The 68,389-nt window shown below is 58.3% G+C and overlaps 2 protein-coding genes across 3 annotated transcripts in view; both read left to right on the top strand.

Moving 5' to 3' along the window:
* Positions 1–2,424, top strand: part of SPOCD1 (SPOC domain containing 1) — a 6,784-nt gene extending 4,360 nt beyond the window's left edge. The window contains exons 5-7 of the mRNA XM_057695283.1: positions 208–362; positions 878–967; positions 2,290–2,424. Of these exons, the coding sequence (XP_057551266.1) occupies positions 208–362; positions 878–967; positions 2,290–2,424 (380 nt within the window). The remainder of the gene's footprint in view (positions 1–207; positions 363–877; positions 968–2,289) is intronic.
* Positions 2,425–32,619: 30,195 nt separating this feature from the next.
* ADGRB2 (adhesion G protein-coupled receptor B2) lies at positions 32,620–65,546 on the top strand. Of its 2 annotated transcripts, none has more exons than XM_057744418.1 (31): positions 32,620–32,705; positions 36,404–37,218; positions 48,137–48,220; positions 48,475–48,639; positions 49,854–50,018; positions 50,624–50,788; positions 50,872–51,039; positions 51,114–51,215; positions 51,374–51,480; positions 52,247–52,441; positions 52,615–52,683; positions 52,760–52,868; positions 53,193–53,523; positions 53,889–53,994; positions 54,202–54,245; positions 54,494–54,620; positions 55,084–55,187; positions 55,311–55,413; positions 56,094–56,244; positions 56,425–56,494; positions 56,895–56,961; positions 57,093–57,178; positions 57,481–57,579; positions 59,628–59,799; positions 60,118–60,213; positions 60,545–60,584; positions 61,242–61,861; positions 64,181–64,216; positions 64,471–64,569; positions 64,669–64,725; positions 65,127–65,546. In XM_057744418.1, exons 1-31 carry the CDS (start codon positions 32,620–32,622, stop codon positions 65,310–65,312), a joined length of 4,824 nt encoding a protein of 1,607 aa, XP_057600401.1. In that variant the 3' UTR covers positions 65,313–65,546. The 2 variants fall into 2 exon arrangements, with proteins under 2 accessions (XP_057600401.1, XP_057600412.1); XM_057744429.1 differs by lacking the exon at positions 32,620–32,705 and adding an exon at positions 36,112–36,229 and having other exon boundaries at positions 36,408–37,218; positions 64,474–64,569.
* Positions 65,547–68,389: the final 2,843 nt, after the last annotated feature.

The following is a 68,389-nucleotide window of genomic DNA, read 5'->3' as shown; positions in this document are numbered from 1 at the left end:
TGTGGCCTTGGGCAAATCCTACCTCTTGTGTGGGCCTCAGTTTCCCCATCTGTGCAGCAGAACTAATCATCCCCGCCTACTGGTCTCTGCCACATAAGGCCATGCTTGGACCAGTGTTCCAGCACCCACAGTGGGGACACAGGAACTTCTCCAAAAACTAAGGAGCTGCTGGGGAAGCCCTGATCACCTTCTCTGCCTGGCCCTGTCACTCTGTCCCTCCCTCTAGGGTCCAGATGCCTGCTGGGCCCACAAAGGCTCTGCCTAGCCAGCTGCCCTGGGAGGGGTCTCTGGACATGTTCTCCATTAAGCGGTTCCGGGTCAAGGCCCAGCTGGTCTCGGGACACAGCTGTCGGCTCATCCAGGTACTCCTGCCCTGCTCACCGGGGACTCCCTTGCACACTGACCAGCCCAGTCAGCTACACACACCCCTGTTCGTTCGTTCACCCACTCAGTCATTCTGAAACAAGTCATTGGCACCCTGTCTGTGCTTGGCCCTGTGCTAGGCTAGATGCCAGCCCCACTCTTGCAGAGACACATGGGCAAAGAACTCCCTGGAACCTAAGGCATAAAGCAGAAAGGACCCAGGAAAGGGATCTGGTGCCTCCTAGCCTAGAGAAGAGTTTTAGGAGTTACTGTCAAGTGAGTGATCAGCTAAAGTGTTGGATGAGGATAGAGGGTTAGAGGAGGGAGTGAGGGGCTTCTGAGAAGTTGTAGGAGATTGGCCAAGACAGGCTATAGGCCTCCAGGGGTAGTTAGGGCTTTCCAGCAGTCACTGGAGATCCTGATATACTGCCTGCCCTTCCTCTTGGCCACAGACTGTGGCTTCCAGGTAGCCAGTATCGAGTCTGCCTTAACTAGGCCTCCTACCTGTCCCCAGGCCCTGCCCCAGGTGATCTGCTCTGCAGGCTGCATCCCCCCCAACACTGTCTGGGACTTTCTGGCCAGCGTCTCTCCAGCTGAGGCCAAGGTAATGGCCCACCCTTGGGCATCACATCTCCTTCTAGCACCGTAGCCCCAGCTCTGAGCTCTCTTTCGCTCCAGCTCTGGAGCAGAGGCCTGGTTTAAGATATTTGGGTCCAGTTCCCACTGTGACTGCGGATTCACTGTGTGACCCTGGGCAAGTCCTTCTGTTTCCACCTCTGGAAAATGGGGCCAGTCTTCCTCACAAGGTTCTCAGAGGTTCAGAGGAGACCAGGGTTGTTTGCAGGAGCAAAGAATGACTCTTCCTAAACTTCTCTCCTTCCTGCAATCGCAGGACATCTGCGTGGTCAGACTGTGCCCTCAGGGCTCTCAGGACACCCAGAACTGCCACCTGCTCTATTCCTACCTCAACAGCAAGCAGCGCCATGGCTTGGCAGCTGTGGACCAGGTGGGGGTGGTCCTGCTGCCCCTGCCTGCCTTCCAGCCCCTGCCTTCCAGGCTGCGCCTTCTTGGAGGCCCAGGTGAGTGCCCAGTGCCCATCCCAGACCCTGCCTCCCCTCGCTTGGTGCGAGCAAAACCAAGAAGAGCTCAGACTTGTATATTGCCCACTGCGTGTCAGACAGTGTTCTGAAAGCTTTTCTTATATTAATTGATTTAGTCCTCAAAATAACCCCATTAGAAAGGTAGTATGTTTCTTCATTTCATAGATGAGGAAACTGAGGTAGGGAGAAAGCAAGTGACTTGTCCAGAATCACAGAGCCAGTCGGTAGCAGAAACTGGACTCCTAGCCATCACATGTGCAGTCTCTCCAGTCAGTCACCCTGATGAGAAACTCACCGGCCTTTCACATTTGACCCAAACACAGCAGGACAGAGGCAGGAACCACTAACAATTGGTTGAAAGTAGGACCTAAATAAAAGAGGAAGGAAGGATGTTTTCACCACAGCTATCCTGTGCCCAGCCTGGCTTTTGTGCATGGATAGCCTCTAGGGTGTGGCTCCAGGAAAGCACAGGATGGGGGTGGAGGGAGGTGTCAAGGGGTGGACTGTCCCTGTTCCTGAGCAGAGTGTTTGATCTTTCTGAGCTGCCTGTCCTGGGGACAGTGTGGTAGACTCTGAATCATACAGTCTTGAGATCAAACCATCCATGCCTCATTCTCAGCCAGGTGAACCCTTTCCCACACTGTGAGAGCAAATCTCACACCCTCCTACTTACTTTTCCCAGCATCTCATGGGCCCCATCTCACTGCTAGAGAGCTCTTCTTGGGGTCTAACCTCTAGACCTCTTGCCACAGCCAGAATGCAGCTTCTGGGGGCTGTGAGTTCTGTCCATCCAGGCCTTTGGTCTCTTCCCCGCCTCTTTCTCCAGGTCTGGAAGCCACTCACTCGAGCCTGTTGCTGGCTGTGCTGCTCCCCAAGGCAGGGCTTCCGGCCACAGCAGAGTCCAGCCCCTTGTGGGGGAAGGTTCGCAAAATGGTCTCCTTCAGCAGAAAAGTGGAGATGAGATGCTACCAGCCGGACGACAGGGGTCCAGATGTGGCCTTGAAGGGCTCCGCTCCCTCAGGCTGTGCCCTGAAGCAGAGCCAGAGCAAAGGCAGCCTGGCTCCAAGGGGAATTTGTGCTTGGCAGAGGCCCCCCAGGGGCAGGGGGAGACTGTGGGGAGAGCCTGAGACCTGGCAGGGTCCTGGGCGAGGGCATTGGCCTCCAAAACCAGGCTGGTGCCAGTCCTGGCATCCCTATTCAGCATCACCAGATGGCCATGACCAGCACCTCCACAGGGCTTCCTGTCCTCACCAAGCCCTGCTCCAGCACCTTGAATCCCTGGTGGCCATGAGCCACCAGCTCCAAGCCTCACTGAGGTCCCTAGGCCAGCAGCAACTTCCCTGACCCCCTGCCCAGCCCTCTGCAGCCCCCGGGATTCCTGGCCTCCTCTGCCAACGCCTTGAAGCTCCAGAGTCCCCTGGCCCCGCCTTTGACTCCTCTTTGGGCCCTACAGATGGAGCTGGCTCTGAGTGTCCCCTTCCTGGAGAGACCTGACCCTCATTACCCATCAAAAGAGGAGTTTTAATTCTCTAACCAGTGCTGAACCCTAAGCTTTTCCAGGAAGAGCAACAGGGGCAGAGGAGGGGGAGGGTTAGCTGTTTGAGCTTCCTGTTCTACAGTTTGCTTGGTGTTGATTTTTGTTTCAATAAATAATTTGGCAAAGTTGAGACTGCATCTGCTGGCTGGACAGGAGGGACCCTGGGCCTGGCCACGTGTGAGTCAGGGTGGGTGAGTCTGGGAGTTTCTGAGCACAGCTGTAGCAGAGCTAAATGCTAGGGATGGAGAGGGCAGCCTTGCCAGCTGCTTGTCTGAGGTCCTTAACCATCACTGTGCCCTAGGGTTTAGCTGTTGCCATGCGGGGCTCTGGAAACATTTGGCAAGTGTTTTGAATTGGTTGGAAGAAGTGATGGGATAGAAGGCAGCACTAGGTTGGGGAGAGAGAGAAACGAGGCTTTTGAAGGGGCATAGACACTTAGAGATCATTAGGGAGAAAAAGGAGAGCAAGTTGCAATGGTTTTTAAAATTTTTAGTTACTAAAATTTTTTCCTTTGGATGGTTGGGGGTTACCACCGTAGTCTGCACGTGGCTCTGTGTGTAACTGAGGGTCTTTGTGTGTGCGCGTGCCTGTGAGCATGTGTGTCTGATTGCATGTCTGTGTATGGGTCTCTGTTTTTAATTAATTTATTTATTGGCTGCACTGGGTCTTCACTGTGGTGTGTGTGGCTTCTCTTGTTGCGGAGCACGGGCTCTAGGCATGCAGGCTTCAGTAGTTGTGGCACTTGAGCTCAGTAGTTGTAGCACATAGGCTTAGTTGCTCCGCAGCTTGTAGAATCGTCCTGGACTAGGGCTCAAACCCATGTCCCCTGCATTGGCAAGTGGATTCATAACCACTGTGCCATCAGGAAAGTCCCTGGGTCTCTGTTGAAGTTGGGAGGTCCATATAGGACGTCTCTTCTCTGTTTCTCTTGCCATCTCCTGGGGACTGATACTGGAGAAAGCCAAAAGGGTGGCTTAGCCTGGGGGGTGGACATTCAGGGTGGGGTTGGAGGCTTGTGTTATAGGGCAGGATGGTGCTGCTTTGCCTGGGGCCTGGAGTGAGCTCCTAACAGCAGCTACAATTGTAAGGCATCTCAGTTTGTGTGTACCTCTGGGAGAACTGAGTCTAGGCACTGCCACGGGAACTAACTGCCTCTTGGCCGCCCCACCCAGGGCCCAGAAGCAGGGCCTGGCTTGGAGGAGAGGACTTTTGTCAGGACCCCACCCTTCACTCCCTGCCCAGGCCTGAAGGGGTGTACCCCTTTCCACCCCTTCTTGAAGTCTACCCATGTACCAGTCTCGCCCTAGGCTGGGAAAGATGGGGCAATGGTTGGGGGAGTCCCGCCTCTGCCCCATGAGCTCTGCTGCTGCCCTACCCGCGGCTGACAGCAGAGGGGGCCCTAGGCCTTGGCATGGAGATCGGGGCTGACAGGACTGGAGACCAAGCTGGAGGCGGGACGAAGTGTGGGAATTCAGTCGTCGGGATTGGAAGCGCGTGTCGGGGGGCGGGGGGTGGGACAGGGAGGGGGCACTGGACAGGTGAACTGGGGGAGGGGGCAGGGCTCCGAGAGGCTTGCGAGGGCCTCAGTGCTGTACGCAAATTACGCAAATTACCATGCAACCTGCTGAGTCGGCAGCAACTTGGGTCATTTTCTTAACACAGGGCAGCTGGGGGACGGCTTGCGCCCGCCCCCCCCCCCCCCCCCCGCCACCTCCCTCCAGGCCCCGGGCTTCCTCCCAGGGAGACGGGAGAGCGTTTGCTCCCTTCCTGAGCACTCAGGGAAGAAGCAGCTCCGTACTGTGGGCTGGGACTTCCTTTCGGAACGTCAGTTTTCTCCTCTGTAAATGGGAGTGATAATGCGGCCCTCTGGTACCTCGCCCCGCGGAGAGGGCTATAGGTGAGCCCCGAAATCCTCAGCTTCGAGGCTGGGGGCTGGACAGCGTGACCTCCACCCATCTTTTGGCCCTAGTCCACATGCCCCTTGCCTTTCTTTTGGCAGAGGAGGCCAGGAGTGCGGATTAGGCGAACTGTTGCTAGGGGGCGTGACCGGAGGTTGCTAGGCTCGGGGGTTGCTGAGCAACGCTGGGCGGGGCTCACGTTGCTAGGCCGGAGTAGGAGTATCCGAGGACCCGAAGGGCCGGAGAGCTCCCCTTGGTTTTAGTGGAAGGCGGCCGACGACGCTGCTCTCCTCACGACTTTCTCCGTGTTTCAGCTCCCCCTGGGCAGGACGCCGTCTCGGAGGGTCCTTCCGGTCACACCCTCCGCAACTCCGTGATCCTCTGGGCTCTGGAGCGAGGAACCCTGGGTCTTTGTGCACATGTCTATACGTTGCTTGTGAGGTAGGGGGAGGGCGGGTCGCTTTTGGGTCTCCATAGCAACTGCTCCAGTGTCACCCCATCGCTCCCAAAGGCTTGAGTGGTTGCTTGTGAAAATTTACATATATCTGCATGTCATTAACATAGAGGCGGAGCCGGAACTTGTTTGGGCAACTATCCCTGGACAGTTCCGTTTGTTTCTCTCTCATCCACCCCCCCACCCCCCTGATGGGCACATGAATCGCGCATGCGTGAGTGTTTTGCTTATTAATGTTCCCAGATTTGGGTGGATGGGTGAACTGTAATAGTGACCACTGGTTTCTGGACCCCCCAGTCACCTCATAGAGCTATTTGGATGGATCTGTCCAGGTGCCCTTGACCAAAAGACCCAGTCCCACCAGGCAATGCCAGGCCTGGTTGGAATCCCCTTTCTGCCCTTTCCTGTCTGTGTGGCCTTGGGCAACTTTAGTTGCCCTCTCTATGGCTCAGTTTCCTTCTCTGTGAATAGGGATACTAATCCCTAACTCATGAGGTTATGAGGGGGTTCAATGAGATGCCACTTTTACATGCACTTCTTGCTGCTTCTAGCATACAGCAGGCACTCAATGGTAGCTCTCTCCCTCCCTTCATGGAGCCCAGCTCCTCTCAGGCCCCAACCAAAGCAAAGTGACTTTTTTGCAGCTCATGTCATGACAACTAAACGCTAGGAAGAACTTCCAGATGTCCAGGCAGACTGGACTCGAGGTACAGTATGAGGCCTATTAGTTTGCCTGTTTGTGCTTCTCGGAGGCTGGAGGCCAGACTGGTAAGAAACACGGACCGTCCCTCCCATCACCACCACTACCACACACACCTTTACACCCTTGTCTCTCTCAGCGTCCAGCTGTTTCCAGAAACCTTGCAGTTCTGTCTCAAAGTAGCAGCAGTGCGGTTGAGAGGCTTAAGAACCAGAGCTAAGGTGACCAAGAAAGTACTGTCCAGAATGGAGATGTCTGGGACGGAGCAGAGTCCAGCAGGAGGTTAAGGTCAGAAACTTTGCTTGGAGAGCCATATATTTGAGCCTTTACCAGAGAAGACTGGGGTGGACCCTGGCCACTGCTTTGCCCTTTCTGGTCCTCAGTGTCCCCATTGCAGACAACTGGGACTCCTCTGCTGTGACTTGGGGTAGAGGGCTCAGTATGGAGAACCCTCTCACTGCTGCTGCTGTGTCGCAGTGCCATGGAGGAGGTGAGTTCTGTGCTGGGGCTGTGAAAGCAGAGGCTGCGAGGAACCCTCGAGCGTGGCTGGGATGGAGCAGCAGATCTCCTGGAAGTTCTAGCTCTTACTTGGACTCTAATTGTTCCATATAGCCTCTTCAAAAGCTGGGAAGTCCTTCCTGGGTCTAACTTCACCTTCCTGCTCTGGCAGAAGCTCCTTCTCACACTCCTTTCTCCTGGTGTCTCTGTAACCTTAACAGCCTTGACTGATAGGGTCAGAGGGGAGGCAGAGCAGGTGTTAAAGGAGGAGAATCAGTTCCACAATGTGTTGGTCTCTTAGTTCTCAGTTAGGGTTCAGATAATTAAAATAAATGAGACTGGCTCCTCTTCTGGGTAGAGGAACGTTGTTGGTGATGAAAAGGGAGTATAGAAGCTGGATTCTGATTGGTTGGTTGGCTTCCTGGAGGAGGTGGAATTACGCAGGGGCCATACCCTGCAGTTGTCACTCTGACCGCTGTATGCAGGACTGCTGTCTGCCTGCGGATGGCAGTGGGCCAGTTCCTTCCCTAGTAGCCACCTGTGCTCCACAAGTAAGGATTCTAGGGACAGGCTGAGAGCCTGGCAGTGCCCAGTTGGCCTGCTTGTGTCCCACTCTGGGGGCCAATTAAGTCTCCATCTCTAGCCGCGCCGATTAACAGTTAATAAGGCAGCAAACACCTGCAGCTATGCAGGCGAATTAAGAACAACAGTCGGCATAATACACAACCCGATAAGTGAGCAATTAACAACCGGAGGAAGATTAATAGAAGCAATTACGTCCTACTCGGGGTTCTGTAAATACGACTGTCAATGGCTGAGGGATTCAGTCCAGTCTCGCCTGGCCCCACCCCCGGCTGCAGCCTCTGCAGGGAGGGGAGCCAGGCCAGCCAGCCTGTGGATTCCAGATCACAGAGTCATATATACCTGGGAAGCTGCGCATAGACACACACATGCACGTAGACATACACATACAGACATGCTCGTAGAGATAGTCTACAAAACGCAGTCACAGCACACACATCCCTTAGTGTCACCCACGCTCACATTCACACAAATGGGTACACAGAGCTACACAATGGTCCTGCTGGAAATACACACAGACATACACAGGAAGATACCCACAGTGTCATAAACAGACACTTCCCGGTTTTAGACAGAGCTAGAGCCACACAGACACCCAGACACCTAGTGATGCTCACATACACGATTTGGATATGTGGACACACAGCTCCGTACTCCTAGGGTCCCAGATGCATATGGCAGCTGCCCTCCTTTGATGCCCACCTTGCAAAGGGTCATGCATAGTGGGTAAGAGCCACAGCAAGACATTGGTGTGAGAGAACCTGGGTGAGGGTAGGAAGAGACAGCACATTTGTGAACACTCTGCAAGCATTTCTGCGTGCCTGTAACTCTAAGCATGTATGTCCTTGCAAGAGTGTGTTTTACCCATGTATGGGCATGTTTCTATGTGTAGGCATATGTGTCTGTACATCTGAGTGCCTGTATGAGTGTTTGCATGTCGTGATGTGTGCACGGGTATATGTGTCCAGCCTATGTCCAGCAGATCTGTGACTACACATGTGGGCTTCCGGTTCATGTGTGATGCTATGCTGGTGCCCAAGTCTGGGTAATTGTGTGGTTGTACCTCAGAGTGGCTCTACGTGTGTCCTGTCTCTGTGCTGGGGCAGATGAGGGAATTCTCTTTGGGATGCTTCCCGGGGAGCCTGCGAGTCTGATGATCCCAGGGTCTACCTCCAGGGATCAGGGCTCAAAGACAGTCAAGCATCCTCTAGGACTCTTTGGTTTTCCTCACGGTCCCTCTAGTGGGACTCAGCACCATCCGGCCTCACCCAGGTAGGAGGAGAGAAATGCTAACAGTTTCTAAAGAAATGGACTTGGAGGTGAATTTCTCCTGGTAGAAAGCCATGCCAGGAATTCACCTTCCTCTTAAGGCCACAGCTTCAGTGCCCACTGGGCCCTTCCCACTCCTGCCTCCACCTTGGAGCTTCCCACGGAAAACCCCCAGACCCAAGACTCATGCCCTTAGCTCACAGTCTGGAACATACGCCATCATACACAGAAACCCCAGACCACAAGGATACAGTCACGCAGACACACCAACACGGACAGTCATGAGTATAAACACATAAAAACCTGCTCACGGTGGCACCCAGACCTATCTGCCCACGCACAGTCTCACCGCACACAGAAAATCACACGGGCACACACGCAGCTCTGCGCATGCACACCTGCACTCCCACACACCCACATTCCCATCACTCTCTGAGATGAGCTTACCACCAGGCATGACGGCCCAGAGGGCTGTCCTGCAACAGGTTCCCCCATTTCTCCCAACACTGGTCTGGCCAGATGGCGGAGGCCGCCAGGCCCCAGGGGAGTTCTCCATCACTGCTAACCTGCCAGCTGACAGGCGGGCACACTGAGGCCTGGCTGTGCCAGAGGGGGCACGGTGTAAGCAGGGAGGTAATGAGACTCACCAACATCCCCCACCCCCAACCCGAGAGCCGAGCCGGATGCCCGCCCCAGGGCCTCTCCTTGTTGCTCAGGGAGGAGCTTCTGAGCAGAGACACACAGAGGGAGACACGGGGATTCACATGGAGATCCACCCCCCACCCCCACTCAGACGTCCACAGGACACAAAGGACCCAGACACAGGCAGTGTCTGGCACTCCCCTTTCCCAGGCGTGAGCCACGAGCCAAAGCCAGGGCTGACTTTGCCGAGAGCCTGGCCAGGCCCCTCACTCCCCCGTGGCCTCCCACCATCTAATGAAAGCAGACAGGAAACAGATCTGAGGACCCCCAAAGCCAAACTTCCACCTGTCAGTCTCTCCTGTCAGTCAGTCCAGCCTTCTGTTTGGCTTTATTCTTTCAACCTTTGTTTTTCATTTGGTTCATTTGTTCACTCACTCATTCAACCAATAAGGACATTAAACAAATCATTACTTTAAGGCTAATGGCCTGGCTGCTCCCCGGCCTCCTGGCATCCTGGCTGGGAAAGGAGGAAAGGGAGGTCTGGGCTCTGAGGGAGAAGGGGAAGAGTTCTTCCTCAGTCTCTCAAAGTGAAAGAAAGGTGCATCTTCTGCAGCTGGAAGGAAAAAAGCCAAGTCCCAGGATAATAGATAATAATAGCTAACACTCGCAGGCTCTTACTCCGTGCAAGGCACGTTCTAAGTGCTTTACATGAATTAACTCAGTTCATCCTCCTAACAACTCTATGAGGCAGTTACTATTATTAACCCCACTGAGGGGCACAGGGAGGTTAAGTAACTTGCCCAAGGTCAAACAGCTTGTCAGAGCCACCCCAAGGGTTTAAAGAGCCTAGGGCAGAGTACAAAAGGAGGCCTCTAGCCCTCTACCCTGTCCTCTTCTCTGCCATCCCTGGGCTCCCTGTTGCATCATGAGGGGCCTTGTGTGCATGTCTGTTGATGCCCCAATACTTGAGACACAGCTTGCCACACCCCTGGCAAAGAGTCGCCCTTCTGCCACCCTTCAGCCTTGAGAAGAAAGGACGTGGGAAGAGGCCACCAGGCCCTGGGAGCCAACTTAGGGCTGCTTGGGAGGGAATTCCAGGATCCTGGGTTGGGGTATGGTCTAGAAGGGGGCTGGAGCTGCAGGTGGGCACAACCCTGTGGGACTGTGGACCTTCCATTTCCTCACCCCGTGCAGAAGAGGACCAAAGTGGGGTCATCTATAATGGGGGGCTCAGGGCAAGGGCTTCAGTTGCCCAGGTCTGAAAATATCGGAGCTAGTAAATGGCAAATCCAGGATATGATCCCAGGCTCTCTGGCTGGAGTCAGCTCTTAACAGACTGATGGGGGCCAAGCCGCGGCAGGAGGCTGGTGGGAGGGGCAGAGGTTGCTGAGTTTTACGTCTCCATCCCCACTCCCAACCCTGCCCTGACCAAATTCAGGCCATTCCCACCATGGCAATGCTCTGTGCCCAGCTCCATCTGGGCGCAGGGGCTCAGAGCTCAGGGATGACTTGCTTCTCAATCTTGTCGCCCCTCCCACTCCATTCTCATTGACATCCCCACCCCTCCTGCGGCAGGGATTAGAGAAGGAGTGGAGCCTCCTGGGACTGAATGGGTACCAGGAACATCAATACATCCAGCTCCCTGCCTCTGTTTCCCTGGCCCCAGGATTCCTGCTGGTCTCCAGAGGCTCTTTCACATAATTATCCAGGCTAGGAATTTTGATCTCTGATGCCAGCAAGGCCCTTGTTATGCAAATATAGGCAAATGAGATGCAAACGGAGCAGTCCCAGATTAACAGAGAAATCCCCAGCAGCTGGAGGAGTCACCATAAAGTCAGCTCACTGGAGCTTCCCCGCACTCCCCTCATCCAGTCTCTGTCCACCTGGGTGTGTCTGGTCCCTTCTTGACGCCACTATTTCATCCTCCCTCAGGAGCTTTCTGCTCAGACACAGGGAGGGTCTGGACAAGAGGGGACACAGGGCCCAGGCCCTCCACCACCTTTCCAGCTGAGGTCTCTGCCCTCTCCCCACTTTTAAGAGATCCAGACAGGGGTGGAGATTAGGGGTGGGGGTGGTGAGTGCGGCTGGGAGAGAGGGAAAACTCTGTTTTACCCCTGCAGAAGGGAGAATTCACACAGACACACACTGATACACACACACACACACACACACGGGCATGCAGAGTTGAGGGTGAGAGTCACCCCTCAAATGTACACACATATGCACGATTCAGACACAAGCCTCACACACACCACCACACAAATCTGGCCAAGTGCCCTACCCTTTCTTCCCCCAGCACACCAGAAATTAAACCATAGATGTCAACAGGCGGCAGTAGGAGGGCAGGCTGCGTCCCCATTCCTGGGGCCTGGAGGTTAGAGCATAGTGCAGGTAGAAGGACCCTAGGTCTGCGTGAAGACAGAAAGGGAGTAGAAGATCCTTGCCAGGGCATGTCCTTGGGGAAGGAGGCTGGGGGTGTGTGAAAGTCTCCACCTGAACCCCTGGGGACGGGGTTGAGGCTGATGTCTTACCCTCAGGCGCTGCCTGGGGGAGCCTGGCCCACGGGCTGGCCCAACCAGCCCAGGCCCAACTTCTAAAAATAAGAGTCGAGAATCTAAGCCGCTGGTTGGTTCTGCAGGAGCCTGTTGCCTTGGCAACCCCTTCTCAGAGGCCTCCTTCCTGGCTGCCCCGTTTGGCTGCTGGTCTCTGTGCCAGTCCCCTGTGCTGGGCCCTCTGTCCTGTCCTCCTGCGGAGGGAGGAAGGGGTGTGGGGCTGGGGGTGGAACAGCCAGGAAGCCCCTGGGGGCTCCAGCTGGGCACAGGGGCCTGAGTGTGAGCCCCGTCTGGGGCCAGCTGTGTCGGAGGCTGTCTGACGGTGGGTGTGCGCGACAGGACCCGTGTCTGACAGCCTGCGTCAGGCTGTGCCTCTCTGTGCATCCCTGCCTGTGCCTTGACTCTCAGTGTCCCTGTGGACGACTGTGCTCTCTGTGGATCCTAGTCCATGTGCGCGGCCATGTGTATCTGTGTCCTGAGGGAAGGCCTAGCTTTGGCCTTTCCGTGCCTGCCCCTCCCACGCCATGCCCCCCCCCCCCGCACCATCCCATGCAGGCTTCCCCTTAACCCTGCCCACCCCCACGTTCCGGCACAGCAGGCTGGGAGCACACATGTGTAGGGGTGCCTAGCGCGAGCCAGAGGTCAGGTGATGACTGGGCCAAGGTCAGCTTCTTCCAGGGTCTGTAGCCAAATATTGACTAAGCCCCAGATCTGCCCCTTTGGGAGAATGGGGGAGAAAGCCACTCCTGAAACCGTGCGATGTAAATCTGAGTGCAGGCACTCAGTGTGCGCTACAGTCACTGCCAGAGCCAGAGCCTCCCCTCCCCCAGCCCGTCTCCCCTCTCCAATTAATCACCGAGTCCTGTCAAATCGCCTCCTGATCACTGCTCCAGCCCGCCCCTCCTCTCTTCCTCTCTGTCACCACCGCCCAGCCCAGGCCAACCCCCTCGCTTGCCCAGATGATGCAACAGATTCCTAATGGCTCTCCCTGGTTCCTGGCCTCACCCTATCTCCCACGGCCCATCCTGTGGCCCCAATGACGACGATCTTTCTAAAACGTAACTGGGATCCTGTTATGTTACAGCCCCCGTGGAGACCATCCACTTTATTCTCAGGGCAAAGCTCTAACTCCTCAACCTGGGTCTCTAGCAGAGACCTAGAACTGACTGGGTTTACCTGTTGTGCCTTCACTCAGCTAAGAGTTTCCAGAAGAGGCCAGGATCTCTCTTGCCTCTGTGCCTTTGTGGAGGAGACGATTCCTCAGCATAGGCATCACCTCCAGCAGGAAGCCGTCCCTGACTGCCCAGGCTGGGTTAGGAGCCCCGGTGTTCCCGTGAGATCTTGGGCCGTCACACACACGGCACGTATTTCTAATGACTTTCCCCAAAAAACTTTGTAGAAGTTTTTTTAGAAGAAACAGAAAAGTATTAATTGAAACAAGAAAATCACTGATAATTTCCTCAGATTTAACTCTCTATTTCCTTCCAGATTTTCTTTAAATGAATTAAGTATTTTTGTTATAAATTAAGAATATCCTATATGTATAGTTTCTTTTTCTGCTGTGTTTCACTTATTATATAATGAGCTTTTCCCTGGGTTATTAAAAATTCTTCAAGAACATGACTTTTAATGTTTGCATAATATTTTTATATATGGATATATCATAATTTATTTAACCAGCCCTCTATTGCTAGACATTTATGGTGGTTATGATTTTTTACAGTTATAAATAATGGCAATAAGCATCCTTATGTGTGGTTCTTTTTCAACATCTTTGGTTATTTCTTGGATTGAGTTCCTAAAAGTAGAATAAGAGGACCAAGGGGTCTGTCTGTTTTAAAATCTCCTGACACCATAGCCCGATAGCCTTTGCCCTTCCTTCAGTGAAGTCTGAGAGCACCCCAGATTTCAGTTCTCATCAACACTGGTGCTATCCTTAAAAATAAACTGTTCATTTCAATAGTTAAAAGTGCAATCGTATTGTTGTTTTAATTTGCATGTCTTTGATTACTGGTGAGGATAAAGCTTCTGTATCTCCTCTTTTGTGTCATGCACAGATCACACTGAGCTATAATTATATTTTTACTTACTGCCTCTCCCTCACTAACCTCAGCTCTTGAGGGCAGAGCCTGTTGGGTCCAATTCTCTGTACCAGAAGCAAGGACAGAGGAGCTGTTCCCAGAGTACTGGATGGATTTAACTGAAGATTCTCTCTTCAGCCTAAGCTTTGACATTGGGCAGACCTAGAGTCAAGCTTAGCTCAAAGGATTGAACTTGGGCAAATTACTTTGCCTCTTGGGGCCTCAGTTTCCGCATATGATAAGTGGGTTTGAGTGATGGTTAAACATGATGAAGAGTGTGAAAGATGCATATAAAGGGCTGTGAGCTATTTGAGGTCTGCTTACGTTCCTGTTCAGGGGGCCGAGAGAGGAAGGAATGTGCGGGAATGGCCAACTCCTCCCTCCCAGAGACAAGATGGTGCCCAGATGCCTCTTGATCCAGAGGTGGGCAGGGAGCTCAGAGCAAAGGTTCCAGGTAAGACTGGGAAGGGCTGTGGCAACAGTCAGGTCTGAGTTCAAGTTCAGCTGAGACAAGGATGTTTGTGTCCTTGTGTACGTCCCAGAGGGGAAATTGCTGGCTCTGTTCACATCTGGTAGGGTTTGTGTGTGGTGGGCTGGTACCCGCACCATTGCCTGGTATGGTTTAATCACCATCACCAGAGAGGGAGAGCACCTCTGCCCTGGTGGCACAGCATCTCCTTCTGAGATTGGCTGTCTGCCATAGGAAGTGTCTTAGAGACAAGCCTTCGCTGGGGGCACCCTCACCCATTCTGGCTCAGGATATGTTCCAAGACAGACACGCACAATTTCTCTGAACATTACCAGCCTAATGATACTGTCATTTGAAGTTTGGAAATGAGGAGAAATCGGCTTTTTCTCAGTAATTAACGTGAGTGATGGGCCTTGAGATGGAGTGGCAACCCCCCCAAGTGAGAACCAAGCTCTCAGGAAAGTCAGCTAGGTCATCCCCCTGCCTCCAGGAAGGTCTTCCTATCCATCCCTGGCCTCTGGTCTCCCTTGGATAGGCCAAGGCCCCCCCACTTCCCCTTTGTTATTCCTTTGGGGATCATTTTAGGGGCTGAGCCCTCATGGTCGGGAAGTTCCTCCTTGAGTCTGCCTTCACGGTGCAGTTCAGTTTACTGTCCATTGCTCTCCTGAGGGCTGCCTTTATTTTGGGGAGTATCCTTGGCTTAATAGAGACTTTATCTCATTTGTTGAAAGCAGAGGTAAAAACACCTGGGTAAGAGTGGATTGAAGTGAGGTACTCCAAGCTTTGTAAGGATGTTCGGCGGGGGGAAAACCTGAAGGGGTCGGGGCAGGGCTTGGCTCTAGCAGACAGAAGACTGAAAGCTGACCCAGCTTTCCTTTCTAAGTGAAGCATCTCCAGATTCATGAATACTTCTCTGGGTCCCTGCCTCAGTTTCGCTACCATTGTCAGGGGAAAATGTTTTTATCCCATCCCTCTGTCTTCCTTATTTGTTCTCTCTTGGTGCTGAGGAAGGAGACATGGAGCAAATCAGCTGCAGGCCCTGCCCATGAGCACCTCTGAGTCCAGTGGGACAGGCAGATGCTGATACTAACAGCTCTGAAACAGAGTTTACAGTTTCACAGAAGCAGGAGGTTACGAAGGGACCCTGGAGGAGAGAAGAACTGGTGCTTTCTGGAGATATCTGGGAGGTGGAGGAGGGGGCCTGGAAAGATGCACTGAGAAATCCAGGAGGAAGGAATAGCACGGTCAAAGGCTAGGAAAAGAGCCTGGCACGATCAGAAAATGGGACACTGGGTGGAAGTGGAGGCAGGAAGAAAGGGAAAGCTGGGAGGCCGACAGGGGTCAGATGGTAAAAGGCAGTGAATGCTGAGGTAAGGATTTTGAACTTTATCCTGAGAGCCCTGGGGACCCATTGAGGGTTTAAGCAAAGAAGGAATATGGTTGAATTTGTTCCTTAGAGTGATGACTTGAGGAAAATACTGTCAGAGGATGAAGGACAGGACTAGCAGCTACTGTTACATATCTGTGGTCCTGAAAAAGGGCAGTGGGTCCCAGAGATGTTAAGAGGGGAGATGAGATGGGACCCCACAGCAGCTGTAGATGGGACGGGTGGTTGCTGGTGGAACAAGGTCAGGAACCCAAGATGAAGCTCAGCACAGTCTCCTCCTCCTGCCACCTGGAGCCCCGGTGGCTCCCCAGGCCTCCAGGAAAATGTTTCAATTCCCTCGAATGGCATTCCCAGTCTGGCCCAACCTACCTACCTCTGCAGCAGCCTCAGCTCCTCCCCCCACCCTGTGCTCTGGCCCAGCTGGTTTCTCCTTTAGTCATGAGCTCACATCACCCGTTCTAGCACCCAAATCTTTGTTCATGTTAATTACTGTCCCCCCAGGTCTTCCCTCCTCCCTGCCTCCCTAAACCCTCCCTACCTCCTCAGTGAAGGGGGCCCTGTCTGCCTCAGCTCCCCTGTGTCCCCACTGCCCACGTTCCCTTCTTTCCTCTACAACCTTCACTTAGCAAAGGCCTGGGCAGACGATGTCAGCAGCACAAACAGTTGTTCAAAGATCCTTAAAGGAGAACTGCAGGCTTCGGCTCAGGTCGGGCAGGAGAGCCGGCTCCTGCCTTGCAGGGGCTCTGATGGGGCCAGGCTGGCTGAGCAGTCTTGTCTGAAGCTATCTCGCCTTGGCCAATGGAGTTGTTGTTATTGCTCCAAATTAGGCACCAATTTGCCCGTGTAATTGTTTGCTAATTGGCATGAAATCCTAATGTAATTAGTTGGGCCCCTTATCGGGGAGCCTGGGGAGCCAGAGGCGGTGGGGGGCCCACCGGAGCAGGGAGGGTCTAGGAGGCTGGGGAAACGTGTCTGAGAGGGGCGGCCCTGGGCTGCCATCAGGGCTGAGACAAGGAAAGGTAGAGACTACAGAATCTCACAGTTCAAAGAGCCTTGGAGAGGCCAGCACTTGCTGCCTATCTTACAGATGGGGAAACTGTGGACAGGTAGGGGGAGGAACCTCCTGGGAGCTGGTGGCAGAGCTGGACCAGCTATCTGGGTCACCTGTCCACAGTGACCAGAGCTGTGGCCTGACTACGGGTCCTTACGGTATGGCCTGTGGTGGTCTGGCCTCTGTTTCCAAATAAAGGTGCCCCTTTGAGAGGAAGGAGAGGAAAGTGGGAGAGATTGTGGGTACCAGACCCCTTCTGAGTAGGAAATGCAGTAGGTAGAAAGTCTAGGAAGGATGTCAAATGGTTAAAGTTGGAGGAGCAATGCGGGCAGACGAGAGGCTCTGAACCTCTCCCTGAAGAATGACTTTGGTGTTGAGAGGGAAGATAGGAAGGCTAGAGAGCCCAGCTTTTCTCCCTGCATGCCCTACCCCAGGCTTTTTGCCTCTTCCATCTCTCTGGGAAGGGTCTGGCAAAGGTGCTGGAGCCAGCTCATACCAGCTTATGAGAGCCCACTGTTAAATGTTTAGGAATTTTGCCAACCAGTTGACTTCATGTTAGTAGTTGAAATTGACCATCACGGGAGGAGTTACACCACCACAGAAATTGACAAATGCTACAAATCAAGGCCCCACCTCCCTACTCCCTACCCTGAGCCAGTTAAGCAGTTACCAGCACACCACTGAAATCATCTGAAATGTGATGGAAGAGCCTCAGAGATTCGAATCATGTTAGGGCTGCAAGATCCAACGCAAAGGAAAACTGAGGCTCACAAGCCACCTAGGAAGTCTGTGGCCCTCCAGGCACTAGGTCCAGGCTCCCCTGCTCCCAGGGCTGATAACAGCTGAGAGGGCTGCAGAGTTGCTTGAGGATTCAGCCTCAAGAAAGAGGAAGGAAGCACCAAAGGTGGATAGGCTTGGTCTGATTGCCAGGATGGGGCAGAGGGAGCCCACGGGACCACAGAAGGTCATGTGGAAAGAAGCTCCTGTCAACAACCCAGCCTGTTTTCCTGGCTCTCTCCCAGGCAGCAGAGTAGTTTGGCAAGTGAGGAGAGGCTGTGGGCCCGGCCAGGATCGGGAGTGGGGGCAGCAAGCCAGGACCATTCTGGTGATGCCATTTTAGGTACATGGTCCCCACCCCAGCTCCCCACCCCTAGCAGCCAGTCTCCCCAAAATTGACTCTCACACCTCAAGTTGCTCCCCATTCTTCTCCCTGCAGTCTGTTTTTAATCTCTCCTTCTGCATTAGCTCCCGAGGTTCCATTCTCTCTAATCCCTATCTTTACCCAAATCTCTCCTGTTTCTTGGTCCCCATCCCTGGATGTCCTGAAGGCACTTCAACACAGCGTGTTCAAAATAGAAATCATCGACTTCCCACGAGTCCTTCCCCATCTGAGTAAATAGCACGCTCCCCCTCCGGGCCTTTGCACTTGCAATTCCCCCTATTTGGACAGCTCTTCCTCCAAATATCCCTCGTGTCCTTCAGGTCTCTGCTCAGATGTCACCTTTCCAGAGACACCATCCCTGACCACCTTATCCCAAATTGCCCCCGTTCTCCTCTACCTCTCCTGCCTCCATACCCAACACTATCTTCCCTTTTTGTACTTATCAGCACTCATATGGGACTTCCCTGCTGGTGCCGTGGTTAAGAATCCGCCTGCCAATACAGGGGACACGCGTTTGATCCCTGGTCCGGGAAGATTCCACATGCTGCGGAGCAACTAAGCCCGTGCGCCACAACTACTGAGCCCGCATGCTGCAGCTTCTGAAGCCCGTGTTCCACAACAAGAGAAGCCGCTGCACTGAGAAGCCCACCCACCTCAACGAAGAGTAGCCCCCTCTCGCCACAACTAGAGAAAAGCCCATGCACAGCAATGCAGACCCAAATCAGCCAAAAGTAAACTTAAAAAATTAAAAAACAAAACAAAACTAAAAAAGAAAACCACCCCAAAACATGGGGTTGGGGGGGTGGGGGGCGAAGGGGAAGCTGGGACGAAGTGACAGAGTAGCATAGACATATATATACTACCAACTGTAAAATAGATAGCTAGTGGGAAGTTGCTGTATAACAAAGGGAGATCTACTCGATGATCGATGATGCCTTAGATGGCCGGGAGGGGGAGGGTGGGGGGGAAGTAGCAGGAGGGAGGGGATATGAGGATATATGTATAAATACAGCTGATTCACTTTGGTGTACCTCATAAGCTGGTACAAGAGCGTAAAGCAATTATATTCCAATAAAGAGCTTTAAAAAAAAAAAAACCCACCCCAAAACACTTACATTCCATGTATTTATGCTGTTGTGTCTGGCTCCCCTCCCCCACTGGAAGGTAAACTCCACATAAGCACAGCAGTTATGTGGTCAGGTTCTAGAAGTTCTTTGCGATCCTAGACTGTATCCATTTTACTCACTGTGTCAGACAGTAAGCTCTGACTAAATATTTGTTGAATGAATGAATGAATGATTGAATGAGCCTTTAACCAGTTGCCTTCTCCAATCCTGACTCTTCAAATCCACCTTCCAGTTGCCCGTTGTCTTTCCTTAAACAATCTTGACTGTGATTATTTCCTGCCCAACACCCTTCATAGATCTCTTGCTTTCAGAATAAAATCTACCTCTAGTTTAGCTTACAATACCCTCAGTGATGTATTTCCAGCCTAACCCCCAGCTTCACACATCTTCCCCCAAACAACTGCACACATGCACACACAGGCACACACTCAGGCACAGAGCCTGGATGTACTATTTCTGCCTTTGTGTAGGGCTCCCTCAGCCCTTAGGTGGTCCCCTGCTTTCTCTGACTCATTTCTTTTCTTCATTCGGTCCCTAGTGTTTTTGGAGCAGCCCCTTGGTGCCAGGCCCCTTGCTGAGCCTTACTGGGAGGAGTCAGCTCCTCCCCTCCTCAGAATGCTCCCCATCTGTCAGGGAAGGAGAACCTGAAATCATTTTCTCACCCCTAGTTCCTCTTTGATTGTCCTTTGGACCTCCATGTCCCCAGTCAGGCCCCTGGAGGGCCCCCAGGAGGAGGCAGCCCCTGGCTCTTGTCTGCCTCTGGCTATGGGACCACACATTATTGGGATGACCAGGGAAAACTGGATTTGGGGGTTTTGTGCCCCTTCCCCCCCAGCTTCTGGGAGACAAGATGGAGCATGAACTCTCCCTGTCAGGGCCCAACCTAGGGCATGACAGAGTAAAGGGAACATGGAGTGATTCAGGCTGCCCCTCTTTTCTAGGACTTCTGAGCTTCCACTCTTCACTCCACAGGGTCCAAAACCCAGGGAGAATGGAGGTTGTTCAAGTGAGTGAAATGTGCACACAAACTTGCCCCTCTCTGGGTGTGCAATCTGTGGGCCTGCCCTCTGGGCCCGGTGTCAGGGGCCTGTCTCACACTCCTGGTTGTGTTAGGCTCGCTCAGGGATGTGCCCAGACGTGTTTGAGTTAGGGCTCGTGTGCGCATGTGCCTGTTAGGAGCCGGTACCGCCTTGGTACCCTGGTGGTCCTTCCTGCGCTCTAGCTTGAGTCTCAGTGCAGCCACAGGTCGGCGAAGATCTCCCAGCCGCGCAGGACCATTGCCCAAGACGGATGAGCTGCCCCCACTGCCTTAAAAGAGCGCGAGCGTGAAACGGGCGCCGCTCCGCCCTTCGGGCTAACGACTCATCCTCTCCGGCCATTGCCTCCGTGAGCCCATTGAGCGCCGGCGGGTCGGCGAGCCAGGCAGCCGGGGATTGGGGGGAGGAGGGAGGGGGGCGTGCTCGGGGCTGGCGGCGGCCTGGGTCCCTGTGAGGAGAGGGCCGTTCCCTCAGCCTCCCCCGGGCGCCCAGAGAGGCCCAGCGGCGGCGCAGAGGACACACAGCGCTGCGAGCGCTGGCGGCCGTCGGGGGCGGGCCTGCTCCCCAGAGCCATGCGCCCCCAGCGCACCTTCGCACAGACGCACCGACACTCGTGGGCGCAAGCACCGGCGGAGACACAATGACAGAGACACCTAAGTGCACAAACGCAGGGACACGATCGCAGCTTCGTGCAGGGGCTGGACACGGACACACACGACAGACACATTCAGACTCCTTCCTACAAACAGCCGCCCCCTAGGCTCCCCGGGGCAAACGCTCGTCCACACGTGCGCGCAGACACACCGACACACCCTCAGTGACATAGCACCCAGACGCACTGGCACACTCGCAGACACACGCAGGACCGGGAACACGGACACACACAGACACAGACACGCTCGGGCAGACTCGTCCTGGAAACACACGCTGGCAGAGGCAAACGCTTGCCCACAGCGCGCACAGATACGCGACGCGCTCCCGTGGACGTTCTCGCAGTGATGGAGACCCCGACACCCGGGCTGCCGGTCGCTCGCTCGCAGCCCACGCCGGGCTCGTCCTGGCCCCACAGAGACCCAGTCACAAAGCACGTCCACCCAGATACACGCCACACACGCAGGCGCGCGTGAGCGGACAATCCAGCGCCACACATACAACCGCACAACGCAGACGCACTTGGGCCCCAGCTGCCTTTGAAATTCAAATCCGCGCTGCCGGGGCTCTGCGACCCTGCGGCGCGGCCCTGCACCCCCGCTGTCACCGCCGGCTCGGGACTCATTACCGCCGCCCGCCCCCAGCGGAAATTAAAATTCACTTCAGGGGAGACCTGGGCTGGGCGCGGGGCGCGCTGCAGCCGCTGCGGGAGTGCCCTTTGTGAGCGGAGGGGTGCGGGGAGCCCCTGCTCCTCCAGCTATGTGACCTTGACCTGGTGGGTGGCAGTCTCTGGGTACCGTCCGGAGGAGTCCCCCTCCAAAAGGCAGGCGCAGAGTTCTCTAGGTTGGTTGGGAGTGGGGAGCACAGCCAAGGTCTCAGCCTGGGAGTGCGTGTTTTCTCCGGCGGGGAGGGGGTGGGGGTGGGGGGGACCTCCTGGGAAGAATTAGTTCAAAAAGTCCCCAAGGACAAGAATCACCATGTCCCGAGTATGGATCAACAGACCCACCCAGCACATTAATCCACACCCTTCATCTAGGCACATGTATGTATATAAAAAACACCCAGGACCGCAACCACCCACAGACACACACGGAATAGTATCTCTCTCTCTCTCTCTCTCTCTCTCTCTCTCTCACACACACACACACACACACACACACACACACACACACACACACACACACACAGAGGCCCCCTGGGGAATTGAAGGCCCACCAACAGCTCCAAGCACAGACAGCAACATATACCACAGGCTGGCACAGACACCTACCGAACACTGACACACAGACACACACAGGCCTGCAAATTCCACATACTCTGACTCCCATGCCACCCCAAGGCATAGACAAGCCCAGGCCTGAAAACACTCTCCTGCACACACATACACACATGCATAAACACAGGCTCAAGCACACACTCTGGTTGCACACAAACTCCAACACTACCAAACACTGCCCTGTCCGCAACGCCCACATTCACCCAGACACTGAGTGGGTGCACGAATCCCAGTGTCACACACAGGTATGCATTCTGCACCCTACACACACCCAAACAGAAAAATCAGTGCACAAATACACCACACACCCTGCATGCAAAGACACACACACACACACACACACACACACACACAGAGCAGAGATCCCCAGAGCCAGGCCCGGGTTTCTGACGCACAAGGCCTAGGCAGACACACACAAAGCCTGCACACAGGCATACCGTATACACACACAGACTCTCCCCCCACGCATTGACGCACACAACCACCCACACGTGTACCCGAGCTCAGCCCCACTCACTCCCACTCTGACATGCAGAACACTGGCTCAGTGATGCACCCCAGGGCCTCTCCTCTCCAACCACAACACTCAGGAGCCTTCTCCCCCTTCCCCCCTGACCCCGGACCCCCTGCATCAGCCACAGACCACGCCTCCAAGCCTGAGACCCCAGAAGTCAGAGCTGCCAGGGTTGGCAGTGAGATAGGCCCAGCCCCTCATTCAGCAGTGATTACTTTCCTGCCAGCATGAGGTGGTATATGTTTAAGCATGAGTGATGCCCTCCTGGGGTGCGTCCCCATGCAGTGGTGTCTGTGGGGACTGTGTACCTGCCAGGGAAATGTGTAGGTATGAGCAGGCCTGTGCCATGTCCTTCCCAACATCCTCGGCAACTCTGGTTGTCTCCCCCAAATCCAGGTGTCTGGCTTCAGCCTCTCCTTTCAGGGGCCAGGCCCTAGGAGTCAGACCCCTCTCAGATCTCTCATCCTGAGGGAGCTGCTCTTCTCTGGAAGATAAGCTCTAATCCTGAAATAAATTATTTTCCACAGTTTGGAGCTTGGTCTGTCCTCTGGGGGGTAGCAAGGAGACAGAGGATGTGGCAGGATTCAGGCAGGGCCTTACTGAATGAGGGGAGGCACGGGTTGTAGCTCTGCCTCTCTCTAAGCCACAGTTTCTTCACCTGTGAAGTGGGGGTGACCCTACCAGCTTAAGGGGTTGTTCCAGGGGCTAATGGTGACAAGTTAAAAATAGCCATCGCAGTGTCAGGCCCACAGAAGGGCTTCGCAGGATGAGCTGGTCCCTCTAGACCTCTAGGTCACCCCCATCCTGCCTGCTATGCTTGTGTCCGGTTTGGCACAAGCCCAGTTCAGCTGGATCCAGGTGACATAGAGCCCACCTCAGGGGTGGGGAGAGAACCTGGGGCATCCCAGATGGTGGGAACACATTGACCCCCTGAGTGCCAGTGTGGCCCGTGCCCGCCGAGCATCCCAGGCCCTCCCCGAGGGACTCCCCCCACCCCACCCCCAAGTGGGTGCCAGGGGTCCTAGCCCCTAAGGCCTGCAGCAGTGGGGAGAGTGGCATTAGATCTCAGGGAGAATTTGCCAAGGGGAGTGCCTGAGCTGCCTCCTGTGTCAGACCTCGGCCTAGAGCAGGAAGTGACAGGAGTGACAGATAAGCCAGACAGGTCCCCACTCCACGAGAAAAATGGGGGGGGGGGTCATGTCCTGGAGTTGAGTGTGTGTGGTTAATTATACACCTGCATACCCCAGTCAAGTGTATATGTCTGTGGGCCAGCGACTATGTTAAGTGTGTGGATATAGGTTTGTCCATCTATGCATCTGTGTGTGTGTTTTTACACAGACAAGGATGGCAGAAAGGAAGAGGGGCTTCCATATAAGGAGAGGAGATGCTGCAGAGAAGTGGATCCGGACTCAGTTTCTCTGCAGGGATCACACGTGCACAGTGTCCTGGTCACACCTTGGTTCCTGCTGCCTCCTTCGCTGCAATGATCTCAGCAGATAAGAACTCCAGCTGGTATGGGGTGGGGGAAGGGGGCGCTGGGAAGGCCTCAAGGTCAGAGCTCTATCCGGAGTCATCTCCATGACCCCAGAACCTAGCACAGTCCGCGGTCCTGAGTAAGTCTGAGAGGGGTCCACATTCATGCAGACGACAGCTCCCTGTGTCTGGCACTGCGTGAGGCACTTCATCTTTATCATCTCATGTGACTCACATCAGCTCTGTTAGGTGAGGATCGTTATTTCCATTTTACAGAAGAGAAAATTGAGGCTTGGAGAGCATAAGTGACTTGTCCAAGGTCATACAACCAGTGAGGAACAGAGGCAGCAGTCCAGATCTGTGTGATCCCAGGGCCTGAACTCTCTGGCTCATCAGGTGGGAAACTGTAAAACACTATTTTATTGGACAAACATTGATCAAGGTTCTCAGAACGGAAGCTCTGTGAGGGCAGGGTCTATGCTTGTCCTTTCACCATTCACCCCCTCAACATTTATTGAGTACCTACCGTGTGCCTGGCATCATGCTTTGTGCCAGGGGATCTAATGGTGAGTGGATGGACAAGGGCCCTGCGTTTACAGACTCATAGTCCAGTGGGGGAAACAGATGACATTTGTGTAAATAGACAGCATATTTTCAGAGTAATGAGTGCTAGGAAGGAAATACAACAAGGCAGTGGATGGAGTGACTGGAGTGGGGAGGGGAGGGGTGGGGGTGGAGCGGGGTGGGAACTGCTTTAGAAGCATTATCACAGAGGCCGCCAGGAGGAGGTGATATTGGAACTGAGATCTTCCTGGTGAGGAGTCATCATGGGAAGTGCTGGGAGGAGGAGGATGGTTTGGAGTATTCCAAGGACACCAAGGAGACTGTGTTACCTGAGCATAGTGTAGGCGAGGGCTATTGGCTCTGGAGAGGCTGGTAAGGGGCAGGTCATTCAGGCCCTGGAAGGTCACCATGCTAAGTGCAGTGGGAAGCCATTGGAGGCCTTAAGAAGAGGTGCTCTGATTTACATGTTAAAAAGATTGCTTTGGGACTTCCCTGGTGGTCCAGTGGTTGAGAATCCGCCTTCCAATGCAGGGGACATGGGTTCGATCCCTGGTCAGGGAACTAAGATCCCACATGCCACGGGGCAACTAAACCCTCATGCCGCAACTAAAGAGCCTGTGTGTCACAACTACAGAGCCCATGCACTCTGGAGCCCGAGCACCACAACTAGAGAGAAGCCTACACGCCGCAACAAAGAGCCTAGCCCGTGTGCTGCAACTAAGACCGGACACGGCCAAAAATAAATAAATAAATAAATAAGTAAATAAATAAATAAAGAGAGAGAGATGGCTTAGTGGGCTCCAGAAGAATGGATTGGGTTGGAGAAGTAGAAGTGGCAACCCACAAGTTAAACAGGGAGCGTTCAGGCACCAGATGTTGGTTGCTTGGACCCTGGTGTTGGCAGTGGGGATGTGAAGAGTGAATAGATTCGGGATATTTGGGCAGGTAGAATTAATAGGACTTGCTGATGACCTGTATCCTGGTGCCTAGAACATAGTAAACACTCAATAATTATTTGTTGAATGAATGAGTGAAGGCATATTCTTCCTGCCAGGCTTTTGTGTACACCCTCCAGTTTAAGACATGTGTGTAAAGATCACCCAGGACCCTAAAGTTCTCTATCCTCTGCCCCAGGGGCTAGCGGCCAGAGAATGCAGGCACTGCCCCGAGGGCTATACACAAACCAGGCACTGACCTTCTGGGAAGATTTAGCTGGGGAGCAACTAATCCTCCCTTTTCCCCTAATTTATAGCACCAAGAAAATGACAAACACCCTGCCTGGGTTGCCCCAGGCTCCTAACCCATTTGGCATCTGCAGCAGGAAGGACGGAAGCTAGACATGCAGGACTTCCTGCAGGCAGAAAGGGATGCCAGTCTATCTTTTCCAGGATGCCCCGCCAGCCGCCATGACTCTAGAGCACAGAGGTATTTGTCACATGAGCTCTGGGGCAGACCCTGGTAGAAGACTGTCACATGGATTTGGGTGTTTTGGGGGACATATATGAGCTCCTGATAGGGTGGGGTATGGAAGGAGACTTTGGTACCCAGAGCTTTGGGTTGCTGTAGGTGCCTGGCTAAGTGGTAATGGAGGGCAGGAGCTGAGGGAGGGGTGCTCCTAGGTCCCACCGGCTGGAAGGAAACCTGCCCAGGCTCTGGACCAAATAAATCATTGGGAAGGGAAGAAGAACATTTTCTCATCTGTTTAAAGGGCAACGAAGCATAGCAGCGGTGGCTGGCCCAGCGGGAGGCAGGGCTGAGGCCAAGCGGGCAAGTCTGGGGTTGCTCCCCTCCTCGACCCGTTATCTTCTCCCCTGCTGCCCCACTAAGGGCTGGGCTGCCTCCAGACTGGTCCATTGGTGGTGGTCACTGTTAACAAACATACACATTAATTGGTAATCAAATAATTATTTTTAAAAGGCCCTTTTCAGGGGCATAACTCTTGTTAATTCATCTCATTTATCTTACTGGAGCTCAAGGGAGATCATTTATACCATTTCACAGATAAGGAAACAGAGGCTCAGAAAGCTGAAGGGATTTTCTCAAGGTCCCCTAGCCTGGCAGTATGAGAGCAAACAGACAGCCTGACTTCTAGTTGCCCTTGTGGGACTTGTCCCCTCCATCCCATCAGAGGTCCCAGAAGAGGACCCCATGGGGAGAAAGAGCTGGAGTCATTGTCCTTGTCCAGTCTGTGGGGTGGGGAGCAGCAGGGAGCTGTTTCCTCACTCTGCACAAGCCCTCTGGCCGGTGCCCCTTACCTTGCCTGGGTTCTGCCCCAGGCTCCCTGGAGGCTCTCCTGGGGGCTAAGACTTGTTCTTCCCACCCCCTGCTGGGGCTGTCAGAGAAGTAATTTCTCTTCAGCCAGCTGGATTTGAATATGGAAACGATTTGTAATTACTCCAAGTCCTCCTGGGCGGCATTAGCACCACAGTGAGTCTAGAAGGGCAGGGGCTCCTGGGAAAGGAGGTGAAGCCCCAGTGCAGGGAGGCACCTTGGGGAGAACCTTCCAGAGGTTCGACCTAATCTAGCCTGCCTCTGCACAACCCCTGGGAGATCCTGCTCTCTCCACCCAGCTCCCACACCCCTCCTGCCTCGCTGATCTCCCCACCCTACCCTGATGAGCCCCAGGTATGGGGTACCATCTCCGTCAGTCCCTCACGCTGTCTGACCACCTGTTTTAGTTTTTGTGGCTGAAAGAATAGGGTCAAGAACTCTGAGGGCTTCCAAGGCACAGAGGAACAACAAAACCCTGCTGTCTATGCAGAGCCAGCCCTCCCATTACCCTGAACCCAGCTGGATCTTGGGGGGAGGGGGAGGGCCTCAGGGATCCAGCTGCATCACATCTGCAAGAGACCTGCCTGGGTTTCTCTGGGCTCTGGGTCTCTGGTATGCTAATGTCATGAATATGCATAGAGAGGAAGGCAGGCTCCCTGCAGGAGTGGAAGGTGGTGGAGCTGTGGGGGACAGGGTCCTGGAGACTTCTGAGGGCCTGTCCTTACATCCTTGTAGGTATCCCACGTCCGGACCACTCTCCTCACCTTTGCCCACCTCCTTAGGACCTTGACCCCAGCAACCCCACTGCCCCTCCCAGTGCCCAAGTAAGGAGGCCTGGGATCTCCTACTGCCCTTGGGGTGGCTCTCAACACACAATGCAGATGGCAAGGCTCGCCTGCCTTGGCTTTCCCAGCAGCGGCTGAACCTCCAAACCCAGAGGCCTTGTGTGTGCTTGAGGGTGCCCAGCAAGAACCCAGGAGCCCTGCCTGCTTGTGCTAAGCCCGAGGCACAGGCCTCCTTGGGCTTCTGCTGGGAAAGGAAAGATGCCAGCCCTCCTCCCTGCCTCATCCAGCCTCATAAATTCCCTTAAGGTGACAGGTGAGATTCCTTCATCGCCCCTTATTACCTCCTTCCATTAAAGTCGATAATCTCTCACATTCACTCACAACAAATGTCACCGAGACTGCTGGAGAGGTGAGAGACAGGGGGAGGGGACCGGGGGCTTTTTCTCTGGTGCTGCCCCTGGGGAGAGGTAGAGGTGGTCCTTTCCTGTCCCATCTCCCGGGAGACACAACTCAAGGGGCTTCAGTGGAGAGGTGGGGTTGGGATTGGGTGGACTGGGGACTTCCTTGCTGCCCAGGTTTGGCCCCCTCCTGGCCAGAGAACCTTCAAAAAGTAGAGTTCCTGAAACCATCCCACCCTCACTACAAAGCTGCCCCCTGCTGGCTACTCCTCTGACCAGAGCTTGGGATTAACCTACTTGTCTTTGGCAGAAGTGGTGTGTCTCTGGTCTGCCCACCTTCCTGGTGGCAACATGCCCAGGCCACAAACTGCCAGACCAGGGTCCTGAGCCATGGGCATCTCCCTGAGTACTGCCTTTACCATGTAGGCTCTGGCCCCACCCAACTGTTCCTGGGCACACTGCCGGGATGGGGAGGGGGTGGGTCTGTAGTTTCTGCTGCTTCTACACAAACAGATGCAACATGGGGGCGCCCCTGGCACAGGGAAAGGCACTTGAGGGAATAGACAGGCGCTCAGGAAAACACGTAACACACTGCACACGTGTAGCATACCCGTGCCTAGGGACATGCAACATTGCTGAGTACTCACCAAACATACCACACTGCAGTGTACATGTGTGTTTCCTACATACAAGTGACGCACAGCATTCAGCACATATGTGGCACTTGTAAGCATGCACATATGTAGATAGCATCCCGACCCACAGGAACAAGCAACATGCATTCAGGACCTGAGCACACGTTAACGCACTATTGCGTGTGTGTGGCAGTTGCATGTACAGTCAGGCAACATTGCAGTGCACACGTAGGGCACCTGTGTGCATAAGCGTATGCAAAGTTCAGCGCACACGAGAGGCACCTGCATGCACAGGGATATACAATTTGCAGTGCGCATGGGGGAGGGGGGCAAATGCTTCAGCTCTCAGGGCCCCGAGACCCTGGCTGCAAGGAGATGCCTTCGGCCTGGGGTATCGCTGGAGGGGTGTCGCGGATCGCCCCATCCTGCGGTCCGGGAGGCCAAGGGCGGGGCGGGGGCTTACCCGGGGCTTCTCCCGCGCCGGCGCCTGGGGCCCAGGGCGGGGAGGGGGGAGGGTGCGCTCGGCTCGGCTGGCGCTGCTCCCCCTTTAACAGGAGGCGGCGCGCGTCGCCCCCGCCCCCCGCCCCTTCTCCCGCGGCTCCTCGCGCCCGGCCCGGCGCGCGCCCCCTCCCGGGCCCGGCCCGCGCAGGCGCCGCGTCCCGCCTCGGCAGTCACTCGGCCCGGCGCGCGCTGCGGGCAGCGGCCGGAGCGGCCAGAGGAACCCGGGTCGGTGGCGGCGGCGGCGGCGGCGGCGCTCGGAGACCGAGGAGGATGCGGCGCCGGCTTCTAGAACCCGGGGCTGCGGCCGCCGCCCGCGAATAGCAGGCGGCGTGCAGCGCGGGCGGTGCTCTGGGCGGGGGAGCGGGGGGTGGGGGGCGGCGTGGCGAGGAGGCGGCGGCAGGAGCCCGCGCCCGGCCCGGCGCCCGCCCGCCCGCCCGCCCCGCGCTGCTCCGCGGCGCCTTTTCTGCACCCGCCGCTCCGCGGAGCGGGAGCCTCGGCCCTCCGCGCGGCTGCAGCAAGCTGCCCCGCGCCCGGCCAAGCCCCCGCCTTAGGGATGGCAAACTTGCGCCCCGTGGCCGCCTCCGCCAGCGCCGGCCCCCGCTCCTGCTGCTGACGGCGCCCAGGTGAGTGCTCGGCCCCAGACCCCGGCTCGGCCCCGCACCAAGCCCTCCCGGCGCGGTCCCGATTTCCGCACGGGCTCGGACTCGGGGCGCTCCCCCAACCCACCTCTGCCGAATTCTCCCCCGCCCGAACTGAGTTCGTTCAGCATCTGTTTACCCTCTCTCATCTCTTTGGGAACTTACAAGCCTGGGGCCGAGGTCCCCTTCATCTCTGGTGAGTCCCTTTTCTGTCCCCCTCCTCCTTACCCATCTCTGCCAAAGCACCTCGCCCTCACCCCCCAGTCCTGACACAGACCTACCCCCATCGCTGCCTCTCGTCTCTCCCTATCTAAGCCTGGATCCGGGAGTGCGCCCCCATCCTCGATGAGAGCCCCCCTCTCCAACCTGCAGCTCGACAGTGTCTCCCCGGTTAACTCCCCCTCCTCGTCTGGAGCCGGACCCTGCTCCTCCCCTCCGCTTCATCTCTGCACAGAGCCCTTCCTGTCCTCATCCATGTCTGCCCAGTTGCTGCCTTTCCCCGCGCCGGTAACCCGACCGTGCTTCTCCTCTTATTTTTGTCTCGATTGCCCCCTCCCCCGTATCTGCCCGGAGTCCCGCTGTCCCTCGCCAATCTCTGCTGCAAGCGCCCTCCCCCGCAGCCTGGACTTGGGGCCGTGTCCCCCATGTCTGCTCGGAGCCCCCTCCTCTCCAGCCTGGGATCTCGAGTGGCCCCGCATCCCTGCCTCCCTTGTCCATGTTTGGTCGGAGTCTCTGTCCATCCCCCATCCCTCTCCCTCCACCGCCAGGGCATAGAGCTGGGCACCAGACGCACCCTCCCGTGGCCCCAGGGGCTGGCATGATGGGGGGACAGGTTGTAGGCTGTGAAGTTGGCGGCCACTCCCGCAATCAGCTCGGTCCGAGAGAAGTCCTCCGCACCTCGGCCAGTGCAGAGCGGGCGAAGGGCCTGGTGCCCGCGGGGGGAGGGGCTCCCGGGCCAAGAGACGCTGCCCGCTTGCCCGCCTCGCCAGCTGCCGGCCGGGCCCCTGGGCGTCCTCTGGCGCCCCCTGCCCGCAGCCCTGGACCCGCCGCCCCTTTTCCTCCCGCGGGCTACCCGAGGTTTCCGCAGCCCGACCAGCAGCGGTGGCTGCGGGACTGGCGCAGGGAAGTCCCTGGGGAGAGGAGGTTGGTGGGCGAGGCCGGGTGCCCCTTCGTGCTAGCCGTGGGGGAACAGTCCTGATTGTCTGGCCATATGCTCTGGGGATGAGGGGTGGGGTGGGGGGCTTATCCCAGCAGCAATTCAAGAGACCTTTGAGCCATCAGGCACAGACCAGCAGGACTGGCCCCTGGATTTGAGGTGGTCTGGTTGGGCTTGTTTGGGCTTGAGTAGGTGTCCCCAGGAAGCCTCTCTCTGTCTACCCCATGGCAGTACCCACTAGGTGGGGGGGCAAAGGTGGGTTCTATCTGGCTTGGGCATGGAGTAGGCAGTGGGGGAGTCCTCCTGGCCCTGGGACAGAGCAGGGACCTGGGGAGCATCCCCTGAGCTGCCACAGTGGCGAGGATCAGTATGGACTCTACAGGGTATGCCCTGGTTGTGGGGGGCATGAGGGAGGGTCTTCCCTGGACCAAGACTGACAGAGAGATTCCCCCCCATTCCCTTCTCTGCCTTTTCTTCTCCTTCTCCTCCCCTTCCCCCCATCCCCCCATTACTCTTAGGAAAGAACTAGGTCCAGCCTGGGGTGGGTGTGTGTGGTAGGCATTTTTGTAACCCAAAATGAGGTCCCAGCTAGTGAGGTCCTCTTGCCTCCCTCTGAACCCCCAGGTAATGGAGCTGAGTAGGTAGTTAGGAACTCAGCTTTTGGTTGGATGACCTGGGTTCAAAAGCTGTGTGACCTGGGCAAGCTATATAACCTTTTTGCGCCTCAGTTGGCCCTCCATAAAATGGGTCAGTGATAACTGCCTCATACCGTCGCTCAGCGAAATGATACCAGGTTGTTTGTATAGAGTGTCTGGCACCTAGTGATGCTCAGCAATGGTAGGCATGTTGGGCTGTTTCTCTTCAAGGCCAAGGTCAGGCCCCTCTCCACTCCACTCCTAACCCCAGAGCAGAAATGCAGAACAAGTCTAGTGACATCGCTCCAACCTCCAAGATAATAAAGCCAGAAAATAGCTGCAGGCCCAGAATGGGTCCAGGGAGCCTGTGACCCTTAGTCTCCCCCTCCCTCGCTCATCCTTCAACACTCTACTAGATTCCTCTGGGATCAGAGGGGCATCCGTGAAAGGCCAAGGCTTCTGAGGTCCTGGTTCAAGTGTAGAGGCTGGGGAGGTGGAGGAACCCAAGTCAAGGTCTCCAAAGGTAGGCTGCCTCTTAGGGGGGGCCCACTGGGAAATCAGTCACAGAGGAGCACATGGGGCACAGAAGAGCCTCTACCTACCCCCAGGAAGAGAGATGCCATGAGGAACTTAACAGGGCAGTTAGCGCTCCAGGTCAGAGTTAGGGGGAGACCTGGCCAGAGTGCCCCACGAGTTTGAAGAAACCTGGCTTTGGCAGGCAAGGGAGAGATAGGAGGTTCCAGTCCATGACGTTCTGCTGGGCTGGAATTCCTCTGGGCAGTGTGGCTGGGTCTGGGTCCCACCGGGGAGTGGTAGCCTCCCAGCCTCCCGCCTGCCGGGGCAGCCTTGACATTGGGGAACAAAAGCTTTCGGTTCCTGTAGCAACGGCGGCTCCAGCTGCTGCAAAGTTCCGGGGAGGCGGGCGGAGGGCGGCTGAGTCACCGACCCCTCCCCCGCCGCCCGCGAGGCACCGCCCCCACCCCCCACCCGGGGGACTGGGGACCGCATCCTAGTGGTGAGCTGGAGGGCCCTGGAGGACCCCTCCCCAGACGAAGAGACATTCTGCCAGCGGGAGAGAGAGGGGCTGCACTGGGGAGGGTCGCCCCCTCTCCTCGGTCCGGCCCACCAGCTCCCGAGGCTGGTTGGAGGGTGTGTGCCTTCCTGGATGCCAGAGCTCCGGGAGAGGGGTCCTTGAGGACGCCGCCCCCGGCCGATGCAAGGACAGGGGACCTCGAGGCCTGGGGGTCCCCGCCCGCGTGCTGGTCTGGGCTCGGCTGCACAGCGAACGCCCGGAAGGCGGGGGATGAGTGATGGGCAGGCGAATTGGAGCTGCCAGGTGGATAAACGCGACGGATGTGCGCACCGACGCGCCCCCTCCTCCACACGCCGCCCCTCCCCCGCCCGCGGCCGGGGCTCCGGCTTCCCGCCGCCCAGCGCCCCTGCTCTCAGCCAGCGGGAGGCTAGGGGTCGACCCTAGGGATCCCAGAGACCCAGCCCTTGCCCTGAGGTGCCCCTCCCGGCCGCTCTACGCCCCATGCCCCCTCCCACCCCAGTCCTGTCTTGGCCCTTACAGCTGCTGGGGAGCCTCGGATTCCCTCACTGGTGCAGGAGGGAAGCCCAGGCCTATGGGATCTGGGAGGAAGGGGGCCTGAGTGTATTTGGAGAGAGGGTGGGATTCTCCGATTTGAAGGGGGCAGGGGGCACGCGGTGAAGGGAACCTGTGGCTGGAGGAGGGGGTCCTGAGACAGATGGGGCTCCTGAGGGGTCTCAGCCCAGAGAGGTCCTGAGGGAGGAGGCCTTCTGATTACCCTCTTCATCAGCCTCTGGACCCAGGAAGTTCTTCCTCAGAGCTGACCTCCATGCCCCTCCTCTCTAGTTCTGTGCATGGAGGAGCTTGTGGTTATCCTGGGCTTGCAGGTGGCAAAGCTACTCTGAGGTTTAACCCAAAGAGCCTTCAGAGGCACTGACCTCAACTTCAGCAGGGAAGAGGAGAGACTGTGAGGTTCTGAGACGGGGTGGGGGGAAGGGGAAAGGTTGGTGTGAGGGCTGTCCCCGTGGGAGGCTCCGTGCTGGGAACTCACCTGGTGGCTGAATGCAAAGGCGTATGCAATCCCGAGGGCAGGGATCTTGTCTCCACTCCGCAGAGGCGAAAACTAAGGCTCAGGGGGGCTCATCATGGCTCACACCCACCTGAGCTGCCTGTGGGGCCAGGATCCTTCAAGGTCCCTTCCCAGGGGAGGCAGTCTCTGACCCAGCTTAGAACTGGGCTCCTTGCCTTATTTTGTGTGTGGGGAGTGATATAAAAAGGGGCCCGTAAAAGGTCTTATGTCACATCAGGAACAATAAGAGTCATACACACCCAGGGCGAAATTCCAGAATTGATGTGAGGGGAGGTGTCTGGAGGAGACTGAGTCGGGGAGGGGGCTTGGGCAGGGTTTAGAGGTGGCTCCGTTCTGGAGAAGCCAGGCTGCGGCTCTGAAGGATATGGACCTAGTGCTGCTTGATGGGTTGGGGAGCTCTGGCGTAGGAAGCAGGGGAGGCTCAGGAGGTGGGGCAGCGGGCCTGAGCCCTCAGTGTCAGGAACACCAAGGAAGGAGCAGTGGATCAGCTCCTGCCTGATACGTAGCTGTCACATGCTGAGCTTCAGAAAACCAAAATACCTGTGTGTGTTCACACTAGGGAGTATATTTACACCTCCGTGCTTGTGTATGAGCGTCTGGCTCTTGACAGCCTGGTACATGTGAGTGTGTGCCCCTCATGTGCATTGAGTTCCCTTATCTGTGGTTTACACTGATCTCTGTGCATGTCTGTGTGCGTGTGTCTCTTCACACGCAGAACGCCTGGCGACACGTGTCTGTGCAGCCGTGCGTTTGTGTGCATGTCTCAGGGCACAGGTGTGTTGGCGGGGAGGTTCCCTGCCCTGCCATAAGTGGGGGAGACAAGGCCAGTTATAACGAGCCCCCCCCTCCCCTCCCCCGAGCTGCAGCCATGGCCTGAACTTTGCAGGCTGCTTAAAAATAATTGGGGGCAGCGGGGGGACTGGATGGCAGTCATCGTCAGCTGCTGGCTTCGCCGGTGTCGCAGCAGACCAGGCAGGCGGAACAGTGTGGGACGGTCATGCTGTGGGCTGGGAAGGCCAGGGATCTGGTCCCTTTTCCAGCTCTAGGGGGGCAGTGGAGACACAGCCTATCCTGGCTTCTGCTGAATAACTCCAGGCAGGGCTTTGGAGGAGGGTGCGGTGGCTCCTGCCCAGTAAGTGCACCTGCCTAGAGCCTGCCTCCCCACCCTGCTGTGGCCCAGGAGGGGCACGTGTGCGTTTGTGGTTGGGGCCTGGGCCTGGCTCAGAGTGGCAGCCCATGGGATCGGGGGCAGTGAAGAGGTCCCTGGATGCTGCACAGGGATTGGGATTCTGGGGTTCTAATTCCTGTCGCCACCCCTCCACCCCCAGCCTCCAGCCACTGTTCAGACTCCTGAACAGCCACGGGAAAACCTGTCCCTGGGGAGCAGCTGTGTCCTGGGACAATCTAGCCGCACCCTGTGAATTATCCTGTTTGTGATTCAGTTCCCAGAGCTGAGAGCTTGGGTCTGAAGCCTGAGTGGCAGGGAAGGGGACAGAGCAAGAGGCTGTGGGTGGATGAGGGGGAAACCGGGCTGGGGCCTCAGGTCCTGGACTCCATTCCCAGCCTGGCTTCTCTTGGGTGATCTTGAGCAGATTGCCTCCCTTCTCGGAGCCTCATCTTTTCTCCTCTAATGTGGAACAATCAGGCTCTAGGGGCCCATCCAGTGCCGTGAGCTATGCTTTGGGCATGGAGGGGGGAGGCAGTGAGGATCCCTCCTGGGGGCAGGGCTGGAAGTGGGGCTGAGGCAGCCCAGGCGCTACCCTCCGCTGTCTGGACGGCTGGGGTGGAGGCTGTGGGGAGTGGCTCTGCCCTGGTCTGGTAGGTGAGAGGCACCTGCAGTCCCCCTCGCCCCCCATCTCTTGTCTACTCTGGCGTGACTGCTTTGTGTGTCTGTCAACTTGGGTCCTCGTTGCCCTTCCACACCTGGAGTACATGCACAGCTGCTGGGAGCTCAGCTTCGTGCTTTGGGGGGAGGTAGAAGCCCACGGACTCTGGTCTCCAGTCCTGGGAGCTTGAAGACTCATGAGATGAGTGAGCTAGCCCTGGGGAGACAGCGAGGGATAGCAGTCACGATTGAGTGACACAGACTTTCAGGAAAGGGCTGTGGGAGCTAAGGGCAGGGAGATGGCTGGGTGGCCTCCCCGGGGGTAGCAGGCCCTGCACCAGGCCCTGGAGGGTAACCCCTTGGTGGGAGAGGAAGAGGGGTTAGAGGGGAACAACTGCACCCATTTTGCAGATGCCTCTCCCCCTCACTGCTGGCAGGAAATCCACAGCAGCGATCGTCCTGACGTGCATGCTTGTGATGCCCTCCCGTGGGCGTGGCCCAGGCTGTGCTCAGTCCCTGGCACACCAGCGGAAACCCCTCCCCTTTCCCTCCCACTCAGTCAGCAGGTGAGTGAGGATGGCATTGTTCTGGGAGTAACCTTGAATTGCTCTGATTTATGGAAAAGCAAATGGTTGACAAACATCGCTACTTCGACAATCACCGCTGGATTATGTGTGACGCACCTCGCTGCTGATCACGACACGTGGCGACTGAGAGCGGCAGTTCTGGAGAATACAAGTTGGGTGGTGCGGCTGGGGCTGGATCTGCATGTCAGACCGAGCTGGGACGGATGGCGGAACCTAGAATAATAGTCACAACTCCTGTTTCTAAGGGCGTACGAGATTCCAGACACTCTCTGGAATGCCTTCATTTAACAAGTAAGGGAACTGGGGCTCAGAGAGGTCAATTCCCTTGTCTAAGATCACACAGGCAGACCTGGGTGACTGAAAAAAACATGGTCTCCACCAGGAGGCCGACGACCTGCAGCTAGCCACGGGAGATTCAGAGCCCGTGCTGGCTGTGCCTGGGGCCGCTGACCACTGTCTCTCTCCACAGGGCAAGGGACATAGGATGACCCCAGCCTGTCCCCTCTTATTATCTGTGATTCTGTCCCTGCGCCTGGCTGCCGCCTTCGACCCCGCCCCCAGCGCCTGCTCTGCCCTGGCCTCGGGCGTGCTCTACGGGGCCTTCTCACTGCAGGACCTCTTTCCTACCATCGCCTCCGGCTGCTCCTGGACCCTGGAGAACCCGGACCCAACCAAGTACTCCCTCTACCTGCGCTTCAACCGCCAGGAACAGGTGTGCACCCACTTTGCCCCTCGCCTGCTGCCCCTGGACCACTACCTGGTCAACTTTACCTGCCTGCGGCCCGGCCCCGAGGAGGCGGAGGCCCAGGCGGAGGCGGAGTTGGGGCGGCCAGAGGAGGAGGAGGCAGCCGCGGGGTTGGAGCTGTGCGGCGGGTCGGGCCCCTTCACCTTCCTGCACTTCGACAAGAACTTCGTGCAGCTGTGCCTGTCAGCCGAGCCCGCGGAGGCCCCGCGCCTGCTGGCGCCCGCGGCCCTGGCCTTCCGCTTCGTCGAGGTCTTGCTGATCAACAACAACAACTCCAGCCAGTTCACCTGCGGCGTCCTCTGCCGCTGGAGCGAGGAGTGCGGCCGCGCGGCCGGCAGGGCCTGTGGCTTTGCCCAGCCGGGCTGCAGCTGCCCTGGTGAGGCGGGGGCCGGCCCCACCACCACCACGCCTCCGGGTCCTCCTGCTGCCCACACCCTGTCCAATGCCCTGGTGCCCGGGGGCCCAGCCCCACCTGCCGAGGCCGATTTGCACTCGGGGAGCAGCAATGACCTCTTCACCACGGAGATGAGATACGGTGAGTCTGAGCAGGGCCCAGGGGAGGTGGGTGTGTCTGGAGGGCTGACGGTGCCCATCTTGGCAGATACTGGGGCGTTCATGTGGTTGTTCATCAGTGTCTCCTCTGGGTCCAGCCTTGTCCAGGTGTTGGGGTCACCAAAGTGGATTGGGGGTCAGACCTCCCTCTTGAAGAGTTTGCAGTCTGGGTGGATGCATGGGGGCATAGACCAGACAGTGCAGCGTGATAAACCCAGCGAGGGGACCCCCTAAGTGGGCAGTCAGGGAAGGCTTCCTGAGGGAAGCGATATAGGAATAGAGATCAGAAGGATACGTGGAAGCAAGCCAAGCTAAAGGAGTGGCGAGGGCGTTCCAGGCAGAGGGAGCCGTGTGTACAAAGGCCCAAAGCTGGGAGTGACCGCGGCAGGCCGTGGCACTGCAAGTTGACAAGTTCGCCTGGAGGCTGGAGTAGGCAGGGTGCGGGGACATCTTCTTGCCCACACGGGTCAGTGGTTTCTGGCTGTGGCCCCAGGGTCAGGGCAGAAGAAGGCGCAGAAGAATGTGCCTGGGTAAAGAGGCCCGAGCTTCGAAGCTATCTTGGAGGGCTGGCCTGGCTCAGCTCCCAGTGCCCCCTGTCTCCCCCCCTGAGCCCACGTCTTCTGGGAGCAAGGCTGTCAGCTGCTAGAGCTTCCTGCTGACTGGGCAAAAGCTCTTCGAGCCCTTGAGTCCTGCCTGCTCCTACTCCCACCCCAGCTCCCTCAGCCATGGCCACCTTCTGCCGACCCTCCTTCCTGTAGCTTCGGGGCCACAAGATCCTTGGGTGGGTCCTACGTGTCTGCTGCGTAGGGCTGGGCCAGGGACTGGCCAGGGGGCCTAGGGCATGGGGGTGGGAGGGAGGCAGATTTGAGATCTGGTTTCCAGCTCTGGTACTAAGAGGGAGTTCCCATCCCTCTCTGGGCCTCCGTTTCCCCACTTGGGATAACAGGTGCTGGCCTGCCATCATCAGGTTGTCTCTCAGGGATGGAGGTCACAGGGGCACCTGGATCTGGCTGAGAGCATTTGCAAGGGAACGGGGAGGTCTCATGTGAGGGCTGCTAGGGGTATTGGAGGGGTATGATCTGTCCCCATGCCCGTTTTGCAGACAGAGCCCGAAAATTGGGAACTGTCTTTGTGACGTTGAGTAGATCCTTTATTTTTTATTTATTTACTTATTTCTGCATCAGTTTGTCTGTAAAATGGGGAGATAGCCCTGGTGTAATTAGAGGAGGTGTTTATCATGACCATAGCCTCTCCCAAGGCTTTGGAGAAGGGGCTTCTCAGCCTCCCTCATGAGACATCTGGCACCACGCCCATCCATGGCAAGTGCCCAGTGGCCTTGCTCTGCCCTCTCCCCTAGGCCAGCTTGGCCTCTCACAGCGGTCGATGAAGCCGTCGGAGTGACAGCCAGGCTGTGGGCAGGCAACGGGCCCTGGAGGCTGGCCTGGGATTTAGTGCCTGCAGGAAGAAATTGAATTTCGCTTCTTTGTCGAACATCGGCGGAGAGTGCCAGGCGTATATCAGGAGGTTTATGGCTCTTCCTGCCTGGCCGCCACTGCCTGTCACTCTGTGGAGGCCTCCCCCATTGTGCTCGGCAGAGGGCGGGTTCTTTTGTCTGGCTTTCTCTGCGGTCCATCGGCCCAGTGGTCCGCAGTGGATGGAGTGAGGCTCTGCCCTCCTGGGCGGGCACCATCCGGGCAGGCTGCCATGTGGAGCACAGAGCCAGGGGCAGCCAGCTGGGCTTGGCTGAAGCCGGAAGCAGGAGTTGGTTGGTAGCCGGGGTGTCTTTACGGGTCAGAGGGGCCCGGTGACAGGAAGGGCACCATCGTTCCCACCATCATCAGAGCCTTTGCAGGGGCCTCTGGGACTGAGGATGGGTGGAGATTAGATGCTGTTGTCCCTGGGCACGAAGCCTGGTATCTTCTCTGAGCAGGGACCCCTGGGCTCCCAGCTCGTGCCCCTTGTCCTGCTTGGCATGTTGCCAGGCCGCTCCATGGGATGGCCTGCAGGGAGGGCTCTTGTAGGGAGTTGCGGGCGGTGGGGGTGATGGAGATGTGGCATCAGCCGTAAGTGGGCTCACAGGGCACACTGGTGCCCAGAGTTGGGCTGGCACAGCCCCTTCCTCTCCCATGGCACGTGAGAGACTCTTCCTCTTTGCCACCTCTTCCCTTCTGCCCACCCTCTCTGGGGCAGGAGATGATGGGCACATGACTCAGTTTGTTCCATGTGGCAGGGGGCATCTGGGGGCCACTGGTATCCTCAGGGCCCGGAGAACTCTGCGCCTGGTGGCAGCACCACTTTGGCCAAGCCCTTGGCCTCACCTCCATACTTCCCTTCACCTCCTCCCCACTGGCCAGTTGGACACATGTACCAGCTGCAGGAGAACTGGCTGGCACGTGGAGCTGCCAGCTCGAGGACAAGATTGGTGGAATGGTGGTGAACAGGAAGAGTGAGATCCTCTTCCCAGTCCCTCTGCCAGGCACTGGGGCAGGGGAGCAGTGCTCACCTTCTCTGGGGCATCCCAGGTAGGATCAGCGCAGGGCCAAGCAGGGTGGAGCTGGGTTGGCACTGGAAGAGCCATGAGGCCGGGAGCACAGTGCCTGGGCTCGCCTCAGAGCCCATTGCGTTTGACAAGAGGGTACGGGCGCCTGTTAATTTCACGCGAACTGCCTTTGATAGATCTCTTGTTATTTTTGGTGAGTTGAGCCATAAATTTGTGCCATCTTGCTGCCGCAATCTGTTAAGTGGGGGGAGAGGAAGAAAGGGAGGCAGGCAGGAAGGAGCTCCATGGAGGACGGCCACAGAGGCTGGCCGGGGCCGGGGCCGGGGCCGGAAGGCGGCAGGTAGAGGTGATACCAGCTGCAGAGCCCAGCTCCCGGGAGCCGGTCGCCACCCTGCAGTTCCTGCCCACTGACCCTCCAGTCCGGAGGTGTGGCTGTGCAGGGGTGACATTTGGGAGAAAGTGTCCTTCACTCTTGCAGCCCCCCTCTCTCCTCCGCCACACTCCCCGCCTCCCCCCAGGGGCACTGTCCACCCTTGGCGGGTTGCTGCCAACCCACCATCTCCATCACCCAGGCTCCATTCCAGAGGCCTGGCCACCAGGTGAGCCTGCGGTTCCCTGAGTGTCAGGCCTGAGAGGCAAGAATGGGTTCAGATCCCCGCTCTGTCACTGTTGCTGTGTGACTTGGGCAAGGCGCTGCCCCGCTGGGGCCTCAGGACTTCCAGTTCTCTGTGTGTCACTTCCCTGATTTGGCCCCCAGGGACTCCCCATCGTGGCCCAGACTCCTCAGCCTGGCATGCCAGCCCCGCCCCTGACCCAGCCGCCACCTGCTTTTCCTCTGGTTCTCTCGCACCCTTTCAACCGGGGCTCCTACTGGCCCTGGAACCCCCTGTTTTCTGGCTTCCTTGCCTTTGCTTGGGCTGTTTTCCCTCACCTGGAGTGCCCTTTGCCCTGGGTTATCCTTCACCCCATCCTTCCAAGCATAACTCAAACCCCGTGTCCTCTAGGAAGCTGCCTCTCACCTGCCCAACCCAGTCCTAGATCGGCTTTCTCCTCGACTCTCAGGCCCTGCCATCCTCCTTTGGTCAGCATGGTCTGGTGGCAGGAGGAGGGGCCCTACCTTACCTGACTCTTTGGGGTGCAGACATCAAGGAGGCGGGGACTCTCTCAGAGTGGGGAGGGGGAGACCTAATACATGTGGTATGTTTCCTGGAAGATCTTTCCAGCCCAGATCTCTGCTGCTGGAAATCTGTGTGCTCCATCACGGGATGCGGAGTGGGGCACAGACCCTCACCCCCCCTCCCCGACATCTCAGAGGGGCTGAGTCCCAGCCCACCCATCACACACATCGTCGTGTCTTTATCAGAGTGGAGTTTGTGCCAGGCCTTGGACTGGCTCTGAGTGAATGAGATCCGAGGTGAAGCAGACACACCTCCTGCCCTCTGGTGGGGGAGAGTGACCACTGGTGGTGGTCAAGGCCTCCGGCTGACGTCGTCCAGCCCCAGGTTCAGTCCCTGACACCACTGCTGATTAGCTGTGTGACCACAAGCATGTTTCCTCATCCCTATATCATCATCTATAAAATGGGGATAGTGGAGCTCTTCTAAAGAGGAGTGGCGAGGCTTAAGCAAGAGAATGTGGGTTGGTGCTTAGCACAGTGCCTGGCGCACGGTAAATCCCTAATAGATAGTCGTGTTGTTGTCATGACAGTGCAGTAGGTATGCATGTATGTGCCGGAGTCAAGGGAGGAGGAAGAGTGAGGAATTCAGCCACAAAGGGGTGGAAAGGTGGTCTAAAGAAGGTGATTCTGAGTTGGGTTTTGAGGAGTAAATAGGAATTCACTAGCCTGTGAATTGTTTTTCTTTCAATTGAATCACTTTTAAAATTTAATGTATTGAAAAGAAATTTCATTTTATCAATATGATAGATTTCATGTTATCAATTTATCTGGAATAGAAGATAGCCAAAGAAACAGCAGATTCTAGCTAGACGCTCATCCCTGCTCTCAATTTATTAGAGAGAGAAATTAGCACGTACGGGGGATGTGTAAAAGTCTCAGACTGCACAGAGATCTTTCTCATGCATTTGGAAGGATTAAAAGTGAGGTGGCCATATAATTTATCATCTGAACCGAGATGTTTTCGAGGTTATAAATGGGGGGAGGGGGTACCATTAATTCCACCAGGGCAGCAGGCCCAAACCAGACTATCCCAGGCAGATTCACAAATCGTCTCCTGAAAAGAGTCCTGGAAAGGAGATCACTTCCTCAGTCCATGACCCAGTGTTATTTCATGGCACGTTTGTGAGCCTCCCCAAGTCATTTCCCAGTGCAAGGGGACGGGCTTTCGATGTAAAGGAAGCAGCCTGTGTCAGGGCATGGCATGTGAACATGCTGGGGACAGGGGGCTGTAGACTAGCCTTTACTAGACGGTGCTGGGAGATGGGGCCAAGCCTCTGTCTGCCGCACCCAAACCCTGGGACCTCACCCTGTTGGCTGAGGGCTTTAAGGCAGCAAGAAGTTGGGTGACGTGGGGGAAGAAGGATGAGTCAGATGTGGTCCCTGCTCTTGAGGAGAACCTGGCTGAGTGGGGGAGGTGGCAGAGACCCAGCTAGCTCTGTTGAGGGGCTGGGCAGATAGGCCAGCAGCCTGGGGAGGAAGTCACTGGAGGGGGACTGGCCTTTGGGCTGGGTGTACCCAGTTGCATTGGACTGCAGAGGTAGAGCCTGGCATTTAAAAGCGCTCACCCCCCGCCCCCTGGCATCCTGATGCACTACTGGGGGTGGGGAGCCATGGGGGGACATGACAGAACGGTGTTTCAGGGGGATCAGTTGGTGCCTACGTGGGGCTCTAGGGACAGCCTGAGGGAGGATGCAGAGAGCCCTGGGGTGGGAGGACTGCACTGTAAATTGCACTGCTCTCTCCCTGTGGAAGTGATGATTATCGTGGTTATTTTTAACACATTCATGACAAAGGAGGCTGAGGGGGCTGGACTGTGTGGAGTTCAGGGGGCAGGGTCTGTGGAGCGTGGCGTAGCAGGTGTGTGCAGTCCTGCTTAGACGGCAGGGCGCCTGTGCCCACCCGGCCTGCCAGTGCCAGGGGTGAGACTCAGAGTGGCCCTGTGTGGTTGGGGTGGAGGAGCCCTCAGGGATATCTGGACCGTGTTTGCTGAATGCCTGTCTTGTGTCTGGCAGCTCAGAGCTGGGCCACCTGTGCAAGAAGGTCAAGGGAGATTGAGACCCTCCCTCAGGGCCCAGGAGAGGGATGAGCCCAGGATACTCACAGCTACAGCAGGAGAAGGGACCTGCACACCCAAACCTCTGTGTAGTCAGCCTAGGGAGGCTTCCTGGAGGAGGTGGCATTTGAAATCTAGAAGATTTTGACAGATGGAGGTAGAGGAAGGGCGTTCCAAGAGGAGGGAACACTATTAACAGATGAGTGGAGGGAGGAAAGCATTTGCATGTTCAAGGGCTAACAAGAAGGGGGTGGCAGCTCCTTTTCATCGAGAGCTTATTATGCTCCAGGTGGTCCGTTATCTCTTATCATTTAATTCTCATGATGAATTAGGAAGTGTCATCTCTATTTTCAGCTGGAAAATTTTAGGCTCAGAGAAGTGAGGTGACTTGCTCAACGGCACACAGCAAGCCTATGCAGACTTGGGAATCAGACCGCATTTGGCTGGCTCCCAAATCTGTGTCCTTCCCACTGGCCCACGTGGCCTCACAGTGTGCTTGGCTGCCTGGTGGGGAGGGGAAAACAGGACTGGACAGGTCAGCAGGGCCAGAGTATGCCAGGCTCAGAGGATTACTGTAGCTGTAGCAGTGGGGAGCCACTGAAGGCTCCTCAGCAGGGCCAGTGCGTGTGGCTGGAGCTGGCCTTCCAGAGGACCACTTTGGACACTACAGGGGAGAATCAGGCTTACCTGGGGGAGGCGGGGCGTAGAAGTGCAAAGGAACAATTAGGAAGAGGTGTGGAAGCAAGATACCAGAGGCGAGCGTGTGGGGGGCTGTGGTGGGATGAGGGAGGAACTTGGGGTCCTGTGGGAATTAGGAAAGGCATCTCTGAGGAGGTCCAAGTTGAGTTGCATTTTGTCAGAGCCAGTGCCGTTCAGTGGAAAGTGGCCTCTGGAATCGGGCAGGCCAGAGTTCACATCGCACACCAGCCTCTCTCCAGGATGAGACCTTGGTGCCTCATGAGTACTTCATTAGTAAAACGGGAGAACCTGCCCTAATGAGGATTAGATGAGGTGATGTAAAGCCTGCAGTGACTGGCACATAGGAGGTGTGCAGTAAATGATCTACGACAAAGTTATTCAAAGCAAAATGGAACAGTTAAGAGATCATTCCAGGGTTGAGTGGGAACGCTGATGGGTTGTGGGGCTGGGAGCATCAGAAGCCCTGGTCCAGTCAGCTCACGGCGCCCACTGAGTGGGATGCTCAGGAGGTCTGGGGGTGCTCACACCCCTTCCTGGACCCCTCCTCGTCCTCCTGGCCCAGCCTCCTCTCACACCCGTCCTGGTCTGGGCCTGGAGCTGGAGCCAGCTGGAGTCTGCGCCTGGTACATGCTGAATAAACGTTTGTTTCAGTGGCTGATACCCCTGGTTTTAGCTGTCTCCTTGCCCTGCAGGGAGCACTGGCTTCCCTCAGAGGGGGGTGGGGTGGGGGTGGGGGTGGAGAGGGGAGGGCCGTCAGTGCAGGCCCCCGCTGTGTGGCCTTGGGCTTGTCCCTTCCCCTCTCTGGCCCAGCCCAGGAGGCTAGGAGAGGGGCTCAAGAGCTAGACCTGGGACAAGTTCTGATTTTCAAATGGGGTAGATTCTAGAAACCACCCAGACCATCTCTGGTTACATGGTGGGGCTGGCCAGCAAACGGGTGGTGAGTGGTTAGTAGAGGATGCGGGCACCACAGGAAGCAGTGTGAGTCCAGTGACAAGCAAGTCAGGCTGGTCTCTCACGTGGCCACGCTTGATTGGCTTGCTGGATGCCAGGCCAGGGATGGGAGGGGGGTGCCACCACAACAGTAATGGCCAAGACACCAAAAGCGAGTTGGATGAGAGGACTCTTGGCTGGATTTGCAACAGGTCAAATGGCATGACCAGGATGTTTATTAATAAATGGATGTCAGGCTTGGGGGTGGTCTAGGTGGCAGACTGCAGGGCAGAGCTGATACTCAAGATGACAAACGACCATTTCCAGTGACCCCCATGGGGTGGGGGAAGCTAGGAGCGGCGTGTTTGTTGGCATTTATTGCTGTGTCTCCGGGCTAGATTCTGTGCTTGTGTTCACTGTGGTCAGGGAGATGGCTCACACAGCCTTCCTTCAAAGGGCTCATGAGTGGGGGGAAACTCAGACAGTCAGCAGATGGAATCATCTGTGATGAGACGACATGTAGAAGAGGGGGCAGCCAACTCTGTGGGAGAGTGAGGGATAAGGAAGACTTCACCTACAAGAGGTTTTTTGAGGTGGGTTTTGAAGGTCAAGTAGGAGTTTTCCAGGTGAAGAAGGTGGGGAACAAGTGGGTTTGAGAAGTTTGAGAAGAGATGATGATCCTATTTTGGACATGCTGAGTTTGAGGGCCCCCCGTCAGGGGACCTGTTCAGGAGGCAGGAAGCTGTACAGGAGTGAAGCACAGGGTTGGGGCGGGGGACAGTGACTTAGGAGCAGCCATTCAGAGGGGTTAATGAAGCCTGGGGAGGGGGTGTCATCCTGTGAAAACAAGACAAAGGGTGGATGCCTGATGTGGAAGCAGCAGGAAGCTAGACTGGCCCAGGAGGCAGGGCAGAGGTAGGAGGAAGCCAGGCGAGTCAGGGAGGGGAGTGTTTCCAGGGAGGGGAGCGTTTCCAGGCCAGGGAGTCAGCAGGGCCAAATGCTGCCAAGTGGTCAAGCGGGACAAGGCCTGCACAGTGTCCATAGGATTTAGCAACAAGGAGGGCGCTGATGATTCTGTCAAGAAGAGTTTCAGCAGAAAGACATGGTCAGAAGCCAGACTGCGGTGGATTTACCAGGCGAGGTGACATTTGAGCCAGGACGTGAATGGCAGGCGAGAAACTGGAGTGCCAGCTGTGGACCCCTCATTGCTGGTGAAGAGAAGCTGAGGGCAGTAGCCAGAGCAGGCAGGAGGGTCAAAGGAGGGCTCCCCCCGGAACAGAAGAGGCCTAGATCTGTTCCCAGGCTGCCACGAGGAGAATGCTGACGAAATGCTGCTGAGAGAGGGGATAATGGATGGAGCTCCCGAGAAGGGGGCTGGAGGAGTAGGAGGCTGAGGGGCTGGCCTTTGTGAGGAGAAGGGCTGCAGGAAAGTTGGGAGTTGGAGGGGTGGGGCAAGAAGTCGAGGTTGGGGGGTGGCGCTCCCATGTCATAGCTTCTGCTTTCTCTGTAAAGGAGCTTGTTGCAGAGAGGGAGTGGGCGGAGATGGGCTTGAGGGGAGAGGTCAGGGTCTGGCACAGCCCACTGAGGTGGGAGATGCGGAAGGCAGGGAGCCCCGCATGCCCAGCGGATATGCGTCCCTGAATCTGTCGTGGTGCCAGTTGGCACAGCTGCAGATTTGTTCAGCAGCCTGCCGGTGGGCGTGGAGAAGGCGGTTTGTCACAGGCTCCAGGGCCGGGGACTGGCTGAGCGGGTGTGGTGGAAGGGCCGGGTGAGGGGATTCAGGAGCTGCCAGGCATGGCTCCAGCACCTCCTCTGTGGTCCTGATAGAGGCAGGGCCCACAGGGAGGCCAGGAGGGATGACAGATGCTGATCAAAGGGAGGAGGCCCAGGGGGCTGAGGGCGGGGTGGCATGTGAGGGTGCAGAAGGGGTGGAGGTGTTGAGGGGAGGGGAGCTGGTGAAAATAAACCAGAGAGTTACTGCCTTCTGAGCATTCCCCACGTCCAAGCAGCGTGCTCAGGGCTTCACAGTCTCCTGGCAGGAAGTCCTTAAGTCAGCCCTCAAGGTAGGGCGCAGTATTGTTCTACAGAGGTCAGAAAACAGGGTCAGAGAGGCAAAGATGCTTGCCAAAGGTCACACAGCTGGCCAGGGTCCACGCCCCAGTTGGGGCCAGGATTGCCTGAATCTGAAGGTGTCCTGGTGGGGTGGGGAGACGCAGGCTTCAGAGACGGTGGAGAAGTTTCGGGGATGATGACGACCAGGTGCTGGGACTGGTGGCCGAAGTGGAGGGAAGGGCCCAGGAGCGGATGAGACCAGAGGCTGGGCTGAGTGGCAGCTCAGGGCCCCCTGGACAGCAGGTTTCCTCAGAGTGGCCACTCTTCATGCCTGGCCAGGAAGAGCTTTCTCTCAGATGCAGAGCCTGGACTGGGTGGCAGCGGGCAGGAAGAGTACAGCCTTCTTGGGTTCCTTCTAGCACAGAGTGCCTGTTCGGTGCTGACCTGGCTTTCAGAAATAGGAGAGGGCCTGGGGGTGGGGGAGAGGAGTACCTTCGGGTCTGGGGACAGCGTGGGCTGAGCCCTGTCCGGCCCCACCCGCCCAGCATCCTCGACGTGGGCTGGGTCTTTCTCCCCTATACTCATGTCTGCCGCCATCCCCGCTACGCAGCCTGGGGGAGAGGGCCTGATGAGCTCATGTCTGAGCAGGAGGGCCTGGCTTTGGAGAATGGGAGCTCCCAGCCTCTCCTCCAGGGCTGGTGGTGCTTCCGAGGCCTAAACCAGACACATAAATCAGGGCAGCCAAGAGCCCGGCGAGGCAGCAGCAGCAGCAGACCGCTGAGTGCCTGCTGCGGTCCGGCCACAGGGTGGTGGGGAATAGGGTCTGCTGGAGTAGACACCTGTCCTGGGCCCTTAGGTCTCAGAGGAGTGGAGGTTTGATCTGTGTCTCCAGGTCACAGTCCAGGGCTGCTTGGGCCCCAGGCCCAGCTCCTGGCTTGGCATGAATAGTGTCCCAGAGGCAGGCTTGGGGGGTGGTCACAGCTGCTCACCTTGGCTGTTTGTCTGCCTTAGGGTCCCCCCTGTGAGGGGAAAGAGCCTGAACCGCAGGATCATACCAAGCTGTGTTATCTTGGACAAGTCATTTCCCCTCTCTGGGTCTCCGTTTTCTTGTCTTTGAGTGGAGGTGATGGTCCCTGTTTCCTAGGGGAGGGTGAAGGAGACAGGTATAGATAGCACTTGGCACAGAAGCCTCCCAGAGCTCATTAATATGAGTGGCCACTCCTCTCCAGACTCCCCCAGTCTGGCTGAGGCAAGAGGAAAAGATGGTTGTGAGGTTGTGGGCGAGCCCTGTGTGGCCTTCTGGGCCTCAGTTTCCTTATCTGTAAAATGGTGGTGGTGGGGCAGGGGGCAGGACGTGATGCTCTCTCAGCGTCGCCTGCGGTTGGTTCCAGACCTTCTGGCTGAGGGCGAGCAAGCCTGCCCTCTCTGTGCCACTCTGGCAGGACGGAGCTGGCCTCTGCTTAGCCTCTGCCACCACCTCCGTGTTCCAGGTGAGGAGCCGGAAGAGGAACCGAAGGTGAAAACCCAGTGGCCAAGGTCTGCAGATGAGCCTGGGCTGTACATGGCGCAGACAGGTAACTCGGGCCCGCCTCCCTTCCTCTGTGGCGGGGGCCCGACTGTGTGGCGTCTGGTGGCATGTGTGCTTGGCGTGTGCCCGTCTGTGTCTATGTCCTGGAGCTCAGTTGTGTCTCTCTGCCGTGTGAGGCCTGTGGGCAGGGCTGGGTTGCCTCCTGAAGAGCCTGTCACTTGGGGTTAGGGTAGGAGGATTCCCATGAGACTGAGTGCTTGGGAGATGCCCCCTGCCGCCGACGCTGTCCCTCTCTCGTAGGCGACCCGGCGGCTGAGGAGTGGTCCCCGTGGAGCGTGTGTTCCCTGACGTGTGGGCAGGGCCTGCAGGTGCGGACCCGCTCCTGTGTGTCCTCCCCCTATGGGACCCTGTGCAGCGGGCCCCTGCGGGAGACCCGGCCCTGCAACAATTCAGCCACCTGCCCAGGTACGCCCGTCCTCCCCGCCCGGCCTGCCTGCAGGGTCGGGTCCTGCCTGGGACTCGGGCAAGTTCATCTTCCAGAGATGGTTGGTTGCCTCCTCCTTTCATTCAGCAAACTTGACTGTCCACGTCCCCCCCCCCACCCCCAACTGTGCCCAGCTCTGCACAGCGCACTGGGGACACAGATGAATCAGACCAGGGCCCACACCCGCGGGCTTGGTTCTGGGCACATCACTCCCCTGATGCCTATGTCCTGGTCGTCAAGGCTCGTCTTTCTACCCTCAGGGCCCTCCGTGTTCCCTGTGCTCTGGCCACACCAGCACCTCTTGCACTTTCCTACCACCCTGCACTGGCTTATCCTCATCTTGTCCCATCCACCTCCACTTTGGCTGTTAAAATTCAGCTGTCCTTCAAGATCTAAGAGAAATGCCACTTAAACAAAAAGAAGAAACGAAAAGAAACTTTCATCCACTCTCTCTTCTGATTCCCTATCCCGCTCCCCTGGGAGCCTCCCCTAGACCCCGAAGCCCTCCTCAGTTCAGCATGGAGGTGTTGAGGACGCGCATGTGCCTGTGGGGACAGCCTGTCTGGTCCGGAGGGGCTCTGCAGCTTCCGCGGGTCCTGTCTCTTGCGCCTGAGGAAGTGAAGTGGTGCCTAGGCCAGACCAGCCCCTGGCCGGGAACTTAGCATAGGGCTACCTGGGAAGGGGTCTTGGCAGTTGGGGGTGTGCCAGAAGCTTGCAAAGGGCTGGGGCAAAGCTGTCGTCCTATGTGAGCTCTTTGTGTTGGTGTCCATGTAGAGGCTCGTGTCTGTTTGTGTGTCCCTGCGCTTGGGGTCGGGAGGGGCACTCTCTTGCCCCAGGCCTGCCATGTTGGATTCTTGCTCTGGGTCTGGAGTGGGGAGGGGTGGGGGGGGGTAGGAGGGGTAGACCTTGAGCCCTTTCCTGGGCTTTCCTGTGCGCCCAGGAGAGGAGGACCCCTGGCTCCCTTCCTGGGTTGATTCTAGTCTCCCTGTCCTGGTGGTCCACAGGCAGTGTCCTGTGTGAGTTGGGACTAGAAGTCTGTGTCTTCCACATCCATCCCAAAGAGGGGAATCCTGGGGCCCAGGGCAGAGCCAATGAGGAGCGGTGGCAGAGCTGCCGGGGCTCCTGATTGGTGGGCGGATGGGCAGTGGGCGGGGCCAAGGTGCCGCCCAGCCACCGGCCACGTGCTTCCTTGCAGTGCACGGCGTGTGGGAGGAGTGGGGGTCCTGGAGCCTGTGCTCCCGCAGCTGCGGGCGGGGGTCCCGGAGCCGGATGCGGACCTGCGTGCCCCCCCAGCACGGCGGCAAGGCCTGCGAGGGTCCCGAGCTGCAGACTAAGCTCTGCAGTATGGCCGCCTGCCCGGGTCAGTAGCACCCGTGGGCTTCCAGGCGGGCGCTGCCCAGCCGGGTGGGGGTCGGGAAAGGGGAGGAAGTCAGATCCAGTGCCCTGCCCCTGGGGGACCCCGTGGACTTTGACCAAGCATGGGGAGACTGGCAGAGTCTGCCTGCCAGCGTGGGAGGTGACCTGTCCCAGCCCATCCTGGGAGTTGGCACCCTGGGACCCCATCTAAAGGGGGCTGCTTGCCAGGGCCCCTGCCCCTGAGCCCTGGAGCACCCTTGTTGTTCATGGCACTTTGCTACTCATGGCCAGCTGGGCTGTGAGGGGACGCAGAACTGGGCTCACGTGTGGGCAAAGATCAGAAGGTGGCCTGGGGCCCATTTCCCGAGTCAGAAGAGAGCACGAGGCCCAGGGCTGAGTAGAGAGGGGTGCTGTGTTCCTGGAGCTGGTAGCAGGGAGGCAGGCCCAGGCCCAGGTGCCACCAGCTCCCTGCAGACCCGCTTCATCCACCCCTCTCCAGGGGGTCTGGCCTTGTTCAAATTGGAACGCCATCTCCCTGCGGTGCTGCCCCCGGACCCATCGCCACACCCCTTGCTCAACAGCCACCCCTGCTTGTGTCTCCCCATGCAGTGGAAGGCCAGTGGCTAGAATGGGGTCCCTGGGGCCCGTGCTCCACGTCCTGTGCCAACGGGACCCAGCAGCGCAGCCGGAAGTGCAGCGTGGCGGGCCCAGCCTGGGCCACGTGCGCTGGGGCCCTCACTGACACCCGGGAGTGCGGCAACCTCGAGTGCCCCGGTGAGTGTGTGGCGCAGGGGCGGCAGGTGGTGGCCCTGGCCCAGGGAGCCGCTGGGGCCACTCACGCCCCCCCATCTCCACAGCCACAGACGGCAAGTGGGGGCCGTGGAACGCGTGGAGCCTGTGCTCCAAGACGTGTGACACAGGCTGGCAGCGCCGTTTCCGCATGTGCCAGGCCACGGGCGCTCAGGGCTACCCCTGCGAGGGCACCGGAGAGGAGGTGAAGCCCTGCAGTGAGAAGAAGTGTCCAGGTATTGCCCGCCGGACCCTGGGGCTTGGGGGGCGAGTGCCTGGGCCTGGCTGAGCCCCTCCGCTGTCCCCACAGCCTTCCATGAGATGTGCAGGGATGAGTACGTGATGCTGATGACGTGGAAGAAGGCGGCTGCTGGCGAGATCATCTACAACAAGTGCCCCCCCAACGCCTCAGGTGAGGGGCGGGTGGCTCTCCCCACAGGCCCCCCCACCTGCCATTCTTGCCGTCCCCTTCCAGGCCCCCAGCCTCTCTGAGCCTCCATCCTGAGCTGCGGAGTGACGTGGGTAAGAGCTCGGCCCCCACACCCAACCCTCTGTCCTGTCCCCCTGCAGGGTCTGCCAGCCGCCGCTGTCTCCTCAGTGCCCAGGGCGTGGCCTACTGGGGGCTGCCCAGCTTTGCCCGCTGCATCTCCCACGAGTACCGCTACCTGTATCTGTCAGTGAGTGTGCCCAGTTGGGCTGGCGCAACACAGGATCTGTCCGTCCCAGACGCTGGTGGGGGTGGAGGGGCTTGAGTCTTGCTTCTGCCCGTGTGCCTTGGCGTACATACGCTGTGGCCACTTCTGCCCGGCTGAGCCTCTCCTTGTCTGGCAGACTCCTACTCATCCCTCAAGGCCTGACTCTCAAGTGCCTTGCCGTATCCCCGGTGCCCACCTCTGTCCTCCGACAGCCCCGTTGGCTTCTCAGTCATTAGGTGTTATGAGTGCTCATCACCCTGCCAGTGTCCTGTGAGACTGGGAACTCCTTGAAGGCAGGGACAAAGTTGAGATTACTTTTATGTCTCCAGTGCCCAGCCCAGGGCCTACCATGGGATAAAAATGTTGTCTGTACCTGGTATTGGTCGTGTTTGTACGTAGAGCTTGTACTTGAGAGAGAGAGAGGTACCACATTACACTCCAGCATGTGATGACCTCTTTGAATTAGGGAGGTGCCTTGTCCCTGAACTGTGCTTATCATTTTTTATATGTACATCTGAGCTCCTTCCTTCTTTCGCTGTTTCTATTTCAGTCTTTTTTTAAGTATCTTTGGGGGTTCTCTCTCTTTATGGGTCTCTTTCTTAGACTGTCTCTCCCCATGACCTCTCTGAGCATCTCTGTCTGGCCTTTTCCCTCTGGATGCACGTGGTGGGTGGGCTGGAGTGGGATGGGACGGGGCTGGTCCCAGCTCTTGACACTCCAGTGACAGTGGCCCACCTGTCACCTGCAGCTTCGGGAACACCTGGCCAAGGGGCAGCGCATGCTGGCGGGCGAGGGCATGTCACAAGTGGTGCGCAGCCTGCAGGAACTGCTGGCCCGGCGCACCTACTACAGTGGGGACCTGCTTTTCTCCGTGGACATTCTGAGGAATGTCACTGACACCTTCAAGAGAGCCACCTATGTGCCCTCGGCTGATGACGTGCAGGTACCATTCTGCCCTGTCAAGGGGAAGGAGGGCTGAAGATTCAGAAGCCCTAGATTAAAGGGGAGGCTGGGCCCCTGCAGGAGAGCCTGTTTGGGGGTGCCAGGTGTGGCTGTGGTGGGGAAGGTACTGTCCCTGGCGCTGGGACCTCCTGACACCTGCTGCTCTCTCCCCAGCGCTTCTTCCAGGTAGTGAGCTTCATGGTGGACACAGAGAACAAGGACAAGTGGGACGATGCTCAGCAGGTGAGGGCCGGGCTTCCAGGCTTGCTCCCCCGCGGCCCACCCCCGCCTTGGCGTCTTACGCCGTTTCTGTCCCCAGGTGTCCCCTGGCTCTGTGCACCTGCTCCGGGTTGTGGAGGACTTCATTCACCTGGTGGGCGATGCTCTCAAGGCCTTCCAGAGCTCTCTGATTGTCACAGATAACCTGGGTACAAGGAGGCAGGCAGGGGAGGGGGTGCTGGATGCGGCCGAACCCAGGGTGCCATGGGGGGGGGGATAGTTTCTGAGGGCTTTTCCTGTTTTCCTCTCTCTCTCTGGGCCCTGTCTTTCCCTCATTTAATTCCTTATTTGTATCTCTGTCTCCATGTTTCTTCCTGTATTCCGTCTCTTTGTTGTTTCTCTGTCTACTGTCCCCCCACCTCTGTGTTTCTACCAACCTTGGTGTCTGCATCTGTCTTCCTGCGGACTCCCCCACATCCGTCTCTTCCCCTGTGACCGTCGCCTCTGTTTCTGTCTCTGTCTGTCCGCTGCAGTGATCAGCATTCAGCGGGAGCCCGTCTCGGCTGTGTCCAGCGACATCACGTTCCCCATGCGGGGCCGCCGGGGCATGAAGGACTGGGTGCGGTACTCAGAGGACCGCCTCTTCCTACCCAAGGAGGTGCTCAGCCTCTCCTCCCCAGGGAAGCCGGCCGCATCTGGGGCAGCAGGCAGCCTTGGCAGGGGGAGAGGCCCAGGAACTGTGCCCCCTGGCCCGGGCCACTCCCACCAGCGCCTCCTTCCGGCAGACCCTGAGGAGTCCTCCTCCTACTTTGTGATCGGTGCTGTGCTCTACCGCACCCTTGGCCTCATCCTGCCGCCCCCGAGGTGAGTCCCTGGGTGGGGTGGATGGGGCTGCTGCAGGTCCAGGGAGGCCCAGGTAAGAGAAGGAGGGCTGAGCCTGTGCTGGCCACGGAGAGGTCCTCCTGCATCCTCGGGGACCCCCGAGGCTCTGGACACAGGTGGTTCTCAAAGACGTCCATGCATCTCCCAAAGGCTTCAGAGGGAGTGCAGGGGGTGTTGGATTGAGCTCTAGATCTCACCCAAAGTCCTGGGCCCCACTGAACTCTAGGCCTTCCTCTGGCCTTGGCCCCATGTGGTAGCCTCCTGCCCTCAATCCAAAGCACCTTCAGGGTTCCTGACTGGGTCTGGGCACCTGCTGGCAGGAGCTGACCTCATCATCTGTCCCCCAGGCCCCCGCTGGCGGTCACATCCAGGGTGATGACAGTGACCGTGAGGCCCCCTACTCAGCCACTAGCTGAGCCCCTCATCACGGTGGAGCTGTCCTACATCATCAACGTGAGTGGGGCCCCAGGCAGAGACCCCGGGTGTACCCCAGCAAGGGCAGCCACAGGCCCGACTGATGGGGAGGTGGTCTGTCCTAGATGGCAGGCAGAACCTTTGACCTGTGTGGGGCCTGCCATGGCAGGATGGGTGGCGGTCAGGGTTGGCGAGCGTCCCCTGTGTCCCCTCCTCACACTGCACTCTATGTCTCCTGACCCCCAGGGCACCACGGATCCCCACTGTGCCAGCTGGGACTACTCCAGAGCGTGAGTTGGGTGGGGGCGCTGCATGGGGAAGGGTGCAGCCCTCAGACTCCTCCCTCAGGAGGGGATATCCTACCTGGAAGGCCAGAGGACAGGTTCCTTGGCAGCATCCTTGGCCTAAGGGATCAAGGGCAAATCCTGGGGCACCAGCTGCCTGCCTCTTGGAGGTGGCCTTGCCCTGGGTTTCATTTGGCCTTGGGCAGTGGCCAGCACCGGGGCTGGGGCTCACTCCGCCTCTCCCCCCACCCAAGAGACGCCAGCTCAGGGGACTGGGACACCGAGAGCTGCCAGACCCTGGAGACCCAGGCAGCCCACACCCGCTGCCAGTGCCAGCGCCTCTCCACCTTTGCCGTGCTCGCCCAGCCGCCCAAGGACCTGGTGAGTGGGAGGCAAGTGCCTGGGCTGGGCGGGAGAAGAGGCTCCTGGCGGCCCGTGGGCATCTGTGATGGTGTTGGCAGGGACCTGGGTGATCCCACGTGGCATCTGAGTGGGTGTGCTTGTGGGATTGCACGTGGAAGTCTGTGCCCCTGGGATGGTGCTCACGGCGATGACACGTGCCTAGGGGGTGTGTGGCCGTGGGCGATCGCACGCATGCACACACACGTGTGTGTCTGGTTGTGTGTGGAAGAGGGTGGGTGACGGCATAAATACGTGTCCACGAACACGTGTGCAACTGGGTCTGCCCCGTGCACGTGTGAAGGTGATGGTGGGTCCCCTTCTGTCCGTGGGCATGACACGGGCAGGTGTCAGGCTGTCCTAGACAGGAAGTGGGGAGGGCGAGGGCACCCCTGCAGCCGCCCGCCCCCAGTGACCCTTCTGACTGTCCGCCCCTCTGCCCCAGACGCTGGAGCTGGCGGGCTCCCCCTCGGTCCCCCTTGTGATCGGCTGCGCTGTGTCCTGTATGGCGCTGCTCACCCTCCTTGCCATCTATGCCGCCTTCTGGAGGTAGGCGGGACGGTGAGGGGGTGGGAGGGCGAGGGGGTGGGGGTGGGAGGCGGCCGGCCCCCTCCGCGCCCTGGATGGGCAGGGCAGCTAGCTCCTCTGTCTTTGCCCCCTGTGCCCCACCAGGTTCATAAAATCTGAACGCTCCATCATCTTGCTGAACTTCTGCCTGTCCATCCTGGCATCCAACATCCTGATCCTCGTGGGCCAGTCAAGGGTGCTGAGCAAGGCAGGTGCAAGCTCACAGGGGTGCTGGGGTGTGAGAGTGGGGTGAAGGGGAGATGGTGCGTGTGTAAGTGTGTGTGAAACGTAAGTGCCGGATGTGTGTAGACACTCGAGCCGGGTGTTGCGTGAGGGTGTGTGTGGGAGATAGTGTGTGTGAGCATACGTGGGGGCGTTGGGGGCGGGGGGTGTACTCCAGTGAGGGATGCTGTGTACATCTGTGAGCGTGTACAGGAGCCGAGCGCCTGTGCGCACGTGTGTTGGGCGTGTCTGCGGGCATGTGGGAGCCCCAGCGAAGCCTCTGGTGCCACTGGTCCGCGTCTGCTCTGTGCTGGCTGTCCCTTATGCCCCCTCGAACGTCTCTGCACAGCGCCAGCTCCTGGTGCCAGACGGGCCCGCCGGGCCGTGACGTGGCAGGCACTCCTGTTTGTCCCCCTCCCTGCCAGCCCCGTCTGCGTGGGCAGCCTGCCCGCCCGCCTCCCGGATGCTGAGTGCCGTGTGCGTGCCGCCGGGCCTGTGTCGTGCTGTGTGTGGGTGCAGGAAGACGGGGGTGCCTGGCAGGGCTCTGGGGGGGGCGGAGCTCAGGTGGGCAGCCGTGGCAGCGCCCAGCAGCGGGCGTGGGAAGCCCGGCGCCTCCCACCCTGGCGGCTGCTCAGGGCCACTCCTTCCCTCTCCTCCTCCCTGCAGGGTGTGTGCACCATGACGGCCGCCTTCCTGCACTTCTTCTTCCTCTCGTCCTTTTGCTGGGTGCTCACTGAGGCCTGGCAGTCCTACCTGGCTGTCATCGGACGGATGCGCACCCGCCTTGTCCGCAAGCGCTTCCTCTGCCTGGGCTGGGGTGAGCAGGGCCGGTGCTGGACCCTGTCACTGGGCCTCGGGGGCAGGGGCAGCAGGAGTGCTTCAGCTTCGGTCCTGGCCCCGCTCTCTGGGCACAGGGGTCAGCTGGGCTGGGGGTCTGGGAGGATGAAGGACCTTGAGGGCGGGCGGCCCTCTCACTCTGGCTCCCCCGCTCCTCCAGGTCTGCCTGCCCTGGTGGTGGCCGTGTCCGTCGGCTTTACCCGCACCAAAGGATACGGTACATCCAGCTAGTACGTGGGCCTCCCGGGGTGGGCAGCGGGGGTCAGTGGGCCTGCGGGGGCTCCAGACGTCTCAGGCCGTGATCCTGGCCTACGCCTGGCGTGGGACTTTGGGCAGATTCTCCCATCTCTGAGCCTCAGTTTCCCGGACTATAAAGGCTGTGCTGGGATTAGATAATCTCAGAACCATTTAGCTCAGGGGTCAGCCTTGTTTGACCCCCACGGTAGCCCCAGGGCCTTTGTAGAGGGAAGACCGAGGCTCAGCAAGGGCCAGCGGCTCACTCTCACCCTGTCTGGGTCCCGGCCCCGTGCGTGATGTGACCTGGCAGCTCAGGGAGCCCTGAGGGGTGGTGTCTGAGGGTCGGAGCACGCCCACTGGGTGTCTGATACCCGCTCTTTCTCCCCTCCCCAGCTGCTGGCTCTCTCTGGAGGGTGGCCTGCTTTATGCCTTCGTGGGCCCAGCGGCTGTCATTGTCCTGGTACGTGCCCCTGCCTTGTCCTGGGAGGGGTGTGGCCCCAGGGGGTCTTGCCTCCTCCACCTGGGGATCTCCCTGCCAGGAGGGCATCTGGTGACCCTGTCTTCCCCTACCCCACCCCACCGGGCCCCCAGGTGAATATGCTTATCGGAATCATCGTCTTCAACAAGCTCATGGCTCGCGATGGCATCTCAGACAAGTCCAAGAAGCAGAGGGCCGGGTAAGGGGAGGGGGGTCTCTGTGACTTGGCCTCATGGGAAATGCTGTAGGGAGGGTGGGCCGCAGCCACGCTTGGAAACTCAGGACCTGGTGATGCCGCTGGGGCTCCGTGACTTTGGTGCATCAAGGGTGCAGGCACGGTGGGCACCCGGTGTGCTCAGCCGCAGCCCCTCGCCCACCCTAACCCACCTCTCTCTCTCTCATCTGCCCTCCCCCTCCCACCCCACTTGGGACGCCCACGGCCCCGTCTTCCCCACCTCCCGCGTGTCTCCCCCCTTCTCCCGTGTCTGTGCCGCCCCCGAGGCCGGAGCGGTGCCCCTGGGCCAGCCTGCTCCTCCCCTGCTCAGCGTGTGGAGTGGTCCCCAGCCCCCTGCTCAGCTCAGCCTCGGCCAGGAACGCCATGTTAGTCGTGCCCCCGTGGGAAAGGGGGGGTGGGCGGGGGCAAAAGAGTGGGGGGCAGTGCCCATGGTGGGGGGAGGAGGGATGTCAGCCCCGTGCCCTGGAAAGCGTGCCCTGCCCCGCCAACTGCCACGTGCTCTCAAGGGCTCGACCTTGTGCTGGCAGAGAGGCAACAGGGAGTGGATGAATGTCTGTGCCTTCCAGAAAATGCTGGATTCCTGTGCCCCCCCCTTCCCCCACGCCGCGCTCCCCCGCCCCACTTACGTTCATCCAGGCACCGCCACACACTCCTCCTTACACCCCCAACCTACAGAGGCTCATAGAATCTTCCACCCTTAGAATGTCTGAGGCCCTAGAACCTTAGCATTAGAACGATAACATCTTAGAATAAGACAATCAGAAGCTGAGAATGTTCGAATGAGTGAATCATAGAGTCTTATCATCTGTCATAGAATCTGAGACTTAGAATTTCAGAGGCATTGAATCTCACAATCAGTTGGAGGACAGAGAATCTTGGAGGTAGGGAATCGTTTCACGGAGATGTCCCCTGGCAGCTGAGACTCTTAGAATCCCAGCCGCACAGGAGTAGAACGAATGAATGAACTCACAAGGCCTTCAGGCCCAACCTCCCACTCAGGGCCAGAAATCCAGCTGACCCTCTCTGACCAGTGGGGGCCCAGCTTTGTCTCGCACACCTCCAGGGTCAGGGAGCTCACTGCCTCTGGAGGCAGCTGGCACCGTCCCTGAGAAGCTCTGAGTAGTAGAAAGCTCCCTCTCACTTAGACTGTCCTCTGCCTCTCTGACCCAGTCTCTCAGAACCAGCAGTTAAAAGCTTGGGCTTCGGAGGTGGCCACGTTGGGTTTGCGTCCTGGCTCTGTCTCTGTCTGCCCAGCTGGGCACACTCCAGTTTCCTCATCTGTAAATTGGGATAATAATCCCCATGCCTGTTTGTTGGAGTTGTTTTGGTCCCAGTGTGACTAATGTATGTAAAGTATTTGGTGTAGGGCCTGCCAGAGAATTGGTGGTTAATCAATGGTAGCTCTCATGGCTGTGATTAGGGCCTCTCTTTAGTCTTGGCTCTGCCCCCGGGGGGCTGTGGAGACCACTGTGCCCGCCCTCTGCCAGGCTGAACAGCCCTTGACCGCTCTTCCTAGGGCAGGTCTTGGCCGCCTGCCCACCTCCCTGCCTTGTCCAGAGCTGTGCCCGCCCCTGCCTGACTTTCCCAGCGGCAGTATTCATCAGGCAGGGTGAGCAGGGTGTTGCACCTGGCCCAGCGGGGCAGCGCTGCCCTACCGTGCCCTCGTGAGCTGTTGTCGGTGGGCAGGCTGGCACCAGTGCCCAGATGCCAGGGCCCCTCTGCCTTTTTTTTCTCCCCTCCCTCATCAAGGAGGCCGGGGATGTGTGGGTTTGTCCCTGAACCTGGCTTTGACCCCCAGCCCCAGCTGTGATCTTTCTGCCCAGCTCTGAGCAGGCCCTGGGAGCCTGGCACCTCCTCCTTGGGAAACTGAGGGGGAGGATCCTCTGTCACCCTGGCCCCGTCTTCTCCCCAGAGATTTGTGCTCTGTGATGTCCTCCATCCTCTCTGCCTGTTTAATCTTCCTGTGTGTCTCTGCCGTCCTCATCCCCTCTCTCACCACGTCTGTTGTCTCTCTTCCTCCCCTCCCCTCCCAGAGTCTCTGGGGATGTGGCCCAGGCCCGTGATTCTGTGCAAACTGGGGCTGAAACTCACCGCGTCTGTCTCTGTCTCCCTCCTCCTTTTCTCTCCCACTGTTTCTTTCCACCTTCTCTGTCTGTGTCCCCTGGTGCTGCCTCCGGCTCAGTCCCACTGTGTCAGTGTCTCTGGCCCTCCCCCAGTTTTCTGTTGTCTTCGTTCTGTTTCTCTGCCTCCGGCTCCTCAGCCCCTCTCTGCCTGGAGACGTTACTGAGGTCTTGGCGTTTGGGGCCCTGCCGGTCTTGGGCAGCTTGAGGGCCCCAGGAGGCGTGCGGGCCCAGGCTCAGCCCCGCCTGCCCCCTGGAGGGTCACCCTGACGGGCCCTCTGCCTGGTCCTCAGGGCCTCGCTCTGGAGCTCCTGCGTGGTGCTGCCCCTGCTGGCGCTCACCTGGATGTCCGCCGTCCTGGCCATGACGGACCGCCGCTCCGTCCTCTTCCAGGCCCTCTTCGCCGTCTTCAACTCTGCGCAGGGCTTTGTCATCACGGCTGTGCACTGCTTCCTGCGCCGAGAGGTGGGCTGGGCCTCTCCTGCCCCTGTCCGCCCCTGACCGTGGCAGTCCCTCGCTCCTCCCCGTGGTGCAGATGGGCGCAGGTGGGGAAGAGCGAGGCCCGACCAGGTCCCCAGCGGGGCAGCCCTCGGTGTGCGGGCTGACAGCTTGGGCAGCCTTGGCCTCGGCCTCGGCCCCCTGGGGCTCCTTCTCCCCTCCCCTAGGCTGGATGTGCTTCTTTCCTTCCACACCTGCCTGGGTGCCTGTGGCGGGAGGCACAGCCAGCCGTGGCCAGGGGCCCTGTGGCGGCCTCAGGCCCAGCAGGCACCTGGGTGCTCGCAGGTCCAGGACGTGGTGAAGTGCCAGATGGGTGTGTGCCGGGCCGATGAGAGTGAAGACTCCCCCGACTCGTGTAAGAACGGGCAGCTGCAGATCCTGGTGAGTGAGGAGGCCCAGGCAGGGCACAGGCGGGTGCTGAGTGCCGCCTGCCCTAGACCCCTCACCTTCCCCATCTGCAGCAGGGAGGGAGCAGCAACTGGGTTTGATTCAGGCTCCACCACGGACAGCTGGGTGGCCTTGGGCACGTCCTTCCCCCTTTGGTCTGCCCCTTGTCAGGTGGGGCTGGAGGAGACCAGGCCTGGACCGCTCTGCTCTGTTGGGCAGTGTGCCGTGGGCAGACCCTCTGGGTGGGTACGGAGGGGCCTGAGCCGCCGCACCCTGATACACGGGTCCTCTCTCTGCCTGTCTGCTCTCTCTCCTCTGCCTATAGTCAGACTTTGAAAAAGATGTGGATCTCGCCTGTCAGACAGGTGAGTGTCCCAGGGCAGAGCTGGGAAGGGCCCCAGGGAGGCGCGGGAGGGAGGAGCCCCAGCAAGGGAGGCCCTGAAAGGGGTCCAGCTTTAGAGTCAGGCAGCCCTGAGCTGGATTCAAGGCTGTGAACACCACTCTCTGTATGGCTTTGGGCAGACAGCTCACCCCTGGAGCCTCAGTTAGCACACCCATAAAGGAGAGGAATCTGTCTTCCCGGGGTGGGTGGGAGCCTTAAGTGAATTAGGGGACATCAAGTGCCCAGCAGGGTGCTCCACACAAAGTGGCTGTTACGTTGTTGTGTCATTTCCGTGATTCTTACTAGAAACTCCTTTAAGTTCTATCCCTTGGGGAAGGGCTGCCCAGGGAGCGGGGAGGAGCAAGGCCATCTTGACAGCCTTGGGGCTGTGGGGTCAGAGGTCAGGACCTGCAGCCGGGCACTGTGGGAGCTGGACCTTGGCTTCGTTCCTTGCCCTGCCTTGCTGTGGGCCTCTGGGATGGACAGCTTCTTAACTCCTGTGTTAGTCACCCAGCCATTATGCCAGGACTCAGGTTCCCCCGCTGTCCCAGCTCAGGGGCTTGGTACCTGCCTAGCCTGGGCAAGGACATCTGGGGGCTCCTCCTCCGCTGGACTTACCTTCCCCGACTCCTGCCCCCAGTGCTGTTCAAGGAGGTCAACACTTGCAACCCGTCCACCATCACGGGCACACTGTCCCGCCTGTCCCTGGACGAGGACGAGGAGCCCAAGTCCTGCCTCGTGGGTCCCGAGGGCAGCCTCAGCTTCTCACCGCTGCCTGGCAATATCCTGGTGCCCATGGCAGCCTCACCAGGGCTGGGGGAGCCGCCGCCCCCGCAGGAAGCCAACCCCGTGTACATGTGTGGGGAGGGCGGCCTGCGGCAGCTGGACCTCACGTGGCTGCGGCCGGCCGAGCCGGACCCCGAGGGGGACTACATGGTGCTGCCCCGGAGGACTCTGAGCCTGCAGCCCGGCGGTGGGGGCGGGGGTGGCGAGGATCCCCCGCGGGCCCGGCCCGAGGGGACCCCCCGGCGGGCCGCCAAGGCGCTGGGCCACACCGAAGCCTACCCCAGCTTCCTGTCTGTGGACCACTCGGGCCTGGGGCTGGGCCCTGCCTACGGGTCTCTACAGAACCCCTACGGGATGACCTTCCAACCGCCACCGCCGACGCCCAGCGCCCGCCAAGTGCCCGAGCCGGGCGAGCGCAGCCGGACCATGCCGCGCACCGTGCCCGGCTCCACCATGAAGCTGGGCTCCCTGGAGGTGAGGGGCTGCCGGGCACGGGGTGGCGGTGGGAGGCCTGCCGCCAGGTGCCTGTGGCTGTGTCTCACCGCAGCCGGCAACCGCCTCACACCGGCTCCCAGGGCGTGTATCCGCCGTGCTCTGTGCCCACGGCGGCTCGGCTCCGAGGGAATCCTGGCCCCTCGGAGCTCCTCAAACGGGCTTGGACTCCACGCACTGAGGGTGCACTTCTCCGAGCCGCTCACACTTGCTTTCGTGTCTGTTTTGGGGTGATGGGGTTGCAGGGGCCCCCCTGTGAGGGGCCTGTGGCCCAGTGCTGCTCTGCTGGGAAGTCACATCACAGGGGCTGAGAGCCCAGGCCCGCGAGTCCCCGGGTCCCGTTCAGGGGCCGCCGATCAGCAGTGAGATCTGGAGCGTAATCTCCTCCTGAGACTCCCGTCGTCTCTCTTCGCCTTAATCTCTCTGAGCCTCAGTCCCCTCATTTGTAAAGTGGGGATAACATAGCAGCCTCTTGGTAGAGTTGTTGCGGGGACTAATTGACTGATATAAAACATTCATCTCTGTGTGGAGCACGTAGAAAGTGCTGGATAATTGGGGATCGCCACTGTTATCGTCCCTGAAATGGGCCTCAGGCGCTGCCCGTAGGCCTGTGGTGACTGCCCGCCTCTTCCTGAGAAAACATAAGCCCCTCTCTTTCCCTGCCTGTGTGTTTTCTGTGCCCGCCCCACCTTCTGTCTGGCCTCCTCAGTCCTGTTCCCCACAGGGATCACTGGCAACAAGCAGTTGGTAGTGGCCCACTGTGGAACTCTACAATATTCTAGAACTTTCGTTGGAGGGATGAGGAGGCTGTGGATGAGGAAGGGAGTTACAGCTCAGGCACCCCTGGCTGCTCGTGTGCGGCCCCAGAAACCGGCTCCCCATCCTCCCCACAGGGAAAACCAAGTTAGCAGCTAGAAGGTTTGCAAGTTTAGTTTTTCTCCCAAAATGTTTCTTGAACATTTGGTGCCTGCTCCTGCCGCAGATGGCAAAAACAGGACGGCGTCACAAAGACAGAAAACTCGACACGGGCACTGGGGTGGGGAGTGCTCTGCGTTGTGGCAGGTTTTGTTCTGTGGACACCTGCCCGTGCTTGGGCCCCCGAGGAGGGGCCAGCCCTTGGCTCCTTGTGTGGGAGGTAGCAGTAAACGTGGCAGAGTCTTGAGGGGTCAAGGATGACGTCCAGAATTCTGGTGTGGGCAGCTGCGATGGGGCGGGGGCGGGGGCCTGCATTTGGGGCGGGGGAATTCTGAGTTCATTCCGTTGGGCGCAGCTGTGTGTGCGGTGCCTGTGGGCAACGGGGGACAGGGAGAGGAGTCCCACTGCCTCCAGAAAGTGCTGTGTGGCCGGGAATGGGGAGGACGCGCGTGTGCGTGGTGAAGGGCAGGGGAGAGTCCAGGGCCGAGTGCGGGGGCCGAGGGTCGGAGAAGGCAGGGTGGGTGGCGGAGAAAGAGCAGGCAGGGAGCTGGAGGGACCCACAGAGGGATGTCACCAGCGCCAGTGGTGGTGAGCATATCTGCAGGCCGGGGACTGGGGAGATCTAGACAGTGGTTTTAGCAGCATCCTTGAGGACCGAGGGGCAAGTCCCTTCTCCCTGGACCTCAGTTGTCCCCCGTGTAACCTGGGAAACTTGGTCTTGGTCTCATGAGCGGTCCCATGCCAACATTCTGAGACTCTAAGGTCTCCTTCTCGAGTGGCACCGAGCACTGCATAGGCTGTTGGGGCCTTGAAGGTGGTCTTGGGCAAATGAGAGCCGGGAGAGGCATGAGGGAGGGAGGCCAGGGGGGCGGGGCCAAGTTTGGCAGGAAAAGGGGCACAGTGCAGTCAAAGGAAGGTGTCTGTAACCCTGAGTCGTGTATTTGCAGGACAAGTGGAGGTTTCCAGGGAGAGGGGAGCCCGTTGGTAGCAGAGAGGATGGGGCGAGATGGGGCAGGACAGAGGGGTGGAATCCGGGGCACAGGGGAAGGAGGGTCTGCTCTGGGATCCGGTGTGGGCGTCCGTGTGCTGCCATGTTGGAAGTCTGCACTGTGACACCTGTCCCATGTGCAGGTGCGTGTCCACACATGTGGCAGGCTGTGTGTGCCCCCGCAGGCCTGTGGCAGGGTCGCGCCTCAGCTCCCAGGCCTCAGCCCCGTTCCCACAACCTCAAGGGCTGCCCTTTAAAGGCTTCCTAACTCCTGGGCCTGGGCTAGGGGAATGTAAAGTGGGCAGACCCCCGGGGGAGCAGATTTCTTCTCTCTAAAGCCCCTGCGCATGGTAAAAAGTTTTCTTCTCTTTCACTGCTTCCTTGTTGCTCCTTCCCAGCGAAAGAAGTTACGGTATTCAGACCTGGACTTTGAAGTAAGTGCCACAGTGTATGTGTGTGTTGGGTTGCGGGGGGGTTGTTGTCCTCGGCGGGTCCTCTCCTGAAATTAGCCCACGCGCCCGTGCAGAGCCTGACCCCATGACATTCCCTCAACTGCCCAAGCCTGTGGCTCTGGGGCGAGAAAAGAGCCAGGCCTTGTCCCAGGGGGCCAGCAGCAGGCAGGGACGGGGGACCCAGGGTGGTGAGCATCCCATGGGGAGCCCCTGCCCTGACGCCCTGTGGCTCCCAGAAGGTGATGCACACCCGGAAACGGCACTCGGAACTCTACCACGAGCTCAACCAGAAATTCCACACTTTCGACCGCTACCGCAGCCAGTCCACGGCCAAGGTGAGGGCTGCTCTTGGGACCGCCCCCGCCTGAAGCTCAGGGCCCAACCTGGCACCGTGGCCCCTGGGGTCAGAACCTGACCCATGGCCCCCGTTGCAGAGGGAGACGCGGTGGAGCGTGTCCTCGGGTGGGGCGGCCGAACGGAGCGTGTCCAGTGTAAGTGCCCCGGGCTGAGTGGGGGTGAGGTGGGCCGCGAGGCGCTCATTCCCTCCCTGCCCTCCTCCTTGGCCTGGGCAGCCTCAGCCTGCCTCACCAAGGGCCTGCCTGGGGCATAAGGAACAGTGGGGGGTTTTTAGGAGATGGGGGGTATTGGTGGGGGCTCCGCCAGGATCTCGAGGAGCGTGGGAAGACAGGAGACAGAGTCTCAGGGGGCCACTCTGAACACAGGAGTCAGGAACCCAGCTCTGCAGCCAGGCAGACCCACGTTGGCCCCTGATTGCTCAGTAACTCTGGGCGTCACTGGCCCTCCCCGGGCCTCCTCAGATCGTTCTTCTGTACGATGGGTGAGAGGGTATTGGCCCATCTGCACGGGCCCTTCCCGCTCGCTCCCCCAGCAGGAGAAGCCCAGTCCAGGGGAGCGTCCCGGCCTGTCCCAACAGCGGCGCCATCAGAGCTGGAGCACCTTCAAGTCTATGACGCTGGGCTCGCTGCCCCCCAAGCCCCGAGAACGGCTGGCCCTGCACCGGGCAGCAGCCTGGGAGCCCACAGAACCACCGGATGGCGACTTCCAGACAGAGGTGTGAGTGCCACGCCGGACTGCCCACTGCATATAAATATTATATATCTCTCTATTTTCACACTCCACTTTGGAACGACCCAGGAGCCAGCGCCCCCTCCCCTCTCCCGAGGGCTGGGCAGGGAGGCACAGTGGACTCAGCCGGGCTGGGGGAGCCAGACGTGGCATGGCCGGGGGGCCAGGGCCCTTCCCTGTTTCGCAGAGGCCCCTCAGCCCCTGGAGCCCCATCGTCACCCCCAGCCTGTCTGTCCCTGTCCTGGGCTGGGGAGGGGGGAGGGGAACTTTGTTGGGAATAAACTTCACTCTGTGGATTTTGCTGCTGAGCTGTTTGCTTCCCCCAGGGGAAGGCCCAGCCCTGGGACCCCGACTTTATTCCTCCGTCTCTTTGGTTCGCCTCGCTTGGTCTTGTCAAATGGTGATGGGGTCAGGCCTGCTCCAACTGGGAGGGGTTGGCCTGGGCTCTGACCTGATCTTTGCCCCTGACTCCCTGGATGACCCTGGACATAGCTCTTCCCCTGTTGGGGCCTGGGGTAAGCCGATTGGGAATTAGGGTGGGAGCCTCTTGAAGCAGGACTTTGCCAGTGGCTGTAATGGTCATGGTTGCCTTTCATTGGGGCCCAGAAGCCAAGCAGAGCTTAGTGATCTCAGTTTTCCCATCTGTGAAATGGGGGTGGTGACAGTACCTACCTCATAGGGTTGTTATGAGGGTGAAACAAATGAACATATGTAAAGGTAGCTTAGAGAGTACCAGGCACAGAAAAAGCTCTTTAGGTATTAGCTGTTGTCTAAGGCACTTGGTCTCCTGTTGTGCCCCGTGCTAGAAGCGCCACATCCTTGGCCTAGACCCCTCACAATAACCCTACAGGAAGGTTTTAGGCACCCAATTTTGTGAATAAAAAAATGAGGCCAGAGATGGGAAGTGACTTGCTCAAGGCCACTGTCAGAGGCAGGGCTGGGACTTCATCTTTATCAGCACTCTCCTAGTAGGACTGGAAGCTGGAGCTTGGCTTCCGGGGACCCGACCTTCACGGCTGCAGGGGAGCAGTGGGGAGCCGGGTGGTGGGGGAGCCTCAGGTTCCAGGGCTAAGGGTGGGCGCGGGGTGGAGGGGCCAGGCTGGCTTGGTGCCAGAGGGTAATTTCTAGGGCGTAGTGTTTACACACCTGAGTGAGAGGACCCTGCTCAGTTCCCAGGAATCCAGGAGGAGAGCATATAGGATCAGCACGGAAAGATGTTGCTGTGGCTCTTCTGTGGTCAGGCAGCCATGGGAGCAGAGACGACAGGTGCTGCTGGCCTGGTCAGTTAGCAACATGGACACCACTGGGCCCCTCCCCAGGGACTCTGAGACACAGGTGCGGGCCCTTGGAGAGCTGACTGTCCCTAGGGGTGGACATACCAGAGGGAGGGGTTAGGTGCCGTAGGAGCTTGGATGGGGGAGAAGGAAGAAGGGACTGGCTGCTGGGGTAGGGGTGGGTGTCACAGCTAATGGCCTTCTGGAGGGGCTGGAGGAGTCGGGGTCGTGGTGGTACAGGCTGCCCGAGTCTCCTCTGAATCCTGCCAGCTGTGGGCCCAATGAGAGGAGAGAGCAGACCCCTGCCCCCGAAGTGATCGCTCATCAACTGGGCTTTCCTCCCCTTGGGCAGCCCCTTTGTACTTCTGGGTAGAAAACGCTCATTCAGGCACTACCTCACTTGAGTTTCGAGGTAGGTATCGTGACTCCTCCATTTTACAGATGAGGAAATCAAGGCTCAGAGAGAGACCTGATTTCCCAAACTCCCATGGCTTGTGAGTGGCTATATTGGAAGTTGTGGCTTGAGGTGGCAGAGTCCCAGTACCAGCCAGCTTAGGCAGAAGGGGACTTTGGTTGCAAGCCACAGCAAGGGGCTGGTGGGCAGTGGGTGGGTGGCTTCCCTTGGGCAATGAGAGCCGGGGGCAGGGTGCGACCAGATCGCCCATTCCTTCCAGCTGCTTTCTGTGTCACCTCCGTTCTTTCAGGCAAGCTTTCTCTTTCCCCTGGGCCCCTCAGGCTTCCTTCTCCCAGTTCCTATCACTCAACTCTGCCCCCAGAGGGAAAGAAACTTTCTCTTGAATTCCAATCAGAAAACCCCCAAGGAAGGGCTCAATTGGCCGCAGCCATGGAGGGGGGCACTGTGATTGGCAGCCGCCTTGGGAATCTCAGGGGACGGGGAGTAGGTCTCTAAAAGGGAGGACTCCTGTTCTCAGAAGAGGGTAATAGGCTCACACAAGCAAAGCCCCCCGCCCCTGACCTTGTGCCAGCAGACCCCACCCCACATCCTGGGCCAGGCCTTTTTCTGAGGCATCACCTAAAGCCTTTTGGGTGCCTTTCCTGTGTTTCTGCCTCCCTCCTTCCTGGCCCTGGGCTCCACTGACCACCACAGGATCTCTCAGGGTGAGCTGCAATGTGCATTCCCCTCCCCTCTTGTTGTTTCTTGCTTTGCATCTGGTTTGAGAAGGAGGGTTGGTAGTCACCCTGTTGATTCTGCTCCAATAGCAACCACAGCTGCAGCAGAGGCTCCTGAGGGCTTTGAGACTCACCACTTCCATGGTTGCGGCAGAGCTTTCCTGTGTTGAGGGCTGACAGGTCATGGGGCCCTGTCTGGCTCGGGTTTCCTTATCTCTGGTCCTGATTACCCTTTCATTTGGGCTAATATCTAACAACGTGTCATGTCTTTCCTGGACTTGAATTTCTCCTCTCATTGTCCTTATTCTCTCTGCCTCCAGTCACTACCTAGCTCCAGTGTGATCATTCCAAAATGCAGATCTGGGCCAGGTCACTGCCCTCCCTACTCAGAAGCTTTCCAAGGACCCTAGAATTAGCCTAGAATGCAAAGCCCTTAGTGATGTGGCCCTTGTCTGCCTCTCCTGGCCCATCTTTCTCACCTCCATGCTTTTGCACATGCTATTCCTTCTGCCTAGAACTTCCAGCTGCTCACACTGGCAACTTCCCCTTCAGCCTTGCAGATCCAGCCCCAGTGGCTCCCCTGGGTGAAACTGCCCCTGAACTCCCCGCTCAGCAGTCAGCGCTCGCTGGTCTCCCCGAGTCCCAGCACACACTTTCACTCTTG

The sequence above is a fragment of the Hippopotamus amphibius genome, chromosome 1 (genome assembly GCF_030028045.1).
Source record: "Hippopotamus amphibius kiboko isolate mHipAmp2 chromosome 1, mHipAmp2.hap2, whole genome shotgun sequence".
NCBI lineage: Eukaryota > Metazoa > Chordata > Mammalia > Artiodactyla > Hippopotamidae > Hippopotamus > Hippopotamus amphibius.
Note: the sequence above shows the minus strand (reverse complement) of the source record. Positions and strands in the feature narration are given on the sequence as shown.

Coding starts and splice junctions, on each gene's coding strand:
- ADGRB2 (XM_057744418.1), top strand. CDS start 32,620: ATGCAAGGACAGGGGACCTCGAGGCCTGGGGGTCCCCGCCCGCGTGCT. Junction 53,995..54,201: donor AGCTGTCCTACATCATCAAC/GTGAGTGGGGCC, acceptor CCTGACCCCCAG/GGCACCACGGATCCCCACTG. Junction 64,217..64,470: donor ATTCAGACCTGGACTTTGAA/GTAAGTGCCACA, acceptor TGTGGCTCCCAG/AAGGTGATGCACACCCGGAA.